Source organism: Manduca sexta, chromosome 19 (assembly GCF_014839805.1).
Source record: "Manduca sexta isolate Smith_Timp_Sample1 chromosome 19, JHU_Msex_v1.0, whole genome shotgun sequence".
NCBI classification, from domain to species: domain Eukaryota; kingdom Metazoa; phylum Arthropoda; class Insecta; order Lepidoptera; family Sphingidae; genus Manduca; species Manduca sexta.
Window position 1 is genome coordinate 7,040,945 of NC_051133.1, and position 72,089 is coordinate 7,113,033.

The following is a 72,089-nucleotide window of genomic DNA, read 5'->3' on the forward strand; positions in this document are numbered from 1 at the left end:
CAGTCAACCTTAGGGTGATGTAGAGATAATCATGGTAGGTGCATGAACGAAATGTTGAACATTTAAAATGTTAAAAAAATTAAATAATATATAATAACTGAAGTAAAGCTTACGAAAGTCTCATTCCATTCTCGATGCTCAACTAAAGTTTCAACGGTTTTATTAAGATCTCCATCGCTTGAAATGAATACCAACATACCGTAATTAAATTACTAGTGGCCAGTCTAACTTTATGGTCCACCACAACATTCGGCTGTTCATAGATTATTAGCAAGTTCACTTATCAACTTTATTACCGCTTATTTAGCAGCAATTACGAGTTAATATCAATCGCAGTAGACGAAGCGCAATAAAAGAAGTGTCCAATTTATATAGTCGCGGCCGATGTTAGAGGATGCAATATTTACAACGTTATATTCTGTTTACTCGCTTAAGTATTTATTATAAAGTGAACACTACACTGTTCCAGCTTCCACCTGTATCCGCAATATAATATCAATAACTAGCGCACCTACATTTCAAGCATTTCATTTCCTTCTCACGATAGACCCGGCTTTTTGCGTAGACGATATGTTCTCTGGAATTTGAGTTCCTTTAAAACTAAATCTTTAATACTTTAACATTTGGAACTAGGCATCGAATCCAGATCTTCACGCAGCGTGAGTAGGCACTCACGCTACCAAACCAGCAAGGTAATTTATGCTGAAGAGTAGAAGTGACGAGTATTAAGCGGATGCGCGAGCGTGGAGCATCGGCCGCGGAGTGACGTGTCGCCGCTCGCATGTCCAGAGGGAATATATCAATCGGGCAAGAGAGTAATGGTCGTCACCGGTTGCTGGACCGGCCAGCTAAATGAGCCGCAAACTGGCTGCCGCGTACTTTCTGTTTGAATGTTAAGTAGTTTTAATTATTTCGCTCGAGCCCCCGGGTAAACTGCGCGTTGCTCCCGGAGACATTTATCAACGTGAGCGGCGTACGCGCGTATTTACTAAGTGAAACATGGACGCAGCCAATATTACTATATTTATTGCTAAATACTCTCTTAATGTAAGCATTTAGCGTTCATAATTATGGAGAAATATGTGTTGGGTAGAAGTATGTTTTAATTAAGAATTACCAACAAAATTATTAATTGTGTTGTATACAGGTGACAATAAGATATTTGTTTTGCGATCTACATAGGTGCATGTATATTTTTTTCTGATTGGTACGAAAAATAATTGATTGAAAATGGACCGAATTTATCCTTCGTTTTTAAAATCCCATTGTTATATTAAGGTATCACCCGGACAACCCATGGGAAAATTTTTGCCGCCAAACACTACATTTCTATTGCTCTAACAGTTGCTTCAACTACTGCAACAGTTCGCAGTTAATGGTAAAGTAGGCAGCGTCTGCGGCACGTCTTAAACAAAAATATATTTAAACGCAACAGCAAAAATAAATCAAAATTGTAATGATTATGTAAATGATGCAGAAATGTTGTATATTATAATTAATAGCACAGCGATTGATCGTAACTGTCTCTACGTAATGTTTCCAAGGTGAAGTTCATGAAGTGGTCTCGTTACTTGAATTATGGTTTCTGCCCTAGGACCCTAAGCTATCTATAAGAATTATTATGCTTAGAGTTTCAAAGGTCTAATTAATGGCGGGATATTTACTGGAACGGTTATGACTGTTAAAGTAACAGCGGAAAGAGATGAATAGAAAGATATAAAATATAAAACGATTTCCACGTAGAAATAACAAAGGTGAAGGTGTAAAATGAGTATTGTACAAAATTTTGCAGCCAAGTTCCCGCAGGCTGAGGGCAGGGTACACACATTCGTCAATTTGACAGCACGTTGGAATAAATGTAGCTTGCAGTTTGTATAACGCGTTGCAGTAATCATAGGTGCGTTAGCGTGGAACAAGGTGAGCTATTGTTTACATACTCAAATCTTCATTGTTCATTAATGGATATATTTCGTAAATATCTTTTTATAGTCTAGCAAACGAGTAAGTGCACCTGAGGTTCATATCCAACGCCTTGAAACACCTACAACACCAAAAAGAATCATGGATGCTTTGCTCTGAAAGGACTAGGGAACCATACAAAATACAGCAGAATTAACCGATTAAAAAAAGGAGGTTCTCAATTCGACTGTTTTTTTTTCTATTAGTGATAGTAGTCTTGCTCCACTCGAGCATATTCATACTGAACACAGATATATCTAAAGTGAAATTACCACTTTTGAGAGTATCAGTGTGGAAAACTTTAGTCCTAAGTTTTTATTACGGTGAACATTACATCTTCATCATAAAAGTTGGACGGAGATTTTATCATTCTGTATGTTTATTTGCTACGACATCCACAGTTCAAGTTACGACCATAATTTGAGTTTAAAAATATGTAAAAAAATAAAAGTTTATATTTTTTAGTTTCCCAAAATCAGAATAAAAGATGGCGAAATAATTGCGTTATTGGCAAGTTACTAGAATATATATTATGTAGTCATAATAAAAAGACCACGTTTCAACTAGTAAGTGGCAACCAAAACCGAGGCTAAAGTAGGGCTCAACGCGGCTCGCTCGGGGGCCTGTCGGACTTGAAAAATTACTGCTCTCGTAAATATTTTGTTGAAATGTAATTTAATTCAATAATATCTACCTAAATACGAATTTAGAATAAGCTCATTGCCTTATTTCATAAACACCTCCTATCTGATGTAAAGCTGTTCTAGAAAATATAGCAATGGCGTAACAAATATTATCACAATATGCCAGGAAAACAAATTACGACAATAGACATATTTTTATCTGTGTGTTTTGGCAAACATGTGGAGTTTTATATAGATTTTCGTAACTTTTAACATTTAAAGAATTTTCATGGAATTCGGACTACAAATAATATTCATTGTGGACTAGGATCTAGGGGTTTTATACCAGTAAGATACATAGTAGATCTTTTCTTCTGGAAAATGGCTTTTGCACCAGAGGAGTGGCCATATTTTTTTTTATTCTAAAGAAACAACTTTTTTTTGTAGTAGATTGTTATATTTCATCATCATAATTGTAAGTGGTATTTGGGACATGCTCTTTTCACAAATAATAGTCACGAAAATTATTTTATTAATTATAGTTTCTCCTCTGCCAATTTCTTCGCTCCATTGCGTTATTGCCTTAGTATTCTCACAAATCTTTCCTTTAGATATTTATTCATATTTTGTTATAAACCCCAAATTTACACTTATGGTTAAACGTCTGATAAAACTTAACCGAAAATAGTCAAATAAGGCTACGATGATAATAATAAGTATTTGTTTGATGTGACTGTTTAGTCTCGTTAGATATGTGTGGTAGAGTAATGCAATGCTCTTTTGATATTCGTTTAACATTTATACGCATCGTAAGCTCACAGTATTATAAATAAAATGGCGTAACATGGAACTCGCTATGAAAACTCATTTTATGTAAGGGTTCAATTGAAACTGTCCCAGTTCGCAATATTAAGTGAGTGCATCATAAAAATTGACAGTGACTAGTCGAGATACCGGATTACTGTACGAGACATTAATTTTACGATCTCGCCGAGTAATTTACTTTCTCGGAATGGTGCAAGAAGTATACGGCAATAAAGTTGACACGTGATACCATGAAATCGTTACTATTGAAATTGGAAAAATGTCATATTAGATTTGACGTGTGTTCGAATTTTAAATATGTTATATTTTAGGAATATTTATGTTATATTTAATTTAATTATTGCCTTTCCGATAGTATAATATATGATTTCTATCTACAGTCAACATTGTATCTTACATATTTTAGGAATATTTGCAAGTGCGCTATATAAAAGTTATATTATATGACTATATTATAATGAGCATGTAAAGGGATAGGCAGTAGTGAAACTAATAGCTCACCGCTCAGTCAGCTTTTTTTCGTTCGATGACACGAAAAGGAAGAGCCTATCTTCATATCGTGCGATTGTGCAATTGATTAAAATGTAGATATAGATATAATATTATGTATAATAAGTAATATATATATGTAGTTAAACTTCTATGTAAAATTCTAACGATAGTACCGCTTTACACTTTTCATCTAGTGACTGGTCTATTTATTTATACAATATAAAACCAAATAAATGTATAAAACTATATTCAGGAATTAAATACTCCCAGTTATTTTAGTACAGTGTGAAGAAGCATAATCGCTTCGTAATTCGTGCGGCGTCATGCGATATACGAGCTTTGATTTACTTAACGTTTTATGCTTCCACTAATAAACTTTACATGGTCATCAATTTAAATTTTACCATACGCGACGTGAGGCCTCTAGCTGCCGTGCGGAGCGTTGCCGATAAATCAATTACCTTTACTTTTTGTGTTATAAAAGTGTTCTCTACAATGTGGTAACAAGATCTTTATTATGAAATTAATCAATGGACCGTCCTGGATCTTTATTTGGCGTTATATCAATATAACTCTGGATCACATTTATCATTCCGTCATATAGGAAAACTAGTCGTTGCAATGTTTTTCTTAGATGGAATTTGAACAATCGCAATTCTGTTTGGGGGAGAAATAAACTTATAAACATAATAAAAATCAATATGTTTCATACCATTATTATGCAATTTGTCTAAATTATATATTTTGGTTCTCCTTTATATGTGTACGAAGCCCATGAATTTTATTACTTAGGGTGCGACCTTCAATTTGCATTTTAAGCACCGGCCTGTGTTAACGCGTGCGCCTTATTTGAGATGCGCGCGAATTGTAGAGGCGCGGTTCGCGGTCCTTGGACCACCCAGGCCCAAGTCACCTCTATAAGTTTCCTCTTCACTTTAAATAAATATTAACAAGGGCATAATTCACCGTTCCTGTAAAAACGAAAACAGCATAGCTTTTCGAAACGCTCCGAGCTCTGTGAGCCTTCGCCTGATGTCGGCACAGATACATCACCTGCTTTTGTACGATTTACTTGCTCACTCTCTTTGCGTCACAACGTGATTTACGTTTAGTAACAACTTGTAAAAAATATCTCCTCATTTCTTATTGAAATAAATTCAAAGATATTTTACAACATCGAGCGGTTAGATAAAAATCATAAATGAATGTTAATTTCAATATTAAAGTTTGTATACGATCAACAAATCATCGCGATTGTATCTCGTACGGACAGAAAAGAACCGTACATTATCAATGGATCCTCACGACCTTTAACATTAGAGCGATATTTAGTGTGTAGGTATTGTTCGATATGTGGATAATTGTAGGTGATGGCTAGAGTTTGTTTAAAATTGATTTCGGGTGTGATCATCCAGCGAGATATAGTCTCCGGACGCTTATTATACGTTGTGTACGATGTGCCCCGATGTGCTCCGGGCTAGCGGCTCTCAAAAGCAAGATACGAGTTTTTTATTTTAAATTGTGTTATTATTTACATAACTAATATTACATAATTAATATTATCGTTTATGTTTTAGTTCAAAGAAGCGTGCTCTATATACAATACTATGGACATGTTTTTCACGTTTTGTAAAGTAACTGATTGCTTATGTAAGAAATACTTCAGATAATCAAGACGTTCTTAAATATTATTTTATATAAAAAACTGTTAGTTATACTACCTATTTCTATCGTGTATTTTTCTTGACACACCTATCATTGTTAATAGGTAGTATAATATATTTTTGTAAAAAACAATATTTAAGAATTTCTTGATTATTTGAAGTATTTCATGGTATAACTTAAATGCTCATTGTGATAAACTGTTTGCTAAAGCTGTATAATTTAAGATAGCAGTGGAAATAAAAAGTTCTAAAGGAAAATCTTTAGCGCGGAATTGTTGTCATAATAAACCTTTAAAGCTCATTGTTTCTGTGAGAAATACTCAGTGGCAGAAGGTAGGCGACGATCTAGAGAGGGATGTCAAGAGGCGCGGAGCGGCTCCCGCGATGGCGGATAAGAGCCGTCATAAGTCGGCGCGTCCTCGGCTGCTTGCCGCCGCCGCACCGCGCCGCCACACTGCACCGCAGCGCCGCATGCGCAAATAACGACAAATCGCGCGATCGCCTCGCGAGCACTCGCCACTCGCGCCCCGGTGATGTGCGCGCGCGTTCCCTGTCACAAAGCCTTAACTATGATAAAAGTGTTTAGTACGACAACTTTTAATAATAAACCATTTGAATCATATTAGTTGATTTGTTAGTTTGTTTTCATTCATTAAGTTATTATTAAGGTTCCGTTTCATTTTGCGAACACACATGTCTATCATATGTTTATTGCTAATGCGCAGAGAATGTGCGTTACTATATATTTCCACACTGCAGCAGTAAGATGTTCCGCCCGATCGGCGCTACTCGGTGCGCGTGCGTTGTTTTATGCTCACTTTTCTACAATCCTTTACCGTATTGTCCCTCGGACAATGACAAGGGAAATATATGGGAAGGCAATGCGATTTTTGTCTAGTGGCACTGCGTGGGGTATGCTTCCAATAAAATATAGTGGTGCTGTTTCTTAGGGAATTAAATCTATACACTTGATCGAATATTTTTGTGAATAAAGGGTGTTCTGTGTAATTGGTGTTTATATTTGATAATGCAAATATGGTAGTTTGTGATGTTGCACGTAGATATGCTTATTATAATAAATCCTGTAAGTTCAAGCGCAGGTTAAGCGGAAGAGGCCACATTTGCACACAGGGCCCATAACTCAAGGTAACAATATGGCGCACAATTACAAGTCGCCGGGCGCTACGTGACGATGATAAATAGCTTTCCTTGGGCAAGAGACACACAAGGTGCGCCGGGAATTCTCACATTTATATGCCTCCAGCGCTACTATCCTGACTTATAACGAAATAATATTTTTTAAATTTGGAATACAAACTTCAAGGTCTGCATTTGAAATACTACAGTTAATACTATACAGCAATATTTATATTTATAATTTATATTTTGCACCTATTTCACTAGTAAGCTCGTAAATGTCCACTGCGCGAAGGGGGCGATTCTACGTTGAATAGTGAATAAGTAAACGTTTGGGCACATTGTTCTACGACCGGTTGAGGAGGAAACGTCGCGGTGGGCACCAACATTACTTATACATGCGTCGACGCACTTTAGCAATCAGCATTAATCAACACGATATACTCTTATGTCTTAGCATTTCGATTTGTATTGATTTGTATCTTTCGACAGTTGCATGTTCTCGTACTCGCCGTGAAATATATGTTTTGATAACGCAAAGCAATATTAAATAAATGCGTTAGATAAAGAGGTACTTAATGTGATTAATGTTATGCAAAATTTGAGTGACTCGTACTCTTAGATTAATTTATATTATTAATTTATAAGATGCTTGTATCTTTGGTCGGTCGTCACTTTCTATGCGCTTGACTTCGCTTAACATCTAGTGCAGTGAAGCCACTTTGCCAAGCTAATATAGAAAAAAAAATATATAAATAATTAAATACTAACTGTTGCTCGCGGTTCCACTCGAGTGAAAAAGTATTTCCGGAATAAAACCCTCGTTTTATATTTTCCCGGATAGAATGGAGTCTATATTTTAAGTTAAATCTTTAAAAATACATCCGTGATAACTGCATTCAATTCCATGTATTAGTTTTTGCATTATGTATGTACAAACATACAGACAAATTTTTAAAAACTAGTTTTGGCTTGTATTGCTCTTTGTTTTTTTTTATCATATCGGCCTGTTATAATTTTATTATACATATATATACTGTGCCAGCGTCTCCTTCTGTATACAGTTTTATTTACATTGTTTAACTCCTCTTAAAATGTATTTTTGTTCAAATAGCCTATACTCTTATTAGGGTACTGTTTAAAATTATAGCAGAGCCTTAATTGAAATTTGTTTATCTATTTTACATGAAACGTAAACAATTTGCCTATTCTTAACGTAAGGCCTGATTTCCAGTTTGTTTCCGTATTTTTTATTGTAAAAGTCAATATAAGTGAAGATCGTTGTAGGTATACATAGGTCATATCTTTGTCGCTTCATGATATCTCAATGCGAATATGGATGGTAGAGAGTTGGATCTGCCGGACACCCTGCGGCCTTTAAGAGGAGTATAATCTTAGTTTTATTGGTCGGCTTTAACCGTGAAAACCGTTATTAGATATATACAAACTTTTAATTTTTTAGCTTATCCATACAGAGGCTTTTGTTACTTGCATATTAGAATTGGTGCAGCGGTTTAACCTCGCTAACGATACGGAGAGGCCGACTGATAAAGCAACTTTTGAATTCATGTGATGATATTGTCCGTATAAGTAGGTATAAAAGTTTATATATTTTAAGAATAATATGTTGGAATATTAAGTAGCTTTTGGCAACATTGCCTTTACTTAAATGTAGGTATGTGTCTGGCATAAAGCGGCTTTCAAAATTCGTATATAAATTTCCTTTTTTGTTACTTTAATAATATTTGTATGTTTTGCGGTGAGCATGAATAATTCTTAAAGCGGATGAGGCGAGTGCATGGTGCGTTTTGAATTGTGGCCAAAGTTGACAGTGTGAAGAGAAAGTGAGCGTGTGTTACCTCATTGTCCGCATGTCGACATGAACACAACGTGATGGCTTATCTCCAAAAACTCGAGCGCCATGTAAAGCACCTCCGTTTATCTGCCGGCTACAAGGCGCACGGAAACATCTTGTCTCTCGCGTAAACCCGCCATGTTTTATTCTCTCGAATTCAGCGCCGATACCTTAATAAAACCCAACAAGATTGAGCAATAAAAAGTAATTTATTTGATTGTAATTTCAAAACACAAAGTGGACCTCATTTTGTAATATATTTTTATCTTCGTGGTTTTGTGTTTCTCGATCGCGAGGCACGTCCTGCCCGAGCTGGCCGCGGTTCATTCGTTGCAACCATTCAATAAATTTTCATTGTAACTTCAATTCAATTTTGGTGATCTGACCACTTATGAAAAAGACATTAGCTTTGGCGCTGACGTACCACAAAACAATTTCTTTTCAATAATGTAGTTTTCGAAGTGCTTCATTTATGATGACCCGAAGGCACATATACGCATACGTAACGTATTATATATACAGTCGTAAACTTTTCTCATCTCCTCGTGATTGCTGCCTCAAATTAAAATGTGCATTTAAATTACACAGCCATATCTCTCGGAATCTTTAAATTACATTTCTTAAAAGGTGTGAGAAGTGGAGCCGCATACATAATCGATGGCAACGGAAGCTGATGTGTTAAAATCTGAGCATCCGCGTTGCGCGGGCCTTGTGGCCAACAAGCATCGAGCACAATGCGCGTTACGATATTATCGGCGGACCAATCAATTTGATCCCTAATAAAAACTTCTCGGGAGGCTGGTGGCCAGTACAATGCCACTATATCGGGCTGCCGATCCGTGGCTCGCTGGTAGCCGGACTTTTCATATATTTTATGTGAAAAGGATATGGGTATTGTTGTGAGGTGCCCCGCTGTGCGCATACTGAGTAAACACTTGAAATTACAAGTCAGTTCGGACAGTCGTCTCGTACGTACCCGGAAAAATGCGCTTCCAATATTACGCTCGATGAAAATAAAAATATTGCTTGCCCAACCTTTGGTGGTCTTCTCACTTCGGTTTTTTCTTATTATTTTTAATATAGCAGCATTGAATTAAATTCAAATTATTAATGTTAATTTGTTTTCCAGCTTTTAGGATTCCTAAATAACAGCATCGATACGAAATTGGAATTTAATACGGACCTTCGTTTTTTATTGTTTTAATATTTTTTACCCTAATACCTACATTTGTGTTTGTTTCATTTTTTTATTATGCCCAAAAAGATTCAATAAATATAAATTATGAAACAGATGTTGTGCATTGCGGTTTATTAATTTGTTGAAGTTATTCGTTTATATTTTCATACGCCCTCAACGTTTAAAAAAATGTGTCATAAATTCTTATGATATACACATAAGATCAAGCGTGAATTCCATTAGCTATAACTGAAACATTAGCTGTAAATTAGATGAAATCAGTGCGTTTTGTTTGCAGTAATCCTGTTAACACAGAACCGGTACTGTATAGTGAGCAACGTGTAAGCATCCAACAGCGCTTCAGAAGGGCGAGGCGAGGTGTTACAGAGACCAGCGGATATAAATAAAAGAAGATTGTCCCCGAGAACCGCGCTCCATAATGTACGGTGTGCTCCGCTTGTGTCTCAGATTTACTCGAATATTTTATTAATTACCAAAATATTAAACGTTAATCCATTTCTTCAGATCGATCATAAATGTAGAAATATTATAGCGTTGCGATAAAACTTAATTTTGATTGTTCAATTTCAGGGATCTATCTTCATTCTCAATAGGACTACGTATGAAGTATTTTGATTAGTTTCTTTTTGATACTATTTAGACCAAAAATTATGCAAACACACGCCTTTTCAAGGATTTGAAGGGATAGGCAGCGGCGCGATTGGTGCATTCACTTTTCGCCGTGTGTATTCAGTCCAATTATGAAATTAGGGGTGAGCCTATCACCATATCAGGCACAAATTCGAGACTCCGAGGTGATACTGAGCACAAAATCTCAGTATAATTTTGCCCGACCAAGGGATCGAACACGAGACCTCAGCATTTCGGTCGCATCATCAAACAACTACGCCACCGAGGCAGTAAAAATATTAAATATATAAACAAACCATTTCACATATTAATAATTCTTTTTCAATTAATATTATACCGATAATACCGAGGCAGTCCAAAAAATATTTTATAGAAAAATTGTTTCATTGCGCTCATTAACACCATTAGTCTTTGTAGTCAACTGAAAAACCGCAGAAATCAATACAAGCAAATTTATTGTCAGATTTCCTTCCATTGTGTTTACAACCTATTTCTAATTAAGATATGGATGCGACTGGGTATAAATTTATTCTTATATTATAAATAAAACAAATTGTTTGCAATAAAATGTTAATAGTCAGCTCACGAATGTATTAATTCAACAGATTAAATAAAGTGATCAATAATATAAATGTAAATTGTTGAAAATGTTGAAATTTCACACACTTCTACTCCTAGGAAACTAAATTACTTTTTTTTCGATTTTAACCTAATATTTAGATTATGTTATTATAATAATTTTAAGCCCGACCAGCCAGTTTTGCATAAAATTTGTTACTTAGCGGCAGTAATGTTATTTATGTAAATATGCCTTAAGTATTTTAAATTAGGGACGAAACAGGCGGTTCAAAGCGGATCACAGTAAAGCTCGCAAGATTAGACGTCCCCCGCGCCCCGCGAGCGGCCGCGGCCGCCACACGCGCGCCCTCCAAATAAAAGTGCTGTGTTGTCGCGCGCGCCAGAATTACGACGCGATCCTCTTTTATTATCTCACTTTTTTAATTCAATTTTACGATAAGGTCTTGTACACACTGTATTTTACATTTTGATCAAGTATAGTATTAACTCTTGAAATCTTATGATGTATTTATATGAATGCTACTTCCAACAATTAATAAATTAAGTTGGTTATATGAGTAATAAAAATATACTAATTAATTTTAGTCTAACAAACTAATTTTGTTAGATTATTAGACTTTAAATTAATGAGGTAAAGTAGTTGCGGTATCGATTTCACATGAATAATACTTAATTAGAAAAAAAGCAAGTGTAGTATGTACACAATTAAAGCAACAAAATTCAAATTTCGATAACGGAAATTAAAAAACATACGACTTCATATAACAGTCAAAATTGACCTCTCTCAATAAAAGTTAATGTTTTTGTTCTTATTGGGGTTGGAATTCCAGTGTGCGTAGCGTCTGTGGTCCCGCGGCGGCTCCGCGGCCGCGCGGCCTCACTCCCGCCTCATTTGCATACAACCTACGATTTGTGTATTGTTAATTAGAGCAACACAAACAGGTTCGAAATAACGTGCACCAAGACCGGTCCACTATGCTCTCTTGCTGTGCCATTATTGTTTCATCTGTTATTTAAATGGCAATAGATTATGCTCAGCAAACCGAACGTTAATAAACAATTGAACATAATTAACGCTTTATGTTAATTTTGTCAATATCGATATCTTATGCTTGATTCATTTCACCTATTTGTTTAGTTACATTAAATAGTTGTTTAAACTAAAATGTATATACAAAAGCTTATACGAGATACGTCGTCCCAACAAAAGACTTCAACGAGGTCGCTTTGTTGTCCTCCAACGGTCTCATAAGATTAATGTTACCGTAACCGCGTGTAATTATTTATGCATAAATAAATTGTGTTTAAGAAATTCTTGGTGACTATAAATTTTGAGTTAAATAAATTGCCTGAAGTTGAAAGGTTTAGTACTAAGTAACAAGCAGTTTAAGTGTCGCGTCGCCTCATTGCATTGAACGGTCGGAGAGATGGCCCGGCGCATTGAAGAGATAGACAAGAACGTCGATAGTGAACCGGTGTGATGCAAGAGGAGACAACGCTGAGAGCGATCATAAATTCGTCCTAATACTGAGCTCGCGGCGGGTCGCGCTCGCTCGCCGCGCTCCACGACGCTTTTTATTGTCAAAACCCATAGCGTTGCTGGCTTCTCTGATAACTTTATTGTTATTTACATCACTGAATTATCATTCCGATAGCCGTTGTTTTACATTCGTGTAACGTCGTGTCAGAACCGGGCCTCGTATCTAAATTGCTTAATTGGAAAGTCTCGGAGAGAGGATGCTCGGATAACGGATATGAGTATGTGTATAAGCCGAGAGTGACCTTTCAATTGAGTCCCCACAAATTACGGCCGCCGACGACCATTACACCACTTTATCTATAATAGACAACAATCGAATAAATGAATGATCTTTATAGTTCCGAAGAAATTTTCCTTTTCGTGATGTATCCACTTAAGTCGTTGTAATTGATACTTTCTGTTGTTAGTTCATCTCATTTTCGTCTAATGTTGCCTCGTGTCGATAACAAGACTTATGTAGAACAAACTGAACATATTAAGTTTCAAGAATACGTTGTTTAAAGCTGGTAAAAGATTAACTCGAGCTAAATTAAATAATGTGTACGAGGCGCTTATGAACAAGTATATTAAGCGGAAAACAGGAAAAATACAACATAAATGATCTTTATTTCTTAATTTGTCTGTGAGCTAATAATCATATTTAAATGTTGAAGCGTAGGCCGTGATTTGTACCGGTATGATTAAATTAAATGTTCTCGAAAGACAGCGCGAATGTCATTGTGTCATACGCACGTGCGGCACCGGGCAGTGTCGCGGAGTCGCGGTGCCTTGTTGTGGCGCAGCGACTGGCGATGCCAGTCGGGGACACCACTATGTGAATTATCGCACCTATCAAACCGCTATAAAAGAAGAATCGATTACCAACCCGGTCGGAATTGGAGCTCGTGCGGCACGGCGCGCGGCACACCTTCTAGGGCATGTGTGCCCTCATCTCACATTTTATTCAACAATGATCGGATTCTGTCGTGAAAGAAGATATGTCGCTCCGAGTTTGCATTTTTACAGACATACCCATTTACGTCTCATTTTTGAGCGCGACTCAGCAGTAATTTTATCATTTTAAAACTTCGGAGCTCGAATGAGTGGGCCCGATTCGTGCTGAATAAGACTTTACGAATTTTTAAAAGCAAATAAAGTCTTAATAAACACTTTTTATGGTAGCCTTGTAATTTTATTTGCATTCGAAATAGGGCTCGTGGCGCGTGTTAGGCTAATAAGGAACGGATGGCCGCTCTTTAACGATTTTACGTCGATAATATTTGCCGTCATGTCACGTTTTATTATGTCCAACTTCATAAGTTCTTACCAAAAACGTTTCGGAATGAGTGTGGTCACCTGCTCTGCTTGAGTCATTTTCTGGTTCGTGTGTACGTGACTCTAACCTACCGACAATTATAAAGAAAACGTAAAGTTTATTTCAAAACTATCTTAAACTGAATTTAAACGCAGATATTATGTAAAAAAATAATCCAAAGTATTACTTACATGAATAAATAAAAAGCAATGATGTTTTCGACGTTATACGACAACACCGATCGGCACATATAGTACCCATTAAATTGCGCACAACATGCGGCTTTGCAAATGCGATCTATTTAGACTTGGATATCGTCGCAGCGAGAATAATGTTATCCAGGCGCACCTCAGCCCGTGTCACTCGCAAGGGCGTGTCAAAGATAAGTTTACATATTCCGTATGCATTATGCAAATTGAAGTTTTATGTTAAGCTGGCGAGCGGCGGGCCAGCGAGGGGACTGATGCGACGCCTGGAGGGGCGGAGGGGGGATATGTAGTGCGCATTCTCTTGCGACATTTCACTCGACCACTGACGCGCGTCAATCTTCAATGTGACATTTGAACACACAACATCACTTTTACATCATATAATCATTGCATAAGGCGTTAATTACGTTATTTATGGAAACTACATTATGCTTATGTTCACATGTCAACTATACTTTAGTATTGTATGTTAATACTACATTACGTTTGAGAAGTACAATTTCAGTACCAAATTATATCGATATTTTAAATATATTTATCCAGAAACTGACTTTTATCTATTCTAGTTATATACCTATTATCGAGGAGAAAAGATATATTTTTATATACTCATGATGCTTATTAATTTCCTATGTCCTTGTTATGTCAAATATAATGTAGCAGAGTGCAAGTTATTACGTATAGCCTTCCTCACGTTAACTCTTGTTAACCTTTTTATTAATAGACACATAGTTACATTTAAAACTCTCCTATAATTGAATATAGTTTTGCTTATATATTACTATTTACCACAATTTTTTACACATGAGTCTATAATATATAAAAAATATATGTTTCTCGTAAGTTTAAATTAATATTAGCACTTTACTTACATATTAATTAATACACCTTTTTTTTCACCTAATTTTTACTTGTCGAGGTTAGTTCTTCTTAGCAATTTAGGTTACACTCTTTGCCAGAAAATATGATTTATGCAACCAGAACCGCTAGCAAAAGCTTTGAAATATAAGTGTAGTTAACATACATACCTAGCACCTATAATATAGTACTATGCTTACCTTTATAAATTCAAATGCTTTTGAATACCAATTCTGACGTTTACTACGTAATTCTCTCATTTCTGACTTCATCGAACTTGATACACGATAACTTTCAAAAGCACAATCGTTTTGATATTTTTGCGACGTACGAAATACTAAAGGGTCGATATTTTTACGTTTCCGGAGCAATAAAAGCTGGTCATGTTTTTGTTCGAGTATATTACATATTAGTATATATGTTTTACGAGTATATATGTTGTGGAAAATTTGCAGATAGATAATCCTGCTAATATTATAAATGCGACAGTTTGAGAGAATGGATGTATGGATGTATGTTTGTTTCTCTTTCACGAGAAAACTACTGAACGGATTTGTATGAAACTTTACAGGAATATTAGTTAAATATCAGAATAATACACGGCTACAATTTATAATGATGTTGTCTAATTCAGTCATAATATAACGATACATATCAAGTCAGTGGGCAAAAAAATTACCCCGGAAAACTCCGTCACGCAGGCGAAGCAGCGAGCAAAAGCTAGTATTTAATCTGTTTATATGTGTGAGTTTTCGATTGATGGTATATTATAGTAATGGATTGTGTTACGAGATGATCAGGAGCACGACAAACAATGTTTCTTTGGTATTCGCAGGTTAAACAATAAAATAAACGACGCTAAGAATTATTTTTCTTCAGTAGCTTGTGCCAGCATTTTATGTTTATGACGAAATAGTCTGATGGTGTAAAATAACGATAGTAATTGCGCCTCATTTCCATAAGCCGTATAATTAGAACGACTTAGAGTCAATAATATTTAAAAGATTTTGTCGTCAAACACTCAAATAGTCTTCAAATCTATTCTGAACTTAGGGAATGGAATTAGTGTCTTTTTGCATCACACTACGTAGACAACATGGCAGTCTGATCTTGTAACTTTTTTCGGGAGGTTCGATGATTATTTACAATTATTAGGTTTTATACTTTCTTTGCGGATATCTTTATATAATAAGCAATTTTATGTGCCATGATGAGCGTTCAGTGAGATTATACATTGAGGATGACTTTATGTCTGTTTAGATAATAACATTATTTAATAATAATATAAGGAAAGGAAAAGACTTAGTAATTCATAATTAATTTAATCATTTCGTTATCTAAACGGTTAAATTAACCCTAAGTTTATGTGAAAACAATTTCCACGCAGCGAAATAATATCTCAGCCTAATCAATTATTGCTCGCGGTATTTATTGCTGTGATTACGTTCATACGCTAGCCATAAAACTGTGTAAATGAGTGCGTTAACACATGCAATTCATATTAATTATGTTCCGACGTATCTATTGCCTCTATTACCTTTCTTAATTATGATATGTTCGTTCCGATACGCATGAGAGGGAATGTGTTTTTGAATTCAGTTTTTATTGTTTACTGGTGGTTGTTAAAGATGTCAGTTTTTAGTATGATGGTTACTATGATAGCAGTTGTTCCTAATAATAATTATTAGCTCGCATTAGGCCAGTGTGGAACAAAAGGCTTCCTCTTAATCTGTTAAGGCGTAGTTAATACAAGTTAGTATAGAGTTATCAATGTATATTTCAGCAAAATATTATTAACCTTTTTAAGAATAATTTGAGTTTTATATAGAGAAAGTTTATAAAAAAAAGTTTCTAAATATATAAATTATAAATATCATTTGTTTATCCTCTTATGCAAAATTAAAATCTTGAACTACCAATACGGCCGTCTCGACCTCAAAACATTTATAAATTATATCTTATTACTAAGTATCAGATTCACAGACTCAGTCTTAAAGCCGAATGATATCACGTCTGTGTTTTCAAATCTAAATTGATTTTTTAAATACAGAATAGAATAATTAATTATATGTAGCTAAATATGGATAGTGTAAAACTTGATATTAATATTAACCAATCTGCGTCACATAACGGGTTAAATTACATTTATAATGTCAAAGAAATTCAACGCAATATTTTAAACTTAGATTTTAAATTAGTGCTTCCATATATTGACTATGGTTCTTATTTGAATAAAATAAACAAATCTATATTCCTTTCTTTATTTTATTCACATAAAATGCTTAATATTTACATTATAACATATTTAATTTAGCTCCAAAACTTAATGTTTTAAATATAACTTAACGTCTCAGAAATTGTACAAGCGTCATAGTTATTAGTTACCTGTAGCAAAATTATAAAAACCTGCAAAAAAAAAAAATAGAAAAAAAAACTTATGATCCAGAAATAAAATATATGTCCCTGTGTAGGAAGATTAAATTCCTACGTATATGTATTTTTTATGCAAAATCTGGTCTATACAACCACGCCTGCCGTTCATTAATAACTGCATTTATTTCAATTTAAACATGAAACCTTTGAAATCAAAGGAGCGGCGATTCAATAGGGATTGAATGCAATGATATATGAATATTGAATACTTGTCTAAAAGGATCTTATAGATTAGTCTGTCTTCAGAACTCAGTTTAATTATAATATTGGGAAATATAACTAAAATGAAATATTATATAATATGATTCTTCTAGATATCATTCACTTGTTTTTGAAGTCGCATTTAATGTAAGGAATAAATGTACGAATTATGACGTAAACATTTTCGAATACAGTATTCATCGTTAATTATAATCACTTTACCTAAGTTTTATAGAGAGAAAATGAAATATTAAAAACTAACACGCACTTATGAAGAGGAAGAGGCATGTACAGGCTCAATCGGGGCACCCACTTTTCGCCAAGTGTGTTCCATTCTATTCCATGATGTAATAGAGGATATCGCCATACCGGACATAAGGTCCAGACTCCGGGCTAATACTGAGCAGAAAAATCCAGAAATCACTCTGACCGACCCGGTAGCAATACCGGGTGGGTGCAAACCCAGGACCTATGATCGCTGCCGTACCACGTATGCACTACAACTACGCCACCGAGGTAGTCAAGTGTTAAAAACTCAGTACGTACTATTTAACTCTATTTAAGAAGCTAAATGTTCAAGCCGAAGCAACATTGCAGGTGCCTGGTTTTAAAATTAACATGCAATATACCTGTTGCTAAAATTAAATTAAGGCATATAAACCTAGTTTACCTAGTTTAATATTATGCATAAGTTTAGGTGCAATTCACCTTTATCAAGGTAAATGTTGATCTAGAACAACGAGCGTGGGGCGGGGTGCGGGACGCGGAGAGCGGAGGCGGTGGAGTGCGGGGCGGCGGGGCGGCGGAGCAGCCGTTCATTCATCAAGTCTCCATAAGGTTCTAAACCTAATTCGACACGAGCAGCCTCGCAACATCCGCTCTTGCAAAACGTTATTTCATTCATAACTTTAAGTTAGGGCGTGTGGACACTGAGTGCAAATATTATTTTGGAAAACTAGTTAGAAATTTGTTGACTAAGGTTTCATTCATTTTTAAAAATTGTTTGTAAATAGATTTTTTCTAATCAGTTATGTTATTTTTGTCATTCAGCGTTAAAGAAGGAATTTATAGCATTCAGAATTCGAGCTCAAATATTTCGTTGAAAATCCTATGTCAGACGGGCCGTAAGGCTGTATCGCGTTAGGCTGTTTGTGCTGGTCAACTAGGATCCCAAGGCCATCTTTGAGACGCTGTAGATACCACGTGGATTTGATTAGTATACCCGTGTAGGATGAATATAACTTTACGAATTCGGTCCGGTTGTTGTCTGATATCTATAATAGCATTTTTCCGAGTGCCTAAACATTAGAGAATAAGATCAGTGTCCCTAACGGAGGTGCCTAGGGGCCCTTGAATTTGGGCGGTTTTGGAAATTGCATCTTCTCTGATCGTTTTTGATGTCATGTTACTGAGTACGATTTCTAATTACACGGAAAACTAAAATTAGTTTACTTTTATACCAAAAATTTTATACAGCGTGTACTTATTGTGGTAACTGCAGATATTGTTTGCCGCACCCACGCGACTCCGCGCGATGGAAAATAACATTTAAGCTGAGCCGATGACATCAGCGCCCGCGCCGCGCCCGCTACCGCGCAGCTGCACTAGCCGCGCCGCTCTGCGCGCCCGCGCCGCACGCGCGACCTCTATTGTCTACGCTAACGGTCTGCAATTATGAAAAAGATACATTACTTACCATTAATACTAATGAAGTGTCATAGAAAACCGACGTGATATTTTGTTGTTGCGTTTTCTATAGTGAATGAGATTTATAGATATACAAACCACTCTCTGGCTTTTCTAAACAGGCCATTTTTTCCTTTAGACCGGTAGAGCATCGTTGTTGAAGTTTTTTTTTTGTGTTTATGGACGGTAGAAATTATATCATCAGGTGGACCATTTGCACATTTGTTGACCTAAGTTATAAATAAAGACTAGTGCTATCCATATTCTTGACTGCTCACTAGGTTTTATTTATTAATTTATTTAGCACTTCATATACAAAATGTATACAGGTGGACTTAATGCCACAGGCATTTTCTACAAGTCAACCTAAGGGTGCTGCAGAGATAATTATAGTAGGTACATGAAAGGAAGGTTGAAAATTAAAAAAAATAAAAATCAAATAATATTTTTTTAAAGGTTTTGTGTTATACGAATAAACTTAATTACCTGAAAGCTTTTACGATATTACAGTTAAATGATTTGTCTTTTACACTTAAAAAGAGACACGGGAAACTGGCAAACGGGATAATCAAATGATCAAAACAAAGTAACTAACACAATTTTCCGTTATACTGCTCAATAAATATTTTAATACAGTCACTTCAATAAATTAAAAGTAATAGGTTGCTTCCCAAGGATTTACTCGTGTCACATACGATAGATTATAACGTTATAAAGGCTCTTACGGACGGCCACGTGAAGTAGACAAAGCGATTCTCTCGATGCGGAGTAAGACAATCCGTGCGATGAAAGCATCAACGCTCTCCCTAAATCAACGTCAAATTACCATCTCTTAATCTTTTGTAGACGATATGGTTACACGCACGTGTTCTCACCGAAGGCTAAACGCTCGTCTGAAACACTGGCACTGGCGAACGCGCCGTATAAATCCGACCTTTGAGAAATTTTACACGTCTTTGTTACAAATATATGTTTTGTCAACAGAGAGCTATATTATTTTACTATCGTCCCTTCAATAGGCTGTGATGTCGTAAATGAACCATTCTATTGTAAGTTTCGGGTTTAAATTTATTGCAGTGCTGCGGTTAAAATAGTCATTTTAGATAGTATCGACGTGATATTAGGTAATTTTACCTTTTTTACAGTAAAGTATTATGTAATAAGTATCAGGCGATGCGTCGTTGAGAGATCACCGACACTTAAGACTTTATAGACAATAAAATGGACAGGTGTAATGGGATCTTGCAGGGCAGACGGCGTATAAGAAGAGTCAGAGGGCAGCCCGTTAGGCCAGTGTGAATCAGACGGCCAGCGGCACAATCACCTGGGTATTCAACACTTTTTAAATTAAGAAATAAATATTCTAAATGTAATAAACGCTTTAAATAACACCTATGATGGTCGTTTGGCCAATTTGCGAATTATTATTTTATATCAATGAATTGTTTGAGGTAAAAATGTGCTCTAAAATACTGAACAAAAATTATTTACAGGTAAAAGCCTAAGTAAGCACAAAACAGTATCACTGGAACATTTAAATAAAGCCGTCTCAAAAATAATAATATAGCGTTCATTCAATAATTTTAATAATATTCTCAGACGTTGCTCACAAATTGCTTCAGCCGAAGTCATTTCAAATCCTTAACTACGTTTTAATATTTTGCGAAGGTAGTAAATGTTATTATTTTCTATCATGTAATACTCATAGATAAGTTTTATTAGTTATAACAATTGTAACTACAACTTTAGACTTTCATTTATCGAAACGTTTTGTAATAATAGCTTTCTGTTAATAAAGATAAAAAGAATCAGCTACATATATTATGATTACTTACATTAGAATGTAGAGACGCAGATTGCTTGTGAAGATAATTGTCTCGGGTTAATGTGGTTAAACAAAGCATATGCTGAACGAATGAGTGGCGTACATCGCGCGCCTCTGGGCAAATAGAAATAGGAACTCGTATGGGAAACATCTTCAATTGTGAACAGGTCCACTACACGCCTAGTTATATTGCAATTCAACCGATATTTTTTTATACGCTTTACTATCAAGAATACAGCAAGGCTTACAGTTTAATGACCGTTTGATATTGACAATTAAGGAATATAATATGTGTATGTTATGATGTTTATTTAAACAGAAATATATATTGTTATAATTCTGGTGATAAGAAAAGGTAATTGAAAATAACTTGATCTCAATCTTATATAAATATAAAAATGCTAGTGTTGGGTTTCTTTTCTAAGTTAATCAGTATATTGAGTGTGGTACAAACTAAACAATTAATAAAAACGTATTTTGCATTTAAAAAAAACAGTACCTATAAATTGCAACGATCCCATTACCTACCATAAATAAATAAATAACAAAAAAATAACAATGAACCAATTCGTATCGCTACTTTCACCTAAATTCCAATATATCCGTATACATAATATACTCTTTGTTCTTATTATTATTATTTCACCGTTTATTAATATGATAGTCATTTAATCGGCCTACATCAAACGTATGACGTTTACATATTAAAGTAGATTCTTGTTAAGCCTCACAATGAAAGCCGCACACACGTGTTCTGATCTATTAGACGGGCAAAGTGCAGCTAATTCCCACTCTTGGGCAGCATTTACCTTTGAGATCAGTCAGTGTTAGACGTGCAATTAGGTATCAAATGATTTATCACGCATAATTAACTACGACTTATTGTCAGGTGAAACGAATTACGACTTATAAACATTTATGTCTTGTCGTAAACGTATGAATAAAGACAGTGTATTAATCTCTATTGAGTTTGTATGTTTTGTCAGACGCACAATGGTCGAATGTTTACGCCGTAAAGTTATTTTGTATTAACAAAGCGTTAAGTCGTTCCGAACATGTGTCAGTAACGTACGACTGCAATCACTTAGTCTATGCATGAGGTGCTTATTCATTTGCGCGTCGCACTCGGCTCGTTAGCAATTGGACATGCCCGTTGCACGAAATATTTCAACGATTGAAGCGGCGGTAAATTGCTTGCAACAATAGCATACGTCCGCGCCGCGCGTCCGCCCAACGAGCCTCTATTTACCGCAACAGCTTTACGATTCACTTGCTATCTTTAAAATGTATTTACTAGTTTTCAAACGCGTCAAAGGGTCGCGGTATATGTTAAGCTTATAATAAAAACAAAAGTAGATGTTGTGATGTGGAACGTTTCATAAAACGTAGCTTTGTGAGACGTAGAGCGTCGAGCGACATCGATTCCCATAGGAGAGGTTGTCGGTATTAATTATGGCGCGTTAATCCGAGCGCGGCTGCGGGGTGACGGGCGGGGGGCAGGGGAGGCGGTCCGGTGCGTCGCGAGCGCATCCATCACGCGCGTCAGATACCGCGTTATGAACGACACACAGATTTGTACACGTAATTTGTACCACTGTCATCACATTTCAAAGACAAATATAAAGGATTGAGGGCCGGAATGACAAGTGTCAGCGAGCTCATTCGGTTGGTATTTTAAGAGAGGTTTTTATTTAACACGACCAACAAGAGGTGGATTGATCGAGACAGGTTTTGAGTGCCGTTCGATGGCCAGGTAAAGTCGACACGAGTCCTTTAGTGTTTCGCTCAACATTCCAAGAAATAACTTTAGTCTTGACCAATTCTACATTTTACTGTCCATTAGAGCATTTTACATATTTGTTATTTTCTCAACCATAATTATGAACCATCATTACTCCTAGAAATGAATTCATTACGTAAAGGTTATAAGTATGTTATATAGTACGTATATATGTGTATGTATGAAGAAAAGTTTCCGCCTGTAATATTTATTTAAACACAGCAATTTTATTCATAAACCGTTGGTTGTGAAGAGAATATTAATTCATTCGACACTTATCGGTCCCGTCGTCAGCTCAACAATTACACGCGTCGACTGTATCGGACGATCTCGAGCCAGCGGCAGCGCGCATGCGTCAAAATTTAATTACCCGCGAATTCGCCACTCATGCCAGAATGTATAAAGATACGCATCATTTTAGGAAGATCACATATTATACATTTGAAAATAGATTACAACATACTATATGTAATATTTGTAATAAACAATTGAGGATTATTATTAATGATTAATAAAACTTAATCATTCAATCAGTGTTCAAACAATTGGCCCAAATTAATGGTTCCTGCGGTCAGATACGTAATTCATTATTATTCCTTAGCGTCTCAATATTTTGCTTAGTCACTGAATATTAATTAAGAGCGCGAAGGCTTAGCAGATCGTCGGTTATCGCCTCTTGTTTACCATAAACATTGTTTAATGTTATGCGACATCCTCTCGCTTGATATTATCACAATATTATTTAGGAACGTAGACTCATGGTTGTTTGTGAACTTCGTGGCGTGATATTAAGATTGAAATCGTCGTTCGTCCTCAGGGTTGCGGTCACAGAGATTTAAAAATTTAAATCACATTGAGCTACAAAAATATATAATGTTAGCCTTGTAGATGGCAGTTAGTATATATCTTTTCATTTGTGCACACTAATTACCCATGCATCAACGAAAATCCAAGGACATTGCGGCTATTAATAAAGTATAGTCTAATAATAGCTTAGTCAAAACTTTGTGACTCATTGCTCTAAGGCTTGTTATACATCTGCGTCTCAGTTTTTAATTATTCGAACCAATGGTACATTATTAGAGGCCGAATGCGATGGTTTCGTCACGGTTGTCTTTCAAAATATATATTTTCTTGTTTCTTTGACAGCTGTGCGTTCTTCGTTGTTTACATCGGTGTAAGCTCTCAATCTCTGACAATTTAGTATGAAATTACACTTTATTATGTCCCTCGAAGAATGAAAAAGTATTGCAGTATCAGTTTTGTAACGTAATAAAAATACTACAGTGTCGAGACAGTGTTACGATGACAAATAAATATTAAATTAACCGATGACGTGGCGACACGTCGTCAATCTTCAAATGATATGAGAAAATATTCGTGACCCCGTTCTGACTACAGCTTGACTTATCAAGTTGAGGTATCATTTATTGTTGCGGTTGCCACTTAGTAGGGTTTGATTAATAAATGTTTTTATTTTACGGATCAATTTTCTGGTCAACTTCATTTTAAGTGTCTTTTTGCATATTTCCTCCCTTTTGCCGTAGAGTTTCACTATTAACTATAATTACTTTGGGGAGCTACAGTAAATATATAACTGTATACCTGTGTTATATTGAAAGAGAATTGAGTGACCTGACAATAAGTTATTACTGCAGCCTCTGAATACTTACATTGCTTAGGAGTTTATGGATTCATTGCTGCCATTTAAGGTAAGACGGAGATTTAGCGGGGATTTTCTGGGAACTTCAGTAATTCAAATTCTGTTTGCAGAATAGCAGTGAGTTCGGCTTACGTATTTTTGACATAACTGTACGACCCTGGCTGGTGAAGCCGTCATGGCCTAAAGGTAAATATCAGTTGTAGCCTGTTTCTTTCAGTGATAAAATATAGAGTGACTCTAACGTAAGAACAAGAGGACAAGACAGGACCCTACACGGGACAGAAAACAAAAGCGTCAAAAGCGTAAATCCTGGCTTACCTTTAGGTCGTGGTCGGTGTATGGTGCAGCGAGCGCCCTGCTGCGCGGCGACATGTCAGCCGTGCTGGTGCAAGCCCGCGCCCGACCTAAGACAAAAGACAAATTAATTTTGTACACAAGGCATTTAATTTGAATGTGAATAGCATGAAGTGCGACGAATGGTCGCGGAGAACAATGGCCGGCGCCGACGATCCTGCCTTTTTGTTTTAATGAAAGTAAAAAGTACAAAATCTAAACGCTCAACAGACAATTCCGTATTATGATATGGACACAGTAATAGAGGGCCGACGAGGCGCCTAATAGCTTATAATATTAAAATGTACGTGATGGACCAGAGAAGAGCGGCCACGGAGCGGCGCTCTGCGACGCACGGGTCAGCGCGGCCGGAAATAATCGTTAACTTTTATTATAATATTATAGTTGAATTATGTCTTGCAATGCAAAATACTAATAAATTTCATAATAATATTATGGTAATATTAACTAGGCTGGGTAAGGTAGTGATTAAAGATAATACACTTGTAACTTCTTCTGTTGGCAATCGGCATTATTATTTTGCAATATGAACAAGTTTAAGTAGCACCTGCTACTTGAATTATTTGAAAACTGGCTTTATCAACTAATTCATAGCGTGAAAGCCAAGTGTTGATATATTGGCTCTTATGATCTGTTACATAATGAATCTGGCGTAATGAAAATAAGTCACCCCGGGGCGACAGACAGTTACACACCTACTGACGTAACATCGTGTTTGCTTTATATCATTAGTCCATCAATCAAGATGAAATTTTGTTTTGAATCATAACTGTTAGTTAAACACTAACAACGTTTCGATCCGTGGCTGAGCCGTGCCGCCCATCAATCAGTGTGCGTTGACGTCGCCGCGTCCGGCTCTCTAGTAAGTAGTGACTAGTGCCTCTAGTCGGAAAGAGGCGCGCGCGCCGCTCCGCTTGCGCTCAGCTGTCCGAGGCGCGTCCGGACTGTGGGCTCCGCGCATCGCCCGCCCTCTAATGACAGCTCTCGCGCCGACCCGACACATCCAATTCACATGTTAAATGGAATTCCCTTTGCGCCTCGAAATTACGAACGTCCGTATTATTAAAGTGTTTGTTTCTTAGACGTTTTTTGTTCTGATGTTTTATCCAATTAGTGCTACCGTGTCGAAAGGATAATGTTGTGATGAACGTATAAAACGTTTAGCAAGTTAAAAGCGGAGCCTTGTCGGCGGCACATTACAAAGTACGGATGGGGACATCCAGTATTCGCTGATTAAATAAGGATTAGGTTTTTACATAGACGTGACCAAGAGGCAGTGTGCGCGCACGAACGTTAATGTTTGGTGTGATTTCATCAAATTTATTTTAATGACTGTATCTGAAACGTTCAATATCACGCCTGCTTGTGCAAACTATAGTTATGCGACGTGCCCTACATAATGAGAGAATTGGTCACGAAGAGGAAATGTTTAAGTGTCTAAATGATCAACGATTATTATAATCGAGTTCAAATAGTAGTGACATTAAACAAAATTATGAATTTAATTTGAATGCCGAAGTTATTCCAGTGGTTCCCGCCTGATTACATTTAAATATCATTGAATACTTTCTTAAAACTTCAGTAGACTCAAGCTGTAGTAAATACTTGATAATCCACAAACCAAATGCATAAATATGTTTGAATTTAATTGGAATCATTGACGATCCGGCTTAATTGACTGAGCCACATGTGGATGATAAATGTAAGTAGAGTTAAGCATATGCGCGATGCTCATGAATAAATCGCCTCACGAGACGAGCTGATTTGCGATAAGCGTGTATTTATTGCGTTATTTGTGCGTGCCACCTAAAGCAATGGAGTGGTGGCTGGATTCGCATAACAGCGACACTTCTGCAGATAGGCCATGTTATTAACAAAATTTAATTTTTTCATAAATTTACTTAGTAATCATATTTTGCGGCTTCATCAACGTGAAATGATTTTTCGGAACAAAACATAAATATAATTTTAATTAATAAATAATATGAGTAAGTTGCAATAATTATGTTTAAAACGAAATTATATATTCTTACGCAGTTCTTTACATATTCCAGCTAATATATAAATTCCATTACGCGCTTCAATACCACCGTGTTTAACAATAGTTACCATGGATCTTAACAGGTCTTAGCACACATTAGTACACATGCAAATCCATTACCTTTACATTGAAACTTTCTTACATATAAAGCAATAAAACATTATTATATTTTTATTATGACTACGAAGATAATGTGCTAAGAGAATAAGCTTTAATGTTCGGTATGATGCCAGATCTGACTATAAATTGTGTTAGTTGGAGTACGGGGCCGACCGCCGCGGGAGGCGTACTATTGCCTTTCTCTGGCAACCCTCCGGGTACAAGCTCAGACGCGCCCTTAACTACATAAATCACAGACATACCAGCATTAACGGTTGATGGATTTTGCGTATTGAAAACTCGGCGATGATTTCTGTACAAATTGTTTGCTCATTTGTCTGTTCGTATGAGATTGAATAATAGATAGCGCGTAAGGTTAGTGGGGTTGATAGCTGCTATTAATTTGGGAAGTATTGAATACAATGCGCTCATTGTAAACACGGAACAATAAGTTTGATTGTCAATAGTTTAAGGTTATAGTAGCAAGTGTTATTTTATATGAAATTATTTGAAGTAAAATAACGACCTTATATGATATAAATAAATTATTATAAAGTCCCTGCTTAAGCATCCCTAAATGGCCAATATTGTAGGTATTTAACGAATACCATACAATATAAAGGTAGAGGTAATGACCACGTGTCGTTAAGTATGTGGCACAAAGTTCCCAGTAACGCGGCGATCTCGCCTCCACGTTTACTCATTTAACCATAAAGGGAGAATATAACACCGGAAATCTTGTTAGTGGACCACTTATACAAACATAGTTAGCCGCCCCAGAAACTGCTGAATCGGCCCATTGTTGGGTAAATAAATAAAACTGGACACACAATAACATTCCTTTCGACACTTATCATGTGTGAGAGTGTTGCTTCACATCTTACATGTGCGTTTTTAAAGGTTCGAACATTCTTATCGCGGCGTGTGAAGTTTCTTTAAGCGTACATAATTACTTTTTAAGGGATAATATTACATTGCTCAATTGATGTTTTTTTTCTAAAGTTCTATAATAGAGTTTATTTCGAAGACAATTGTAATTTAGATTCGCATATAACATCATTTCCATTTGATATTTGGCATTAGATCAACTACATACATAGAGGTCGGACCTACCTTCTGCATGACATCCTTAGATATGAGCAGATGATTTCTCATGATGATAAAATGTTATTTGAAAATGGAACAATCTTATAATAACGCATAATAATATTTATAATCGTGATCCATTTGTATTTATTTGCTTATAAGACATATACCACTCAATTACCATTAGTAATATCAATTTAGCAAAAGTAGAAACGAACAGTAATTAGTAATTTATGAATAAAACACTCTGTACAGTGTATCAAAATTAATTATTTTGGGAGTAGGCCAACAGTCCTTCACTATGTGACATTTAAATCTGGCATCCTAATTACTCTAACTAAACGATATTTGATGGCGCAACGCGACTGTCCGCGATTCAATTTGAGCGTAGGCTGAACCAAAATAATTAGTACTTTAATAAAATATGGAGTTTAATAATGAAATAGAGCTTGGAATGGACTGCGATTGATAATTTAAACGGTAATTAGTTAGCAGAAGATGTTAGCATAGTATTTTTATTGATACAAATTAATTTACATATTATTCTGATCACATAAATCAAATTGTAATAATTGATTGGCTGCGCATATTGATTTTATTGATATTTGATAGCCAAACGGTAGCTAACAGCTTCCTCTATGTTGTTTTGTAAACATAATTGAGCTTTATAATAGAAATGGAAAGGCGTCTCCGACACAACTGTGAAATTAAAACCCAACATTTTTTATTCAAACACTACTATAGTGATTTAGTAATCATAAATATAAATTAATATTCGTGTCATCAATATATACTTAAATATAAACCGAATTCCCCTTTTAATGTATAAAATATTCAACTATTTTGTTTAGATTTTCACATATTAATATAACATTTTAAGAATTGAAACTGTTATCTAGATAGCGTACAAAAGCAATACAAGGAAAGTAAATTGCATCCAGTGAGTTGGAGTTAAAATCTACACGTACCTCCAGGCGCCGATACACGTCGCAAACTAAAAATGTGTATAAATTATGAAGATTACATGAAAAAGAGAAATGTGCTACATTTAATTTTATTACATACGATAACTTATGGGATAGGCATAGCACTTGCTTGAAAAACACGTTACCGTTTCAATCCAAACGTAAAACGCATTATGAGGAAAAAATAAGATAATTCGATATAGTACTTATTCAAGCTGGGTAAGGTTTAATTTTAAGTGAAATTATTTTACGAAGAAGCCTTTCCGTTGCCTAACTGGGTCATAGTTACATACAGATCATTTGTGACATTAAAATATCAATTATTTATGGTGTTGAGATAAGAATAAAGTTTCAAGAACTCTTTATCTTTGCGAACTTGTTAATATTATAAATTGGGTAGTGGTAGCAACAATTCCTTGTTGACATTTTAGTAAACATAAATATGTATTATGTAAGTATTTACGATCTATGTCATAAAGTTGGTAATAAAATCTCGATCGAATATCTATGTATTTGCCCCCATAATTGTGGTGAATTATGGTATTGACGTACTACTTTAAAAAAATAATATAATATGACGTGTAAAAATGGATGTCACGCAGCATAGTAATTACGAAGTTGAACATTCCGAGACAATTTTTCATTGATAAAAAACAAAGCACGGCGAGCTTTTTCTCCTAGTGCATTATATTATTAACTTGACAGACTTTTATCTTGATAGCCTTGTTGAACACAAAATGTGATAATAACTTTGTGGAAACATAATTTCATGTTTATTTATTGGCTGTTTACGTTCAAGTTTCTTTATTGCACTGGTGACTATTATCAACTTTATAACCTATAGATATTGTTATCGGTGGAACATAAAATTGCTACAAACTTAAGACCCCACAATCAGGCATTAAGCCGATATGGTGACACTTGAGGCCGTTTTTCGCGTTATCCTCACTATTATCGATTTGGAAGTAAAAGGTCACTTTGGTATTTTAAATATAGACTGTTGATTAGGTCATTAGATATAAATTTATAGAATTATTATAATTGGTATTTTGCATAATGAGGTTGGTTGAATCTTTTCTTATTGTATTTTTTTAGAATTCTATTTATACCAGATCATACCTATAACTTCATACGTCATTATTTTTTTATTATAATAGCTAGAAAATCCATCATTTATAGATTTAACTAACAACATAGTACCTTAAAATTCGCCTGATAAAGCCAAAAAAAAAGTCACAGCATTTTCAGAGTTTTGTTCGGTTAAAATTGTCAACCTAATGATCACGGGAGAACAAAAAATATTTGTCTGTACGTAAAGTCCGCGCTAATGTGTAACCAAGCGAGTCCGTGAGTGACACGGAAATTCTCTTCACACACGTCTAACCTTCAACAAAGGAGTTCTGTTTGTTTTGTGTCGCTACTAAAATATTGAAACGCGGGCCAAGTGCGTGCTTGTCTCTTCTACAAGCGTCGCGGATGGGTATTGTGCTCCACTGGAAGATATGAGATGTTAGGATTTACTTTATTAGGTATTGAGGATGTTAGAAACTATAGTAAGAGATTATAGATGATAATTTTCATTAACAATTAATGCTTTTATGCTCAATGAGAATGCTCCATAGCGTGCACATATGTAGAACTAAATTGATTCATTTCGATTTTTAGGAAACTGTCTTGCGCATTGCCTTTTCGTAGAAGCACCTTCAAGTTTAAAATAATTATTATACCTAATTTTTATAATTAATATAAGTAATTAACATTCAAGTTACGGCTGCTACCTTTATTCAATTATCCTGATTATACATAGTTGCCAACAATTAGGGCTGAGGCCACAGCTCAATTTAAGTCTAGCATATTACGAGTTGAACCCCTCAATTCGAGATTGCTCTACATAACAATATATTTGCTCTTGCAGATGCGCACAATCCTTACGGTTGACGAGTGTCTCACGCGCATATTTGCTCTCGTACTGGCGCGGTGCAGCGCTGCCACCACGGTTCAGTGACGCGGCCGCACCCGCGTTCGCATCCACCGCACACTGCACAGTAAAGTTCACTGTGGACACTGCGAAACGACCACTGGAACGAGTTTCTGTTTAGACAGAGAGAAGCTAATAACATAACGGCCGTCACCTTCGGAAGTGAATGATTTAACGAGCAAACATCCTTGCCCTGGACACATGAATAACCGACATTGCTATATTGGCTTGTTTGTCTTCTTGCCATGTAAAAATGTCGCGGCAAATATGAATTAGGTGTTGACAAGATATGCTATTGATTGATTTATGATGTGCAAGGGCTTGTTTGACAAGCATGGGTAATTAGTAATAATTATCATAAGTAGTTTTCTTTTCGAATGTATACCTGAAAATAGACCATAATTATTGGTAACATATATCGCAGTAGAGTTTTATAAAGGCGTCATTTTATTATGTGTTCGGCAAAATCGTGTGCTGAAATAGTAAAGAGCGCGGTCTAATAATATTTCGCGCCGTGAGCAGATAAAGGTAACGAAGGAATACACGGTCGTGCGCTCAATATTGGTCGATTTTGTCTCAATAATTCCAGTATAGAGACAGTGTCACGCGAACGCTCGCCAAGACCAATTAACCGGCGCCCGCGCCTCGCACCGTACAGAGCACAATAAATCAATAATTAAAACGTCCATCTACCGGCAAATGCTGATTTATACCCGCCTTCTGGCCCTGCTCGACTTTGAATGTCGCGCACAACCGACTTATTATTGCTTTATGTTGATTGCACCTAGAAACGGACATTCGCCCGTAGGAATGGAGATCGGCGCGAGGGTGAATTCAAATTATATTTGAAGATGTTAGAATTATTGCTTCTGAACGGTTTTATTGTATTGTAAGTACGGAAGCGGATAATCTAACGTACATAAATCTGCATTTAAGCCATCATGAGGCTTTTCTGAGATGGAGATCACGATTTGTTTTTTTATTAAATGTCTTTCCCATAATAATGGTAGGGATTATTTAAATGTACCGTAAAAATATGTTTCATTCTTTTTCTGACTTTTTTAATGAATACTAGATAATAGTATGATAAATTTACCAACATAAATGGAGTATTAGCATTTTGCATGCATATATCAATTTCTTAAGATAATTCCAGATTATATATGGTGTTGCTGACATTTGCAAATGTGTATTTTGCTATCTATGCGAGGTGTTATCTGTGTTTTCTATGGCAATAACATATTCCTTTATGGATCTTCTGATTTAAGCAATGTGGGTCCCATCTTTGTTACAAAAAATTCATGTTACATCTTTAAGAGGAATAATATATTGATTTTGAGTTAATGTGTCACTAACACAAATCGAATGCTCTAATTCACAGACAAGTTAGCCGATGGGTTAGTTCCCGCAATCGGTAAAGGAAACCGCTAATTTTCCTTCTATGGTTACTGTTTACGTAGCATTTTTTCGTTAATTTCTTTCTAAGCGGTACAAAGTGAAAGATTAAGCATGGTTTACACAGCACATTAACAGTTGTATCCAATCTGAACTAGGCTGAGTTTCACATGCTGGCTCGTGTTTGTTCAGGGCATTAGTGACGGACCAAACTGTCACTACTAACGATCTTGCGACACTGGAAACATTTCAACGCTTTGTGCTGCATTTCCAATAATATTGCATGTGTTAACTCTTAGTTAATTCATTTGTGCAAGATTAACGTATGTCACTGGTAAGTTGGTTGAGGGCTCTCGAGAATACATCGGTATGTAAAATTAACGTAAATTAAAGGCCTGGTATGAGTATGTTGGTCGGTGTAGTGGCGTCCGTACTCCGCGACAGGGCGAGCGCGGGCCGCTCGTCGCCGGCCGCGGGCCGCGTCAGCTCTTCGTCACCACGAGGGCTCTCGCGGGGCCACCGAGTGTTTTTATACACACAACGCGCGGACGTGTTAATTCGTAGACACTCGGTTTTTTCACTGGTGATCGACGACTGTGGGAACGTTTCGGGTGCCTTCGTTAGAAGTACATACTCCAAGTAACGAGCAAACAACCCGAATAACTCCGAGTATCGCTCCCGCGTTAAGTGCTCGTTCGCTGACGGAATTTATGACATTTCACGTATTGTTAATAGGCGTTTGCGAGCGCACGATTGTTACGTGGATACTGTGAGTTATAAAAATGATTTTGGATTCCAATTTGAGTGTTATTGTGTGCGAGACGTGAAAGTTGTCGGTGGCGCCGACACCAATAAAACGCTCGCCAATGGTGGGCACGCGTGACGTTCGCTGGCGGGCCGCGGGACGCCGCGCGCTGGTAATAACTCACAGAGCTTCTTCGGCATATGGCGGTTATCATTTAAATGCTGATACTCTGTGAAGCCGCGTCCGAGATGTTATCGGTTTGCACTGACCATATATTACACTGACAGGATAACAATAAAGCGGGATACCTGTTAGCACCGATCGGGAATGTCCGACAAATGGAAGCCACGACGAACCTTGACCCGAACTCTATTACGAGTGGAACTTGAACCGCGTTATACATTAATCAAATTACCTTTCGATAAATAACGTATTGACGAATTGCGCGATTTGATTTGTACATTGTTTTGAAAATCAATTATAGAGCCTACTTATCCTCGTATTAATCTTGTTCTTCCTATCTTGTTATGTTCTCATAGCCCACATAGCGCAGTGGGTGATGAGATAGATGTATAGTGAGATGGATGGGGTTCGATAAATGTTTTTGGGATTGCAATATGTTTACGATACCCGCAAAATAGAGCAGTAGCTCTTAACTCGTATTTTCCCATAACATACTTGTTATGGGACCCCAACACTTACGTAGTTCCTCATATCAACAATATAATGGTTTTTCTATGTGACTATATTTATATAACCGCAATTTACTTCATGTAGTCCTTAAATTTGTCCAACGTCGTCGTAATTCATTATATGGATGCCTATTATCATCTCGTTCCTTCAACTAATATGAATCTAGTGTAAATAATGTTCTGGTTTTTTAAAAGTTGTTTAATTCTGGAACACATTCAACTAGGCGAGGACACGTCCCGTCCAGTTGACAGGTTGTAGACGAGCATCACATTGTACCACTAATATCCGTTCATGAATACATTACAATAGACAAATTGAATTCTCAAAGAGATTTACATAAATAGTGTGCAATAGCAGTGCTATTATAATGCTATAACGCGTTGTAAGACAATAGCGGGACCCTCCCACCTCCCACGTGGCCGTTGTGGAAGCGGTGCCTGAGCCCGGCGCATGCTAATCGTCTCTAATCACAGCTCGATCGAGAGCTGATTCATCTCGGCCTTACGATCCTTTATACTGTTTATTTACCAATCAGTGTAGTTAATACCGACCGCGACCATAAAAGGCGATATATTTGTCTAGTGTCGCTCTCAATTAGTAGGTGGCGGCGAATCGGCACCATATGTGGTCGACGAGTTAGCGTCGACTTTTGAACGAATATTTTTTGTTAATGTGAAATGTAAATGAAAGAAAATCATTAATGTTTGCTCCTACAATTTCCTTCGACCGCCTTTACTGGCGGGTCGGGTCACTCGGGCGCCGGGTTTATTGCCGCATTTTCGAGGAATTAAGTCTAATAATGTCGTTGTTGGTGTTAATAATTTAACGGAAGCGTTTTTTATTTCAATTAATGTATTCTCTGAATTTATTAATATTTTATATACTTTTTAGTAATGGTTTTTCTTCCAATTCTTTTAACATTGCGATCGAAATGGCGACTGAAATATATTTTAGTGGTCATTTAAAATAAAAAGAAATATAACATAAATAGTAGCACGTGAAGAAGGGATTAAAAAATGTCTCTTCTTGCACAACATGTTACCGGTGATCACTTATACGGCCTTTGTGTTGTTCATTTCGTCTTGATTGCGAAAATCTGCCCATGCGCAGATGGCGCCTGGCCGGGCGAGGGAGGGGTGTGTATGCCGGGGAGGGGAGGGGCTGTGAGGTGGCGTCCGGTGGCAGGTCCGCCCAACTCTTTGTTTACGTAACGCCCCACTCATTATACGATTATACCAACATTCGTATCGCAACTATACACCAGGCCAATTTTCGTACAGCTCCATCATTAACATCAGAATAATGGCATAAAAACATTCGCAAACTCTGTAATGGAAGCGCACGATTTGACATTTTTTCCGCGAGGTCTATTGCGTGTACATAAATATGTATTTAAGCGTATCAAATATTTGATGAGCCTTGCTGTATATAGCAGTAAGTACAAATGCGAGCTCATCATTCGCAAGGTGGTGAAAAATCACACGCTGTGGTAAATCAGTATACATTGTGATCTTAGGGACATTAACACTTTGCTACATTTATATTTATTTTGTAATTGCGTATTTTGAAATAAAATGTACATATCAGAGTTAAAAATGAATATATAAAAAGTCATTGACAAATACAATCATTTATATTTTTTACTGTATAATTTGGTTAAATTACAAATTCATACATCGACTCAGTGGAGGGACCAAAAGTAACAAATCAATAATTACATATACATCATTATTCTGGAATATATACATTCGAACCCCATACACAATGGCGTTACAAAAGTGCACAGTCAATGAATCTCTGGTGACCTATATTCATAATCACCCATTATGGTTAGTATGCAGACGTTGTACTAATACGCTTCGGATCGATGTGGGCGCCGGCCATATATCAAAGGCTTGGCGGGTAAAGGCGCAGTCCTACCGAGAACTACGTATTTTCAGTGACGTAGCGACATCGCTGACCATCGACCGTTGTGCACATACACAATGGTTTCCTGATGGAAATAAGACTTAATATTTGAATCTGATTTATAATTATCACACACGTGTAAGGGATTTTGCATAAAGTGTGTATACATAGATTTTTTAGGCTTGTCAATGTATTTCTTTCATTGAAATTACCAAATATATTATTCAATTGTTCTATTATAATATTTTCTTACTTATAAAAACAGGTAATACTTCCTTTCATATAATAATCTAAAACATAAAAGATCATTATTTCCCAAAATATCAAACAAATATTTAATAACATTTATGGGGTTACAACAGAAAGCATCGTGTGCGAATGATGACATTGTATCTACACTTATCTACATAGAGCGCAGTATGTTGAATTATAGTGTATACAAAACTTTACCAATGCGATATGTTTAAATAAATATTTTTTGTAATATTATTGGGATTTGAGGCCTACACTTGTTAGCTACTCTTTCCACTTTATAGTTAACAATAGGACTGATCCATAAATCCTCTTGCATACGTATTGATTTCATCTTATTGCGTCATAATATTATAATTTGAAATACAGTAGCGGCTTGTCATTGTCGGAAACACATATCAAAAGATTATTTCAGATTATAAAATTTTAAAGGCTTTTACGTACGTCTTACCTTTTTATGATATAAAAAGCATTCAAGAATAGACAAAGACTGTAAAAAAGTAAAATATAAGACATCAGGCAAGATTTTGAAATATATGCATACAATGGAAAATGCATGGAAACGGCCCTAAAAAGAAGAAAAAATATCGATTTTATCTTTGTCTATTTAGATTTCAACCATATACATTGCATTTAGATTAAAATTCATAAATCACCGATATAGTTTTTCCGAGTAAGTACTCTATAATATATTAATATGAAGCTATACAAAGTGCTGGGAATATATCATAGCAAAATATACATGGAATTACAGAGTGATGTATTAGCGTACAACATTGTCGTGTTGTAGCAGTAAATACGGATATTTTATGTAATACTGTTTTATCTTGAAGATTTCAAATTAATAAATACATCAATAATCAATAGTAACCATGGCCTTGCAAAGTAAACGAAAAGTGATTTTCGGACTTCATAGACATATTTAGTGATAGTTACAAATTCGTGTTTAGCTGTAGTTATAGCGATAATAGTTCCGATAATCATAGAATTCTAACAAAGGGCCGAGTCAAGGGCATATGAACAATATTTCGTATTCTTCTAAACATAACATACATACATAACATCACGCATTTTATCCCCGAAGGGGTATGCAGAGGCGCAACTAGGGCACCCACTTTTCGCCAAGTATGTTCCGTCCCATGATGTGATAGGGGGCGAGCCTATCGCCATATCGGGCACAAATTCCCGACTCCGGGCTGATACTGAGCAGAAAAACCCAAATATCACTTTGCCCGACCCGGGATTCGAACCTAGGACCTCAGAGCGCTATTGTACCGGACGTGCAATACAACTACGCCACCGAGGCAGTCTACCAATCTATATCTAAAAGGGAGCGTTAACCCGTATTGCCGGTTGCCGCTAAATTGCAGACGCTTTTAACGAAAAATATAGGTAGCATCTAGCAATCCAATCATTGTAACTAACACTGTGGTTTTATCTGAAAATCTTTCACTTATCTGCAGATCTTGATTCCAATCGGTGTTGAGACAGCGCGGTGCACTATCCCATATGTTAAGTAAGGCTGTTTGAACTACAGTCTCAAAGAAGTATTATTGCTTATGCTACATAAACTGTACTTAAATTGTATACAAACATTTAGAGCCTTATTAACGTTGAGCACTTGAAAAACTTCTTCAAATCATCATAATAAAACTAAAACATGATGTATAGAACATGCCAGGAACAAAAACAGTACAATTAATGGCACAATTATCTTCAGGTGCCGTAATATCAATGGATGCCGGATGTCAAGGGACAATGGTGTGCGCCGGCCGCGGTATCGCACCGGTCGGATGACGCGGTAACGAACGACCGGCGCCGCGGGTCCCGTTAACCGCCTACGAGATGAGCTTCGCCACTCTTCCTAGTTTCCGATACAAATTGGATTTTCGTATTGAAAATATAAATCGAATATTTACATATTTGATGTTCTTTTTAATGTTCGATGCGTTTGGCTACGGTGCAATTTTGTCAGTAAGGTTTATGTTTAGTTATGTTAAGTCATAGAATTTTTAGTTTTACAGACATGTTAATAAACGTAGAATTTAAGATTATGTTTTTATAATTTGTGTAGCGATAGGTAGAGGGGACAAATTAGAATCGGTGGTAATATGGGTTGGAATAAAAATTATAGCAAACTGTCATGGGAGAGCGAAAAGGGTAAGCATCTACAAGACATCATTCGACAAAAGGCTGTTAATACGTACTCATACTATAAAGCAGTGTATAGACTATATTCAGTGGCGAAAGGTTAAATTCTTTAAAAGGTAACCTGAGGCAAAAAAATGTCTTAGTTAACGTATCGCGACCAATTTAACAGAAAACAAAAATTAAGACAAACGTAAATAAACTTAGAGGAAAGCCGGTAGGAATTGGGTTGTATGGACGTCACCACTGCTATGTTGACATGGAAACTGTTCAGGGCATGAAGAGGAGGTAGTTGTGTTTGAATTAATGAGGTTGATTGTAATTAACCAAACCAACCACCAACGAAAAGGGATGTAAGTGTACATACTACATCCCTTTTCGTTAACTTTAAACAGAGAGTAGATATTGTCCTCAATAGGAGGAGAGAACTGTTTTCTCTCCATTGTTATGTTACTTTTTTTAAAAGATTTAGGATTAAGAAAATTGGAATAAGTTTAATATGAAAGTAAAATTTTAATTTGCTGGTGGTTACCAGATACCGCGATCCATGTTGCAGAACATGCGCCCGCGTTTATTCTGTGCTAGCTTTCACGAAAATTAACAATACTCAAGATATCTTTTTTGACTTTGAATATTTGTCTACAGCAAAACATCTAGATTTAATTTAAATACCTAGTTTTTATAACACTTATATTATGATAAATCGCCTGTAAACTCGTAACGTTTGCACCTAGTATTATAACTTCATACCGTTAAGTAATAAGTATAAAAGATTTCGTAGGCAATCACACTTTACAGATTAATCAATAAATTGAGATTATGATTCCAATAAAATAACCTTAAGTCAAATGGGCTATTATCTAAATATAATAAAAATTACAACGTTTTATATTATCATCTTTGAAATAATTAACTAAAATTCGATACAGGTAATTAAATTGGAAATGGACATTTTTATTCGTCGGGCACACAGTCGATAACGAAATCAATTACGATTGGACAGTGCGATTAGGTTCAGTTCACTGGCTGCCCGTAGTTTGCATAAATACGTAATAAAAACCTGTTGAATAAATTTTACATCGCATTCGGACCTCTAATGATATGGAAACGGAAAAATTGGGATGGTTCGGAATGGCTTTCGAGGTTGGCGCCGGCGCGATACGGCGCGACCGCGTTTATCTATCTACATAATATTATATCGACATGTGGAGTGTGTACTGACCACTGGCGCATCGTTTTATGCATAATGATACAACGGTGACAACCAGCACACAATAGGCGCAACAGACTCGCTCGCATAATTAGATGAGACAGTCAAGTCGCTGTCATTTGGTACCATAGTCAATGTAAAGTATATGTTGAAATAGTGGTTAATTTTTTTTCAACGAGCTTTTTCTTAATTTTTTTATACAAGTCCAAAATACTGACGCCTTCCGGGCGGAGTAATAGTGTTCTGTTACCACGAATGTAATTACATGCCAATTATGTTAAATTGACATGAAGTAATTTATTAAAATAAATAGTTTATTTAGTGCATAATTTGTGTCTAGACAATAACTCGTATCTATGGAATTATATTTATGGAAATAAAAACAGTTTTGTTTACTAGGAGCTAACATGGTTGTTTTATTAGCAATATCGAGTTAAGGAGGACCTTAACTTTAATAAATATTAAAGCCGTTACATAGTACCCACAAACTAAAAAAAACGTCGGAAACTCTATGTAGAATATTATTGCCATTAACATAGTACAAACTTAGATAACTTTTCGTCGGAAACTTTATACTTCATTTAATTAACACCAGTCCATCGCCCAGACGTCTTCAAAAGGTAGACTGCTTTATCTGTTCATATTACATAAAGAGGCCAACAAATGTTGACTCGGTCTGTGTTTGCGCAAACTTCACAAACTTCACAATAAAGTAGGTGTCTAGCGCTTCCTAATTATCACCCATATTTGTGTAATCCGAGATGAGCACAAAAATTGCGCAAGCATTACATCAATAAAAACCGCCAACACGCCGCCGCAGCCACATCTGTTTGTGTGCACTATCATACAAAGCCAGGAAAGTAATTAAGGACATTGCAGATTTCTTTTTTCTTTCCAATCGTAATCTTATAATTACGTGTTCGATGTGACATAATTGATTGGAGTAATTCATAAAATATTCTAAAAATGCATGAACAGAAACCAGCAGGTATAAATGAAGGAAAGTTAGATTGAGCTTATAACACAAGTAATTCGTTTAACTTTACTCGAAATTTTGTATATGTTTGTGTTTCAGTACATACAATCATTTTATATGTGTTACAATTACAACTTATGACATATCATCATTTTTTTGGAAAGTACTACATATCTATATAACGGCAGGCTTGGTGAATTGTCGTTATCGTCTTCCATATCTTGTTACTACTAAGTATCGTGGGCGTATGTGGGGATATGTCAGATAACAATAGCTGATGTCAGATTTTAGTAGTTGTAGTTTTTGTCCCAAAACAATTATAATTCCAACAACACAAACTACTACGGAACGCGAGACAGTCTCCACGCACCCACAGCACTAGTCTCCAATAATATTATTCGATCACTTGATCTAAAACCAACTGAATTACTAATTTTTCATAGGCTTGTCATTCTCTTTGACTGCTAGCTTTCCGGCCTTCTTGATGTCGTCTGACATCCTCATTGCGCTGTGTAGCGAAGATTCTGTCGAATGCCATAAGATGGCATTGGCGTTCCATTTAAAAATCAACTCGATGACGACACGGCCATCCTGCTTGCACACGTCCACGTGTGTTAACCTGTCGACAAAAACCAACACCAAGTACCCTTGTTGCATAACACTCGGTCATACCTGACCATGATATCTCTACTAAATATCACAAAAATAGTAATAAAAACAAACTATGCAACCTTATAAACTCTAACGTACATTTCTTCTATCGAACCCATTAACTAGATACCTCAATCCTCTTTCACTCATCACAACATTGTAACGCGAAGAGCCATGTACCATCGTTATCTCTTATAACAATTCACTCTGATCATTAATAAACTTGCCAGTATTTTTAATTCTTAAAATACCCGAGTAAAATCTTCTATCGCCACGGCCTCTCTCAGCCGAAGAGTCATCACCAACTCTCTCTCTGACGCGTCTTTACGATCCACGTAAAACGCACGTGTGCATCCCTCTCAGACTACACACGGGACGGTCTCTGCAGACCACGACCTCCACTAGAGATGTACGCCCACCGCACACCCACGGACTACTTGGGTTACCCCAAGAGACACCGACTTCCAACGGGCTACGACTACGTATCATCCACTAGCAGGTCGACTATCTACGGCCGATAGAGTTCCCACTCGTGTTCACACTTGTAATTAACATAACGTTACTCATCACTATTGAGAATCTCATGAATTTCTAATTCGTCTGGTACATGTCCCTCTGGCATCTTACGTAATCGATCATAAGCATATTTCTATTTACGTTTAAAATTCAAAGCTTGCAACGTGTAACGAAATAATCACCACGCAAAACTTCAATCACCTTAAACGGACTTCTAAAATTTGGGTCTAATTTAGTCTGATTTCGCTCCTCGTTTTCTAATAAAACGAAATCACCTTCAGAAAACTTCGTATAAGCAGGTACTGTCTAAACTATTTTATAGAGTTGACAACAGCGAGCGTCTAAAAGTTCTTTCACGCGCTTACGAAGAACCCTACGTTAATCAAACGACATTCTATATTGTCGCTGTTGTACCCTACGGTTGGGATGTATTACCTTAATTTTAAACTTACCTATAGTCACGCGGATTGTCGGCATAACGGTTATAAAACACTGCATAACCTCTTAAAATTTTATCAAAGTTTCGATTTTTCAGTACCTATGAGACTCGTATCAACTACACTAGAATTAATTGTCTATTTGGCAATGTTACACATTGAATTTAAAACTTTAACTTTATGTAAAGTAAAATCGGTCGCAGTCATGTTTATAGAAAAGGCTAAATTTAAAATCTCCCGACCAATCATCATGCCACTTTGTAAGTAATCATCTTGTAAAACGTGAAATAAGATTTCAATAAGATGATCGTTAATCATTATGTAACACAATATTTGTTCTGTGCATAATAATCGTGAATGTCCGATACCAGTCATACCAATATCACATTACTAAATCGTTTACCTGAAAATTTTGCATTAAAACTCTTTAATCAACGAGCACTCATCACCAGAATTATAATAAAAACAGTGCAACTGACCATTATACTCTAAGGTGCCATAGGAGGTTGAACTGCACACAGGTTCACCCGTCGCTGTGTACGCACCTCGCTCTTGCCACCACCGTCTGCTTGACTACCACCGCTCGTACAGCGCATGGCGATGTGTCCCGGTTTGCCACACTTGTAGCAAACTAGGGGCTTCGCTACCAGCTGCTGTGCTACTTGACTAGTCACCGTCGCTACTGGAGGATTTCCTGTACCATCATTCGGTTTGCTTCTACATTCGGATCGCTTGTAACCCGGTTTGTCGCAATTGAAGCACTTTATTTGTGGCATCTTTGCTCGTTTGACGTCAGATGTATTCAAGGTCTCACTAGGGGAGCTCATTTTTCGCTTTAGATACGCAAAGGATTGAAGTTCTTTTAGCATTTTGTCTCTTGTTGTAATGTTACTAGTGAATGCCAACCGCTGCAATCTTGAATCAAATTGGGAGACGTGAGCAAGTACAGTAGCCACTGCAATTTGTTCCTTATCGATTTGTTTCCATCGATTAATGAGCGACGACAACAAACGGTTCGCATAAGCAACCAACGTCTCTTTGTCATTTGGCTTATCACTATGCAGGTTTATGAGAGTACCCGCTAAGGTTTCCGTCGGAACAAATCTGTTCGTAAAAAGTTCCTTGAACTCACTCCAAGTTATGCCGTGGTATGCAATTTGAGATAGCCATGTTGACGCTATCCCTTTCAAGGCCTTGCTAATCACAACGATAAGTTGGTTTCCTTGCATCGGATTATTGGCCAAACATAAGTCCGCTGTTGCGCACCAAGATCTCGCGTCCGTGTCTGCCTTATCCGGGTTAAACTCCGGTAAATTAACTGCATTGGTTGTCTTTTGCGTTTGTAATGCCTCAATCAATGCTCGCATGTTTGCATTTTGTTGTTAAAACATAGCACGCCAACGGTCACTTTCCAAATTTTTATTTTGACCCGACATCGATCCCACTTCTGATAACGGCAGGCTTGGTGAATTGTCGTTATCGTCTTCCATATCTTGTTACTACTAAGTATCGTGGGCGTATGTGGGGATATGTCAGATAACAATAGCTGATGTCAGATTTTAGTAGTTGTAGTTTTTGTCCCAAAACAATTATAATTCCAACAACACAAACTACTACGGAACGCGAGACAGTCTCCACGCACCCACAGCACTAGTCTCCAATAATATTATTCGATCACTTGATCTAAAACCAACTGAATTACTAATTTTTCATAGGCTTGTCATTCTCTTTGACTGCTAGCTTTCCGGCCTTCTTGATGTCGTCTGACATCCTCATTGCGCTGTGTAGCGAAGATTCTGTCGAATGCCATAAGATGGCATTGGCGTTCCATTTAAAAATCAACTCGATGACGACATATAGATATACCCAGGGTATACCCTGCTACCGTATCAAAAAGTTTATAGCATGTTTAAAAATATCATAATTAGCGACTCTTACACCTGAATACGCGCCCGTTGATGAGTCAGTGTTTATGAAAGTGACGATTATTTATTAGCAGCGATTCTTCTATTGCATCACCGTGCAAGAGGCTTAGCGCCGGAAATGACTCGTGCCGCGCTCATCTGAGCCCTTGAGCACGCGATCGCTTTTATTGGCCTCTGCGTAGGCACGTATTGTTTGATCCAACTATGGCTTTTATGTTTATTTATTACCTTTGACAAACATTTGAATCGTTAAACACGCGATACAATAAGAGTTTTACCAACATACATATATATTGTGTCATCGAATTAATAAAATGTCTTGTGCATGTCATATTGGACACTTATTGAGTTAGTTGTATCATCTAGGGTCCAAATGTCCTATCCTACTCAATGCTTATACTTAAGTCTACGACTAAAATTACTGTTACATGTAAATAGTAATGTGTAAATAATTAGATAATTGTCCAATATGGATTCTGATAAACAAAATTTCGCTAAGTTTCTCAACCATATGCAATAAATATAATATATAATACAATAAAAATACAAATCGAGAAGGACCACGACTCATTGTTTACCTATTGTGGAATGGGTTCTAGATAAAAATAACTCAGCATTACGTAAGCAGATAAAGCGTTGTATTTATTGTGTATTGACTATTAAAATCTGCGTGAAGTCGCATTAATAAATCATACTAACAAGATGCGTTTGTGGCCGAGCAAACCTTTATCTTTTTGTGAGCTCGCGAACACAATGTGCGCTCGACTATATACCCTTAATGAGTTATGGACTTTAATGAACTGCAGGAGGACTTTCGCTCTCAGACATTTTTATTTTTAGTAGACGATATCCAATCTTCTCTTATAGAAAACATAAATTGGATCAAAAGTTACATTAATATCAAATGTTTTCGTTGCCATATTTGTGTAGTTATGATGAAAGTCAATATCTCTTTGATTAAACAGAATGCTGATATTAAATGATCTACCGGTATAATCAATCAATGTATTGAACGTACCGCACGATTTACGCAGTAAATATCAAGAATTTAATGCAGTCATTGTTAGATCTCATTTCCTGAGAGCATTATAAGCTATTGACTTTCAAATAACATTTAAATTTAAAATTAACTTCTCGAATATTGAAGAATAACTGTGCTCGAAACGAACGCAGCACGTGGCTCGCTTAGGCAAGTATGCAAATCTGTGCGCATGTGTTACGTGCATCCTACAAGGCTAACACCACTCACACAGATGCATTACGAGCTCCATTCATAAAAGCAAGCCACTATCTAGCTATGAATTAATCGCAACATTTGAATATGTTTATTCTTACAAAGGAAGCGACCATTCAGAAAAACTCGCCAGAAACTGGTTTGGCACGTGTCAATGAACGACGGGAATATTTTGGACGCCATAGTTGAGCTAAAGTTGTCGGTTTGGATGATTTAAATCGTTTAATAGATGCTCGTTTCAATGTTAGTTTATAATAAATTTATATTTCATAACCGTTAACAATTTGGAGCAAGAAATCTGTTTAATTTTTTAATTTTATTCCGAAGAACTGTTAATTAATAGGTACCTACGAGTGACTATAAAGGTACCTACAATTAATTTTGAATGTTTGCAAGTATCTGTTAAAATATGCATCACATCTTAACGCATTTTCAATTTCTACTGTCCTACGTGCCTACATATCTCAGAAGAGTCGCGTTCGTAATAAATATGTTTGATCAGGAAATGAAATATAATAAAGCTCACTCAACCGCTACGACAAATTAGATGTACTCGAGTTATGTTTTATAAATTTTAAATATCAAATGGCAAGTTCCAATCTTACTGAATGGAGCGGTGACACAACTCGAAAAAGTCGACTTTATTATTATTTTTAAATTGCAAATGAACTAGACGCTTCATCGTACCTATGAATGAAAGTTGGCGACCTCCAATCGTCTGTACGTAGGCGAATGTTGTTGCAAGCGATGTTGAGCGCAACCTCAGCATATTACATTGAGACAAGAGTGTTGCTAGTTAGATATAGCGCTCTCTATAATGTGGAATATTTAAAAGACAATTAATCTTTAAAGGAGAATCTATATAAATTTTAAATATATATATAAAATATAAAAATCGAATCAAATACAATATAACATGGGCATTAACAGAAATTATAAGAGAACCATCTAAATATAATTTCTTGTCTTAGATATTCCGAGAAATTTAAAAGAGCTTGCCAGGTGGCAACACCAGATAGGTAATTCTTAGCATCACAGACCAAAGACCGTGATCCATTCACAAATGTAGCTGGTGGGCGTAAGCAAAAGCTGCTTTATAACGATTCATGCAACTAAAGTAAGTGGATTAGCACACGACGCGACGCCGCGCCACGCCGAGTCGCACAGCGCGGCAGTACGCGTAGGGATCATGAACATATTGTATGACGCTGGATGGTATCCACCGACACAACACAATACACATTACATTGCACCGCAATTCGCATCACCGCGCGAAGGCGCGTTACACAGTCATAAAGGTAAACATTTCGTTCAGAAGTCTCAAATCATAGTATTGCTTAAGAGCCTCAAGTTTTCGCAAACTCTCTCTTATTCGATTGAATGTTATATGTGGTATTACGAATTTAGTATTTTTAATGGACTGTTGCGACACCTTTGTAATAAACTTTGAATATTTTTTCCTGTTAATATATGAATAATAAAATCGAAAAGGTACCTACTTATAATGTTAATTAATTGAATCAAGTTCTTGTAGATTACATTGAAACAAAGTACATGGTAATAAAAAGTAAAGTTTTAGAATATATGATATATTTTATTCACATTTTACTGTTAAAGCGATATTGACTTACAAATAACTGCAAAGTCCATATATTAAAATTAATAGAAATCTTGGGCGTGTTACGGAAATAGAGATTCCATTCGATGGCACAGTTTAACGCGACATGCTGTGAACTTGCAACAGCTAGTTAGCCGATAACTATCTCTCATGACAGCTATAGACTTCTTTATGGAGCTGCTCGCTTTATACCACAGATGTACGATACGGGTAAAACCAATTTAACCCAAGTTGGCAATTTTAAATAAGCACCGCAGATGGAACAGAATGGAGTCGAGACACTGAAGCATAACAACGTTTATAGCGGTGCTTGCCTTGTCCACTGTGAATGAAAATAAATATCACTCCGGCCAAGGATGTTAAATACAAAAGTATTTAGGCCGTTATGATTCCAAATTTTGTGTTAATGTTTATTTCATCAGATAATGTTACAAGCAACCTTCAAACTTGCAGTTTCTGGACATTCACAAAGCGAATGTGAACAGTATCTTAATAACATAATGTACCGAGATATTTAAAAGATAAAGCCGTTAATTGATGAGTTTATAATTATGGCTTTTGTGTTGTTTGTCTTCCGACTTCATCTCGATATGTTAATTGTTTGTGAAAGTCTATAAAGGTATTGAATGACTTGTATTTTATTATGTTTTTTGTGTTTCATTCCACTTTGAAATATAATATTATAGAGTGTTTAGTGGTCAAAATTCAAACCAAATATTATATTGATTCAAAAATAACTTAAGAATTTATAACAAAATTTTCATAAATTGGTCTGTCTGTCAAACGCGACTGTAGTTTTAGAAGGCTGCTCGATAATTACGTACTGCCGAATGTGTACCAGCAATAATTAAACATAAATAAACATTAGTACAGTAGTTTACATTTGCCATAATATTTACTTTCTTAGTGCCTTATTAAGTATCTTACTTACACATCCTTATTTAACGCAACTACAGTAACCAAAATCGGTCAGACTACAGAATACATAAACGTTAATGTTTTAATTATTAAGGGAAACTTATGACATTAAATAAAAAAAGCGGCGATAGCCTAGTTGGGTGTGGAACGGACTGCCAAGACGAATGTCCGCAGGTTCAAATCGCAAGGGCACACACCTCTGACTTTTCTAAAAAATCACGTGTGTATTCTTTGTGAATTTATCGTTCGCTTTAACGGTGAAGGAAAACATCGTGAGGAAACCTGCACATCCGAGAAGTTCTCTATAGGAATTTCGAAGGTGTGTGAAGTCTACCAATCCGCACTAGGCCAGCGTGGTGGACTAAGGCCTAATCCCTCTCAGTAGTAGAGGAGGCCCGTGCTCAGCAGTGGGCAAGTATATAATACAGGACTGATATTATTATTATGACATTAAATAAGTACAGAAAAAACACTCCTAATATGACTACTGCCTCGTAGCGTATAAATGTAGAGAAGCGGTACTAAAATCTCCAAAGTCGTGTATGTATTATATAATGTTACTTACGAATCTAAACACTTTGCATGTAAAATGCTATACAGTGACAATTTCCTTCAAAATGATGAATAAAGTAGAGCCTGCCTCTACCCAGACGCAACTAAGTGTAACTTTCTGCAACACGCTCATTTTAGGAGCGGTGTGCGGATATTTCCCGTAATGATATATGAATATTGGATTGGTCTGCCAACAGGTGTTAATAAATAAAGCTAGATTATCCACGGACAGATCTAATCAGATCTTGTTTACATTGCGAAAGATCCAGGCGGGCAAGCGGCCTAGCGACTGTCCGTGGACCCTTATCTGTTAAATACTTAAACTGTAAACATATTGGAGCGGCTTGATAAAGTATTTATTGTTAACCTATCGCTTATCTAACTTGCTTTTAATATACGACAATCCTTGTTAGGCCGTCGGCAGAATATTTTCGAAGTGTGATTGTTTTTACATGCAAATGTTTAGTTGTAAATAAATCGGCGGTTGTAGCTTTACTTATCTGATACCATTACCATTTGTCGCAACGTTATTTTGTAACGTATATGGAGTCAATTGCGATAGATTTATCCACGTGTTCGTTGTAAACACACCATATGAGTATCAATGGCGAAATAAACATAATGGCAACACGTATTCGTTTATAAATTCCCTTTGTAAATTACTGTATTTAAATAAACAGCGCGAATGAGTCCAGTTATTAAAGGAAATAAACCTATAATTTACGAAGCTTTGTGTCGAGCGTTTAAAAGTTTTCAATAGCATCTCGCACCGAGATGATCCGCGGCCATAATTTTCGTTAGGTAATTTTAATGTGGACTTCGAGCCATTATACAAAATTAATAGCCCGCTCACCAAACAATTACCCGTCCGGTTAAATGCTATCAGCAAATCTATGGGTTGAAATCTCATAACCTTTGCCTGCAAGTCAAACCAACTGTACGGCTATAAAAGCTATGGATTGACCGCATTGAAGAGGCTGTTCACATGTTACGATACTAAATAATTAGCACTTGTATGTATACTGTATTAGAACTACTACTGCATTTATAAACATAAAGTTTACTTAAATCGAAATTGCCTGCACAAACATAAGTTTTAAAATTGCAAAAATTCTAATGGAATGAATCCTAATAATTCTAATACTTCACCTAATCGTAATGAAGGTTATACAACAGGTCTAAGGAACTTAAATATGAATGACATCATGTTTGTGTCCAGAACTAAAAGTAATCTCCGAAGGCAAGCAAGACTATTGACCAGGCATAAAAACTGCAACTACCTCTAAGTTATGGAATAAAATTAAAACCTAGTTTAAGAAATGTACGTTGTTTATTCAGAATAGGGTCGTAGTAACAGCATGTTAATAGGTGTTTGGCAGCGTAGATGAGCGAGTTCATTACCATAAGATGTTATTTTTCACATCAATAGAAGGCTTGCAAGCAGACGCAAGTGGCATTGAATCGAGGCGTTATGATGCGCACGCGGCGCTCGTTCCGTATGAATGGATCGCAGTGAATCACTCGGCTCCATTCATGCCAAACGCCCCCGCCTGCCGCACGCGCCTAACAAAACAAAACACATTATTTGCCAACACAGCCATATTGTCTTTCATTTGCACCATCAACTGCCTCTCACTTCCTGCCTTGATAATGCTTAATACGGTCAGTATTGGTTATGCTTCGATACCTAAAACCAGATTTTGTTCATTCAATATAATTTGCATACATAATCGGCAATTTCGGTTGTAAATATTAGATAAATGTTTCCTGTTCGACTCGCGAAGTAAAATGGGAGGTTAAAAGTGCATTAATGATCACCTTTGGCTATAATTTGACCCGCCTTTGCGACGTTGATGTTTAACCCTGAGCAAAAACCTCGACGACAATCACTTTATTGAAACATAATCAACAAAATAAACGCCTTGACCCGAGTGAGCTTCACTAGAAACTTGCGAGTTCGTCTTGACACTTGGATGCGACATCGTGTTCTCATAAATCATTTGTCAGAGGGGTAATTGAGGCTAGATGAGTCGTTGACTCGATAGCTAATGAACAAAATAAAGTTACCTTCGTGCGAAGGTACTTTACACTGATTGAGTATCATAACATTATTATATGTTAGGTATATTATGATACATATTTTTAAAGATTTCCTTCTTGATCAACCAAAAATAAGGCTACCTTTTTATATCATTTAGACTTGAAGCACATTAATGTTCCACGCTAACGCTGTCAACTTGTACTACACACAAGATCAAAAATATGGAAAAACAATATCAACTCACTATTTAACTGATAGTTATTATTTGTACCAATTGTTTTATTCATCTACAGTCGATTGGTCGAAAGTGGCTTCATTATATTGCTATTAATAATTTCCATAGGAATTGTAATACAGAGGTAATTTTGAAAAGTTGTTGTTTGATGTTGTGTGTTTGACCTGCAACATGTTAACATCGTTTGCGCGATGATTAAAAGGCAAAGTAAATTCACGTTATATAGAATCTAATGTACACCGCTGTTCTAACTGTTCAAAGTCAAAGTATTTAAGAATACTTTTACTAGCGGTTCTGCCTGCATTCATGTCTTTCCCCGTAATAAAATGTAGCTAGCTAGTATAACATTCAGAATTGAAACGGTTCCAGTGGTTAGTGCGTTCAAACAAAACAACCATTTTAACTTTACATAATAATTTAGATATATTTCTATAAAATTCTTTTATTTAAGCATTTAAACATATCAATACTGTTTATCACTCTTAACTCCCTAATAACATTTATTTTACGTTCATTATTCAATACACGAGAAGAAATTATGCTGTAATCCTCTTGTAATATGTTAATTTCACTTAATCTATTGCATTTTCTGGATTACGTTCCTCAACGCATTTCACAGTAACAAGGCACGCACCAAAATGATATATAGGCGTGGAGTGCTCAGCACTGGTGTATCCACTTAACCGTGTCGCTTTTATTGAAAGTGTATCAGTGGCCGAGGAAAGTTTTAATGCTCTTTAATTAATTTAAATTTATTCTTAATTACGGACTGGTTCAGGTGCGTTAACCTGCATTTAGGTAAGTACACTGAACGATTACTTGATGTAAGTATGCGATGCTTTCGGTGAGTGTAGACGATGCTGTTCACTTCTTTAATACTTGAAATACATGTATCGTTGCACGTGTACGGTTAATCTAATAAGGGAATTTTTGTCATCTGTTTTGTAGAATTTGTGCTTGATTTAAGTTGTCATAACAATAGATCTTTGGATTGGATTTGGATCTTTTTGCCTGTTCGGTGTGATGGAGGTATAAGAGACTTGCCCGTAATACCATCTGTCAATGTAGTGTTTCTTTCAGGTAAAAAGGACAGGTGTCCTTATTCTTTTCCAATGTGGGGTCAGCTCAATAAACTTTGATAAGTATATTGCGGCTATACTTGACTTAATTGTTACCACAGGCCACATATCTGCCTTCAACTGCCTCTGAAGAATATACCGCCGAAAAATTATATAAGAAAAGCCAAACTAAAGTATCCGAGCGGGGATTCGAACCTAAGACCTCAAAGTCCACAAACCATATCTTCTCTCACTAGGTACACCAAGCCTGATCGTATTAACGGGAGGCATCAAATTGGATAATAAAACAAGAATATTTTGTTTTCAATTAACAAGAAATTCAATATATCTATACATATATATAGCTGTGCCTACAAAAAAACATTGAATTAGACATATGTGATATAGAGACATAATTTATTATTTATTAGCCCTTTCAATTTTCCAGCGATAAAGTTTTGATTTCGTACTAAGTTTTTCTTGTAGCTAACGACCTGTAACGACAAATTAGTTGTGTAACAATTTAACTGTTGGGCCACAAAGTAAACCACAAAAAATGATGGAATGTCATGATAATTCAACAATAAGGAAACGAACACAAATTCTTTTGAATTAGTTATCTTGCTAGCTAACGAACCGCAGTCCGATTTAATAATTATTGTTATATTTTATTTACTTACGTGTAATATAGCGCCCGACAGAGTTCCCCTAATACGTACCGCAATAAGATAGGATTATGTATTTATAGAGCCTGTAAATTTGTATAAATTTAACATCAATTAATACTACACTCGCATAACTCTTTGGGACTTTAATGTGATAGCGAACCGACTCCTACTTGCGTGGAGTGATATTATATTACCTGTGCTGTGTAAACCGATAATCTCAATTGAGATTCCTTGCGCCCTTTTATGGCGATACTTAATGTTCGCTGTGTAAAAGCATCGTTAACATCGGATTATGTTTTACTGGCCCCATTTCTAATATCTTACAAACGCACTGATCGCTTGATTGAAGAATATATTTTTTCCTTTCTCTTCATACCTCGTTTGTAAAAATATAAGTTCAGGGACCATTGACCGCTATTTAAGTTTTCACAAACTACTAGTTAGAATTCATAAATTCAATACCTACTTGTCCCATGCTACGCACAGTATGTAGCTACATAATTACTTTATAACCTGTGAGGAGAAAATATGATGACAACTTGTTAACTACCTATATAACGACACATAAGTATTAATATAATTCTAGACTCAATTTTATAGAGAAATATAGTGACAAAGTACTTTTAGCGTGGCTGCAAACAATTGCAGCATCTTGAAGCAACTTTGCCAAACACGTGAACTTGGATTTCTAGACAAACAGTGACAACCATTGCGGAAGGCAGTTACCGATTTGAATGAAGGTCTTGGCGGAGAGGCGGCAAGGGCACGGGTAGCGGAGGGTCCACGCATGCGCGTTGCGCAACCACTGGCGCCGGTGAATGGAGCCTCCGCGCCGTGAGTGGGCGGCAGTTTTTATCAATGAACGGCGAATTTGTGGCGTACGCACGACGCTCCGTGTCATGGCCGATCGGCCACCGTGCAGCCTGACAACTCCAGCGACGCTAATGGAGAATGTCAATAGACACTCGATCGCTGACACACAAACGCATTGCGTTACTAACAAAATTTTAATTCGGATGGGAACTTATGTGTTTGTCTTTCGTGTGCATGGAGTCGTTGCGAAACAAAGAGTCTATCACAGGCGTTAACATCTCACAAAACATAGTTTCTAGTTTGCCCGTAGGTAATTAACAGAAGGTCTTTCGAGTTGATCTAACCGCAAATGTTACTCATGCAAAATGTCATTCAATATCTCGGAAGCATATACATACATGTAGAGTACTAGGATTGTGCTCCGGCCACTATCTCAATAGCACGTGGTCCTAACTCCTACTTGTTGTCCTTGGCTTATAACAGACATCAAACAATTAGCGTCGTGTTCACAATACTCTGTAGGTACTGGGCGCGCTGTTCCTGCAACGCCTCCACAAGCTTCGGATCATAGTTGTTGTAGATCGAGGAACAATTATGAGTTTTATCCCTGACTTAGAAGTTGCTGTTTTAGCGTATGTTTTCTATATATAGCACTATTATTGAACATGATGTGTATGTGACAGGTTTCATGTGCATGTTTTTTGACTTTCTAAACTAAACTTGTTGAAAGATCTCTTACTGATTTTCGCGCTAAGTATGGGAGTAACTTGTGTAACATATTTTGGAGAAAGAGAGAGAATAAATATTGAGTGCAAGAATTTGATTTCAAATTACGTCTCCTAAACTATATTTATTGAGGATTTCTGGCTGAACCCTTTTTTAGAATACCTTTTTGAGAAGATCCGTATTGATGATGTTTCTCATTGGTGCAAGATGCTTTTCTACCTGTAGATATTGTTACATTGTCTTCTCTCATTCCTGCAAATCTCTCTACAATACCACCATTCTTTCTCAATTGAATTTTGGGTCTCTTCTAAAAGACGCGGTATATCCATATATATAATCGACACCAGCACAGTTATTATATTCATCCATCCAAATATTGAAAACATTAGTCTAACTTTACATGATTTATTCAAGCGAATTCGAAAGGAAATAATTAATTAATTTAATTGCTTCGGCACTGTTAACGCCTCCAGTTAGCCTTCGTTCAGATTTAACCATGACGTAGTCGTAGTTATAGTAGACCTGTCGTACTGTATTTGGCGATGATTGCATTAGAAACTCTCTTAATGCGACTTTACGTAACCTATTTGGGGCTATTTATTTAATGGCATAGTTTGAGCAAGATAAAGAGGTTTTTCTTAAAATCTAAAACTTAGGTAGATATTATGTTAAGTATAATTAAGTTTGGACTTCATTTGATTTGATAGTAAAGTTATTCATTACTTAACCAGTAATGCTTTAATTTAATTACCGGTAGGTACTTAAATTAGGTGAAAAGTTAAATAAAATAAAAGTAATTAAGATACCTTGGATTTTGTAGTTTCAGCAAAGTTTTTATTTCGTGCAAAACCATACAATAATTGAGGACCGTTAATGACGTACGAACTTTGAAATTAATTTTAACCACTTCCACAGTAGACGTTTATAGTAATCAACTTATCTCATAATGACAGTTAGGGTAAGTATCACTTTTCTTGTTAATATATAGAAGACCCTCGAAAAGTTTCGTCATTTGATTTTTATAAATGCTTTACAATGAGTTAATGATAAAGTTAGGATTTGGACTACGGAAGTTTCTATCCATTAAACTAGGTCACAAGAATCTTTTCATGAAGGAGGAAAGTGGACAGAAGTGAAGAAATTAAAAAAATATTATTGGTCAATGAAATTCTCTCTAAGAGTCTATACAGACAGCATAATTTGTAGAGGTACTCGCCGACTTCAAATATAACTAAAATGCGCAGTAAAGTAAAACTATGTGGTCGAGAATTGTCTACTGGGCCCTTATTCTGTATGATAGTGTAAACGCGTAACGCGGCCGTGTCATGTTGTCTTCGAGAAATGTGCGTGGAATGGTATTCTGTAAGCCAAATTTCTATAGTCCTAAACATGATGCGTTGTGTTACGTGCATGTTATGCACTGTTAAAATAACGTGCGGGATAGAGAATAAGGCCCCCGTTTTATAAAACCTATATCTAAATCTACGCGATGAAAGCGCTTAGAGCGTGCATATGAAAAATGTGCTGGTAAAATAGATTGTCTGCTTAAGCACTTATTTTTAATGTTACTTTCAGTAAAATAAGCACGAATTTTACTTGTTTAGACTTAAGGCTATTTCTGATATAGATTAAGCTACATAAAACATCAATTAAATGTTTATTTCTGTTTTAAAAAGTTTAATATATTTTATCCTAAGCCTCTTACAGATTAATGGTATTATTAGATTTAAGTCCTCCCTGTTTTTGTGTTTCATGTTCCTAGAAATCATATTATACTCGTTCAAATATGAACTATATAATAAAATAGAATCTAATATTCAACAAGCCCTCATAATTCAGTGCCGATAATACGAAGTTATTAATAATAGCATTTACTATTCAAATGAATATCAGGATCATAAACAATAATTTTGTAAAGATCGTTTATTTTATCGTGTTTACGATAGATGACAATTTATAATTGTGTTTACCATTAGCGATGTATTATGAGCCGAGATAAGAAAAATGAAAGTGGTTTGTGGCGAAATTGCAATCTCAATATCAGCGGTTGTTTCCATATTGCTCGTGTTGTAAAGTTTGATAATATTGCAAACAATATGAATTATATTTATAATGATATTTATTATTAAAATGTCTAATAATATACCAATTCCATGTAGGTAGCTTTTAGCGAAGTAATCATGCTCAAGTACTTTTTTACGTATTAATTTAATTGATTATTATTTCACGGGAATCAAGTCACGTATGATGCTCGATCAGTTGCAAGTCAGAGCTTTTTATAAAGGAAACTGTTTACTGGAATTGTTTTTTTTCTTGTAGTGGTTTAATGAAGATACCAAATCATACAGATAGAGATTATAGTTTTCATAAAATAGTGACCAATCAAGTATCTACTGACTTTTTCTTTATATAAAATTAGTACTTATTGGATCAAATTTTGATGTAAAGACGTGGCGCATATAAGTCCTTGTGAAAGTAATTCATACTACATGCTATTTATTAATCGTTAATGTGAATAATTACGATGAGAAAATAATTCCTAACCTTTAACCTAGATTAATATGATGGATTTTATAGCATTACCTACGCCTCCGTGAGTCTGGCATTTACTCTGTCGTAAATATTGAATCAGTACCCTCGAAAATGAATGTAAAACAAAGGTTATACATCGTAGAAACTGCTTTGGGGGAATTGATTGATATTATGTTATGGCGTGGGCGATGGCCACGCGTGGGCAGAGCGTGGGGGCCGGAAGGAAGCTTGCTTTCGGCTTTTCACATACTAACTCAGGTCGCGAAATTTGAAAGACATGTTCAAATATTATTAAAAGATTACCTACTTACACTTTGATTTTCACTATGTTATTATATATTATAGACACAATACAGCCTTAATAAAAACGGCTTAAAATAATTTGCGGCACGGAACTTTTTATAAATTGACATTTTCGTTGTAATTAGTCAGTTAAGTCTACCTTCCAACAGTTCTTAAATTAATTCTTATCACTAAAATTAAATGCCAATCCCCAATTACATTCATCTTATTCATTTAATAACTCGCCATAAAATTGTCTCATTAACTGTTCAATAAGCAAGCATTAAACAGTTTACTTCGCTATTTAATTTTATCTATATTCGATTAATTAGCGGCCTATTCTGATGAGCGAGAAAATTTAACGTTACGTGATTGGTTAAATTTGAATAAGAAATTCGTCGCATGTTTGTACGTGATGGCGTGTTGCAAGTATTTCCGCCCGGGTCGCTGGCACCGAGCGCGCCGCACTGCGCACACGCCAAACCGGTTTGGTAATTTGGTGTTTCTGGATAGCCATGTCGATTAATTTACGATAGACGAGCTTCCTGTCGAAAAAACATACGACAGGGTTCGGAATAAGGATGGGGGACGTGCCCCCCTTTGGTTTGTTGCATGTTATTTGGGATTTAATATATGTGAAAATATATTATATTTTTATATTATATATACTTAAATATAATATTTCTCGTTATAGGTTTACTCTCATTAACTATAGATTTTTTTTGGAAATATATAAAACATGATAATATATTTAGAATAAATATTTGTCCATAAAAATGCATTGATTTAGTGAACGCTACCTAAAACGTTTTGTTAAACTAATTAATATTTTTACAGTAATGACCTAATAAACTTGAGTATAAAGAAATATGTTTTTTTTTAAGTTGGGATGCTGCAAATTGTAGAGTGGTTATACCATGGCATAACTTCATGACGTTATAATTATTCTAACAGGGTTTTTTAATATTTCTATTCATAAATGATTCGGTACCTATATGCCCCCCAAAAAATGACCAATTGCGTCCCTGTTCCTGACATTCGAGTACTTGATTTGACATCTCAAGCATTTTATATTAAAAAAATGTTTCATTTTACCTTTCAACAGTTTTGTTAATTAGATTGATAAGGAGAAGAAACCTCGAATTATACGATTGACGGCCCCCGAGAATGACACGCCGTCAACGGTATCCAGAAATAATAATTTGACTATTTCAAAAGAAAAGATTACATTAAATCCAAAAGTCATGAGTGGGTAATTATGTAATCGTAGACTTCTCTGGTTTTTATATACCATTAAAGATTTTGTTATTTGATATAATATATAATTTTGTTACGGTTATATTTTTAACGTTGACGAGTTTTGAAAACGGTTGTGCAAACGAAACTTAATAGCACAGAGATAAAGCGTTGCGGTTAACCGAAATTAATCATCAAGCGAGCTAACAACAACAATAAGTGATTCTCATATAGTTCTTAGAATGGCGTTTAATTTTGTTTTTATGATTAAATGCGTTGTTGTTTTATTTTTATACCCTTTTGTTATTTTGGCCGAAATAATTTATTGACACAATATTGTCATAGGCTAAAAATTGACAATACGTATCATCATCAAAGATGTTAGATGTTGATACAGTAGATATGTGTTTATAGGTATGTGTTGTGTTGTTTGATAAATACACTCAGTGTATTGCCAATAACGTCGAAGGTGACGATAGAACCCCAACTAGATTTTTTCTCAAAGCGATGTTTCCAATGTTTGTGATTATACCATTAAGAGGAATTTTATATTTAACATTTCTGACACCTTAGTAATTTCGTAATGTCCCGCACTAGCGAGGTAATTATACCTACAAAATTGCTTACAAGAATTAATTATAATATGGCGAGAGTAGCATAATGCATTTCAAACGATTCCTGGGTAATTATATATTTATTGTTTCAGAACTAGACAATGAAAAATACTTATGGAGTCACAATTATATAAAACATATTTTTCATGTCTTGACGCTTGAAATATATAGTTTAAGATTCGTCTTCCACAAGATTTATTGTAGAATTAATCGTATGCTTAAAATCTGATTTAGGTATACGTACCTACATATTTAAAGTTGTAGAACATTGTAAGTGTCCGAAAACAACAGCCGCTATAATACTTTGACAGATTAAGTACCACTATAAAACTCAGGGACCACCCGAGTCATTTGGTGCTTATTCCGAGAAATGTCTCATCATGTGACACGGACATTATTTTGGTGACCTAAGGCGGCATTGTCGTCGAATGCCAGAAAGTGGCAACGCGGAAAGTTTCATTTTAAAGATAACACCATAGTACTTTTACTCTTAGTGAGATTACAGTATGAGTTTGGGACATGAATTTTTTGATATTCTAGGCATTTTTGTTTTATATTCGTACTAGCTTTTGCTCGCGGCTTCGCAGCTGTGAAACAGCTTTCCGGGATATAAGTCCAGCTATATATTTTCCTGGGATAGAAAGCCTATGTTCTTCCCACGGTCTCAAACTATCTTCATACCAAATTTCATAGAAATCCTTTGGATGGTTTTTGAGTTTGTCGCTTTCAGACGGGTAGACAGATGTGTCTGGGTAATTTCTTTTATAATATACTTTTTAGAACTTTTAAGTAGAATAATTCCGTGATACATTTTTTTGCGTAACTTTAACCGTTTAGGCAGCGCATGCAACAGAAAATCTCAAAAGTAATAAATTTTCCCAGTTCTTGCAACATTTTTCCTTGATACTCCGCTCCTATTGGTCATAGAGTGATGTAATACAGGCTATAGCCTTGGTTGATATATGGGCTATCAATATTTAAATATTTTTTTCAATTCGAACTAGTAGTTACTGAGATTAGCGTTTTCAAACAAGCAAACTCATGAGCTTTCTATAAAATTATAGATTATTGTTATATTTAGGAATGTATATGATCGGCAAGGAATTGATATCGATAAAGATTTTGCATAAAAACAAATAATAAACGAACCATCTTCACAGTGGGAAGTAGTTTTATCCTATGTAATATTTTATTTTATATAAGTAAGCTTTTTAATACGGTTGTAATACATAGACAAACTTATTATTAATCTTTTTATCAGTAAGACTAAAAATACTTAACATTAAATCTTCATAATTTAAGTTGTACCGTTTTGCAAGTAATAGTATGTTTGCCAAAAGTACCACCAAGGGAAGTATAAAACCTTAAGCGGTTTTATATCATTCGTCGGTCATACATAAATCACTAGTAAAATCCAGTAGTTAGAGATGAGAAAATCATTTGTTTATATAAATTAGGCGTCGGTAGCGTGGGTTGGGAGGTGAGAGGGAAGTGTCGCGTGCGCGTGCGCAACCTACGCACAGCTCGTGCCACCATTATTTTTCAACTTAAGCCTCAGCACGAAACAAAGAAATGTGTTTTGGCAAGCGAGACGAATGGTCTTTGTTTTAATTAAATAATGGTGTATTTTACAGTTACAACATTCAAACTGGTTTTCAATTTGTTACTTTTGATTTTTCACTTATAACACAAAATAACGCCCCTAGATTATATCACCTGTTATATATCGATATAAGAAGTGCCGGTACCTATTAAACTTTACATTATGTAGGTAGATATATCACCAGATTCCTCTTGCGGTTTCGTTAGTAAAAAAACAGAACCGTAGCAATAGTTCCAAAAATTAAAATAAATAGAAACTGTAGCTTTATATAATTAGAATAGATTACAATAAAATAAAACGATCACGAATCCGCATGAATATAAAATTAAACAATTAAGTTTAATAATATAAATCTTTAAGTTTTATGTGCTTTTTAGTATTCATTCTCTTCAGTCGTGACATAACTTGTCGCGGCCGATCCCTGACGAAGTCATATTATAGATGTGCACTGCATCGGTTGTCGTCAGCTCATATCTAGAATTATGTATGTTCCTAACTTATTGGAAGCACTGCGCAGGGTATTAAAAATCTTAATATACCACCCGAGTAAATTACTTATAAATAGATCAGATAAAATCCTACGTTACGATTTCTTTTTCTTGTATCATTACTGATTTGTTTTTTAACCTGTAATCTATACTAATATTATAAAGCTAAAGAGTTTATTTGTTTGAACGTGCTAATATCAGGATCTACTAAACCAATTTTGTTTTTTTTCATAAATAAGAAGCTACATTTCCTTGAGTGCTATGGGCTACTTTTTATCCCGAAAAAAAAAAAATTTCATACGGGCGAAGCCGCAGGCAAAGGTAGTTTTGAATAGAATTGAAACGTTTGAACTATTTTTTCTATGTGATCTTTGTTGTTTTACTGATTACAACAATAAATTCATGCATTTTTCTGTGTCAGATATAGATATTAAGTATAATGGTGGGCATTTCTTTTCTATATTTAAGGTTTATTAAGTGTAATGGTTATTACTTGATCGTAGGTCCGAACTCTCCCCCAAGGCACGCAGACCTAAGTTTTTCAAGTCATATTGTGTCTTTGAATAATTGACATTAATCGCTTACAATAATTTGGAAGGAAAGTATCGTGAGGAAACCTATCATAGTTCTAGGTAAAATTTCGACGATTTTAATTTATATCGTCATTTTTACATATTTCTTTAGACTTCTTTATATAAATTTTATTTATCCTAAATTCCACACTCCTATGTGCGCAATGTGCTTAAAAGTTTGTTTAAAGTTTTTTCTTCACGTATTAATCAGGTCAAAATTGTTGCTGAGAAAAAATAAAAATGAGAATATGACTAATTAAAAAAGGCATTTTTTGCTCCATAATTTTCTATGACCACTATGAAATACCTGCTTTTATTACAACTGAAACCAGTAACGCCATCTAGAATTCAGATTTGAATTGAATGCCGGCGACCGGTCCGCAAAGGTTCTTTCCAACAAGCCACTTGGCAAGTGTAAAACGATTGCGTGAGGCAGGCACAGTGGGAAGGAAATTGTTGCCGTCAGCCTGTTCGTAAAGCAAGCTGATGTAACGATGCACGCCTGTACCGCGAGGTGGCGCTGGTGGTTTGTAACCTGAAATATAATATTTCAATCCTTATAATCAAATCATTGCATCCATATTTTATCGCGATAAAGTTACTAGAAATATAATGTATTTCTTGTTCAATCATCTTGATGCTAATTATAGTACATAGGTTATTATTTTGATTTAGTAGATACTCTCAAGTCTAAACTATAATCAATTTTAATTATTATTATTCTTATAGTTCTTCTAGATATAGTATTAATTTTTCAGTGTGTTCAGAAATCAGTCTGTTTAGTTAGGTATCTAATGAGGTACTGACAAATGCGAAATAACAGTAAGTGACTGTATCTAAGTACTAATAAAAAATAACTCTCATCCTTGATAAAATAAAAATAGGGAAATTTACCTCGGTAATCTATTCCAACTGTTTTGCTGCTTTCTTTTGCCTTCAAAGCAAGACCCTGTAAGTATTAAAATTACCTCTGGATTATTTTTTTTATTCATTTTGTACCTAATGATATTTACATTGGACTTCATTTGGATGATTTTTTGCTGTTATTGAAGAGCTTTGGAAATTCGAACTTTCTGTAGGTAACTCACTTACCGACCATTATAATAAATTGGCTACTTACAGGAATGTTGGATTTTAACATGTGTAAAAAGAATTCGCCCTCTAATTGAGGTGGGGCATCTGGATCAACCATTATTAGTGTGTAGAATTTTTTCTAAAAACAAAAAAATATATTTTATATGTAACATAAGTAGATACCTAAGTATCACATTAAATTTAATTTTCCGAGTGATACCGAGTCCGCTGAAATATATTGGAAGAGGGGTTCTTCCAAAAAAACTTGCTTCGGCAGCAATACATCGCAGTTGTGGTCATTAACAATAGTTCCTCCAACGCTAGTAACATTTAAACCGGATAATCTATCACAACCGTCTAGAAGACTCTTTATTTCACTAACAGAGCATTGCGAGGTTACCGCGTATCTTATACTAAAGAACGACAAAAATACTGTGCAAACCAACATTTTATGTTTTACAAGCTACTACTTATACGAATCAGGAATTCTTAATGCAACAACAACCTACTGAGGAAACAATGTTATCTGTTATGCTACTTTTGTTATGGAAACTTGTGCGTTACCTAACAATTAAACAATGCAAACAGCTATGACTTTTAAAAAGGTGTAGATATTGTATTTTATTACGTCGTCTTTTCATCTTACATTATAAAAATTTTGATATTTGTAGAATGACCTATCTACTCAGAAGCCATTGAAAGGATTATGTTGACATATAGGTAGATAGACTATTTCATGGATTTACTACCAAATCTCTGGTATGCAATGGTCAATGCGAAATTATCTCAACCTTTATTCGATTTCAGAAGGCATTTTTTTGAGTAAGTTAAGCGAGTTCCGTGATTCGTCACTAGGAAGCACGCCTCTGTTTCAGATAGTTATCGATATATTATAATATGTACTCTGCATCCAATACCTAGAAACAAAACAATTGGGATAAATTATTATACAAATTGTCTATGGTACACTGCACTAACAATATCAAATGGAACATACTTGGCGAAAAGTGGGTGCCCTAGTTGCGCCTCTGCATACCCCTTCGGGGATAAATGCGTGATGTTATGTATGTATATATGTACAAATTGTCTATGGTACACTGCACTAACAATATGTTACCTATATTCTGTATCAGATGTCAGCTCAGTGTTTATTCTCTGCTGTCAAACTGACAATTCGACATGTCAACCATTGTCAACATAATTTGTTGTTATTTTTACAGCTGTTTCATAATGTAATTTTATTTTCTGTTCTATTTTATTGCGTATAACTCTTTGTAAACACGAATAGTAGTTAAACGCAAATAATACGAAACGAATTTACCATGGATTCACATCCATTAAATTTGGTAAGTATTTATTAAGCCATTTATGCTCTAAAATATTAGAAATTTCGTCATTATTTCTATTGTCACAATTCTAGGCCCATCACCAACATCGGCGGGCTGAAGCGCATCTAAATAACAATAGATATGATGAAGCCATGCAATGTCATCACAATGCAGCAGAACTTCTATTAGACGCTATGAAATCTACTACATCATCGTTTGCGCTCGAATCGATCACATTGCAACACAGCTATCATCTAAAGCAGAAAGACCTAATTAGAAGCAAAAAGGAACAATACGCTCGAGTAAAGAAAGCCATGGACACTATAAAATGGCTGGGGAAAGAGCCTTTGTCTAATCTTCAAGGTCATGAATATGCCAAGTTACAGGTGGCAATATATAGAGCAATCAATGAGACAGACTCATTACTGCTAGCATTACAGAACAAAACGAATAATGGAGTCCAGGGAATAGGAAAAGATAATGCTTCCAAAGATGTTACAGATGGCAAAAGAACAGAAAAAACACAGGAAACTGTTGTAGAGGAATTACAAATTTTGAGCCAGAATCTTCATTCACTAGTGGAACAATTGGTTTTACAAGTTGAAGTTTTAAAAGATGAGAACATGACTCTTAAGGAAAGGGTTAATTATTTAGAAAAAGAAAGAATTAAATATTTGAATCTACCAACATCAAATGATCTGTTGCATAATTTTTCTACATTGAACTTGGAAAGTGATGGTACATACAATGATCCAATATTAAGGGCAACAACCAAAACTGCATCTCAAAGTAGACCAACAAATTCTGATATAACTACTGATAGGAACATACAACAATCACATTTTGATTTAAGTGCCCTCAAGGATAATTGATGTTATTATTTATTTAATTGAATCTTTTAAAAATATATTTTAGTAATATTGTTGATTTTAAGTGTATTAGGAGTTATGTCTACATTATCTGTTTATTATTAATAATAAATTACATGACAGTGAAATAAAAGATGTTTTGTTATTTAGATATGTATTGCATATTGGTCTTACATAAAAATAAAACTTTATTCTCATTTAAATGTAAAAATAAACTTCCCAGTTGAGAGGCTGGGAATAACTATTCTTACTACTAGAAGTAATCTATACATTAACAAACAATAAACCTAATAACATCCTTATATTTTTGGTAACATGAAGTATTATTCAGATGCTACCATTACTATTTTATTACACTTTATATATTGAAGACTACAACATTAGGTACATTTCCATTTATTCAATATTATGGTTATCAGATCACATTTTATAATCCTAAAAGCTCATTTTAGTCGATCTTCAATTATGGTATAGGTAATATTTGCAGCAATTTTATAAAATGGCAATTATAAGATTGTCATTGGTGCAAATATTAACTCACAAATTACTTTTGTATATACAATATTAGCATCTATAATATAAGAAAAAACCAATTCCCTTCTCTCATAATCACTTAGCAAACAAAAAGTAATTGGGGGTAAATTTAATGAAATCATTTAGTTGCTAAAAGGTAAAGTAAATCACTATAGTTAAAAAAAATGAAATAGTTTCTTAAAATCATCTTTCGATGATTGACGCATTTTTAAAACAACATTCCTATATTGTTATATGATTTCGATAAAATCGATTTCATTGTGAGTAAAATGTGCATAAGTTTATAGAAAGAATTATGTTCATTCTATACATATAAAGCAAATAACTTGGGAAATATTCTTAAATCTAATTAGGCTTTATAAAATAATTTCTAATATAAACCTTAAAGCATTTTGAGAAGTTTAAGTAGGCACTAAAATGGCAAATCACATGTAGAAGTGAACAGTAGGGTAATTGTCTTAACAATTCACAACCACAATATATACATATATACCAAATCATAATTTAATTTTGTTATTACGCGTTAATTTTTGTCACATCGTTAAACAAGATTAAACAACTATTGTTATTGTACTACAGATTTTTCCCACAAGTCCACACACATAGTGAAATCTAGTTTTTTGAGTGTTGATATTGCGAACCCAATATAACTTACAATATTAGCTTTCATATAATGCTATTATATAAATTTCAAGATTCACTAATTAGTGTCAAGGCCTATTAGTAACACTTAAATAATAAAAATAAAAACAAAGTATAAACTATAAGCTATACAATAAACATTAGGTAGAATGCATACATATACTATATATAGACCTACATTGATAATAATAATTGGCCATTGCTACTTTTACAGAAAAATTTTGTTCTTGCAAGAGAGAAATAGATTTTTTTTAATAAATTAAAAAATATATATGTCAATTCTACTGTCAATTAGGTAATAACAAATGGAATTTTTCTGTTTTGAATAAAGCTATGATAGACCACAAATTTATGAAATAAAAAGTACTTAGTAATGTTTATAATATGACACACAAAAAACTGTGATTGTATTTATTTCAGGGACAACGATAATTGTATGAGAATAATATTGATAGGAATTACACATATGCGAAATTATCGAGACAAACAATAAAAACATATTATTAAGTAGTATATATAGACAGACGGCACATTCCTTGTCTGTGATGTTCATTTAGGACAACCTTAATCCTAATATAGTTTTAAATAAAAAGAATATTTTAAATAATAGTATTCAAGGCGTGTAAGGCGGTGGTGGTTGTAGTACAGAGAGGTCGTCGAAGGGAAAGTATTGTTGGGCGCCGAGCACCGGGGGTGCATAGGGAGGGTGGAGTGTAGACACATAGTCAGCACTTGGTGTATAAGGCGGCAATGTAGGCACAGCTGGCGTGGGGCCGACACTGTGAGCTTCGTATCCGTCCCAGTCCTCCATAAGGTTTCGTCTTTGTATATCTTCGTCGCTAGTCAATGGAGCGCCCCAAAGATTAGCGGCAGACGCTAGTAAGGCTAGAGCGCCTGAAATTTGATACAAGTTTCAATTATTAATTTAATAATTAGGTTGAACTATGTAGCATACTGTTACCAATGAAACCCAATGACTTTCTGTTATAAGCATAATGTATGTTATGTTTATTCCTCACTACATCCTTATTAAAGTAATTTTCATTCCCTCCATCCTAGTTAGATACATAAAATATGTGCCACATTAAAAAAAATGTAACTATATAGAAATGTAACTATATTTAATTTATGGTCTCTCTTGCACAGCCAGTTACAAGCCAGCTGTGGAATGAGACGCGGTATATCTGATCCCACCCTGAGACAAGGCTTGTATGATTTAAATGAACATTGTAATTTGGAGCAATTATTTATTTATATACAACACCAATTAAAAAAAGTTATTTACACCTACAATTAAATATCAATATTTTGTTCACCTGCTAGGTGTGCTGCATCTGATCATAAACAGTAGCAACACTTTCAATAAATTTAAATTAGAAAGTTTTGCACATGGGTAGTCTTTTAAATCAGGACACTTTAGCTACAAACTGTGGTATTGCAACAGCAACAGAGAAAGTTGTAATAAGTTACTTGGACGGAATCTTAAACCTACCATCATATGAATAAATAGTACTTTATTTTAATAAAGTAATACTACTATTGCTATTATACTAGTAATATCACTCATGCGTAACTAATGTATTGTATGCTTGAGCGACACAAAAAGTCAGGGTGGTGGCACTGCTGGTTTGAAGGCCATTATAATTACCAGGCATATAATGAGCCAACATAAAGCATCTCTGGGTATCGCAAGCAGTGTAGTTTCATGTGAAACTTTGTAATTTGGATTCTCTGCGATATTGCTACACAAGTAGTTGTAAGCGGTGCTCACCATCAAGTGAGCTTTATGTTCGTTTGGTTAAATTTTTCTTTCTTTATGTATAATTAATTAAGATGAAAATTAATTCAACTCCTACCTGTAAATAAAATAAATAACAGTACTAACCTGCTCCTGTAATTGTGTAGAATCCATATTCGTAGTCAACTTGAATAGTATCAGGGTCACTATTGTTAGCATTGCCCAAGACGACAGTTGTGTAGTAACACACTCCTACTATAGCTATCACCCAGAAAACGCACATTATACTAGGTATTGCATTCCTTCGTAGCATTTTAATCACTCTACTGTTGAGGCTCGTAAGGTTTATAAGTGTACCAACACAAGAACATAGTAGCACCATAAAACACAGCAGTATAAGTACTCTCATCAGCGTTATTGTCTCTACGGTTGTACATGCTGGCCATCCTGGAAAGTTAAAATCAATAATATTTAATTGTTAATATTAAAAAAAATATTGCTTTTGGTGAAATTAAAAAGTTTTCTTCTCAGATATATATTTTTTACAAGAACGATCATCTTTAAAGCTTAGTGAATGCTTTAACAGTAATTGTAAAGATTATTTCATTTTGCTTCACCTGCGTAAATGATCTTTCGAGATAAAAAAAAGAACCATTGTCAATTATTGCAGTATAAAAAAATAATAAGCAACCTATAATATTATGCTAGCCCAACTAAATAATTGTAGTGGTTCATAGGGTCACCTTTAAGCCGCAAGGGCCATCTATTTACTATGTCAGATTAAAAAATAATGCATATGCTAAGCCAAGACATGGTCAATCTATGTATCAAATTTGACACAATCCTCTCCAGTATTTTCTAAGTTTACTTCCAACAAAGAAGCTACTTTTTATTCTGGGAATATGAATCCATATGAAATATTTGACTTTTTAAAACTGTCTTTGTACAGTTTTCATATAGATCGCGATATGCATCAGTACAATAGTTTAGGGACTCCTGTAGCTGGCGAAGCCGCATGCAAAACCTAGCTTATAATATTATTAAGATTTATAATAATGCACCAATAACCAAACTTCCAAATCATCTCTATGCTTACTATTAAATTCTTCATTGACCTGTATTCTTTGATCAGGAGAATGTTTTTTGAGCTTTTTCCATGTTTATGTATATGGTTTGTTTATAGCTTAAAAACTATTTGTTTGCTTCCACCAAAATGTTTCTAAATAGAAATTATATATATAAACAGAAATAATATTGTGAAGCTGTTTTCAAGTAAAAACTCATTTTAAAGAATAGAATAAATAAAGTTTAGTTGACAACAAACACTCCTTAAAATTACATACCTGGTAAATCTGGTTTATTAATGTTAACCTGATCATCATCATCATCATCAAAAGAAAAGAATTGAGCCAGCGATAAACTTTGTGGGCAATGAAGTCCTTTTATTCTAAACCAACTTGGCTGCACTAAAGCTGCACATGTCAGGAGAAAGGTGGAAACATTGAAGAATGCTGCTATCTTATTTAATTCCTTGTCTTTAAATGGAAAAGATATCTTGAAACCTAAAAAAAAAGAATGACAATAGTTAAATTATTTGTTCTATTATAATGGAAGAGAATGTATTCTCTTCCTAAGCTTAATAATAATATTATACAAGTATATGATAATATTATTAAAGATGAGTGTCTATTAAATGTAATAGGCAATGGCCTACAACTGTCATATTTGTAAAAGATAAAAAAATTGTTTTTCACTACTAAAGTTGACAAATGTAATTTGTATGTTTTTAATATAAACACATGATGTCAAGAATAGTGGGTCCTGCCACAAATATCAGTTCTTAACACTTGTCTAAAAATGAAATGAGTTTTATGGCTAATCGAAATGGTCCCACACTAAACATTGGTGGCAAAATTTTTCAGACAACTGTGGTTATAACACAATCTTCTTGCTTGTACTATGATAATTGCTAAGATGTGTGTTGCTGCTCATACATCAGGAAATATTACGTTTCAGTTACTAAACACCTAAATATATCATTATCAGCCGCAGTATGTCTACTGACTCTCTCAATCCTGGCATAGGCTTTTTTTTTTTTTTTTGTTTTCGCGGAGAAAGTGCCTTATTACTACCGCCCAGCCTTCGTGGGGGGCGACTGAGCGGTTATGCTGGGGTAACCGTGCCTTACGGCCCGGCGTTGAGCCGCCCGGATTTGATGATGACCTTCGGGCGACCGCCGGGCCGAGTCCCTAACCCTATATACAACTTAACCTATGCACGGCCTACCAGCTAAAACTCCGCGGTGGCTCTCTTCGGCGCATTAGGGACGGCTGCGGGCTTCCTCTGACGTTGAAATGTCTAGTCTGCGACCGCAGCCGCCCCTAGGGGGGGGGGGGCAGAAGCCCCCGCGCACCGAAGGACGCCCTCAACGTCTACGGCAGTGTGAGGCCAACAGCACACTGCCGTCCATCCCGGGGGTCAACCGAAAGATGTGCAAAAATGCACAAAAATGCACTAGGGCGGACAGCCCCCTGCTGCCCGCCGACGACCCCTTCGTGGCCCCTATTAGTCGCCTCTTACGACAGGCAGGGGATACCGTGTTGGAATTCTCCAAACGCCCCCATTCCATGGGGCGGGATCCTGGCATAGGCTGGCATAAGTTAACTCATAACATGAATAGCACCAAATTACATTACTATATTGTGATTGTTTAATTTGCTGCGCTTGAAATAATTCTTAAATTAAATTATGTACATGTTGAATTTTCCTAACTTGGGCTTACATTATAGCTATAAGTTATATAATATTTTAATAATTGTATTTGAAGTGAAAGTCTACAGAACTGAATAAATAAATTCTTACTTAACCAACTTATTGGTAGTCCTAGGAACCGGCTGGCTGCAGGTTGATTCTAACAAGTTGGTCACAACTAAATGCATCCCATTAAAATAATTGCTATAAGTGCCTCATCATTAAATTTAGTTAATAAAAGTTTACATTGTATCTGTTTACTTATATTTATCTAATAATTTATTATTTTCAAGAAATGTAATTCTAACATTTCAAAATCAATCACAGAAATAAAACTGAAGGGATTTATATTCCAAATTATATGTTAGTATGAAAATATTTTTTGAATATATTTGTATTGTTTTAATATCCTGTATTTATAATGATGATATAATAAAATTCTGTTTTTTGGTATGACATCAAGGAAAACCTAAACAGTTATTATAGTAGCAGTATTGTCACCTGTTTCATTTATTAATGTGTATAAACTTGTTACTACATAAACTGAACTATAATATTGATAAAAATAAGGAAAATGATAAATTTACCTTCAATGAAATAAAGTAAATTACCAAGTTAGTTAGTCTTTCCTTAATGGTACAATTTACGTTTATGCACTATACTTGCTAATGAAGACTCATTACTAATTAGAGCTTAATAATTGAGTGAAAAAAAAGTTATAAATAGATGCTCCAGTGGAGGTCATCTCATGAGGTTATTAATGAAATTCAATGCATAAGAATATTTTTCTATTTGTATTACGTCAAAAAGGATATTAAAACAAGGTTTTCACAGTTTAAACATAAGGAAAAAGCCAGGCTAGCTTGTATTTACTTTAACTCTTCTGTTTACATGTTATGGTAGTTAAAAAATTGTGATTAGCTTACGTAGGGCAAGAAATTAAGATTGTATGTCATAACTAGACATGTTCAGATTGAAAATAGCGGATAAGTGTTTAGAATAAGCAAGGCTGAACGACATACCTCGGATGCACGATAGACAGCCCATTATGTTGCACAGTTCATTTGAACAAGGAAATCATGTAACAATATCTACAATAATATGTAGGAATGTTATGATTTTATTATAACTACTTAAATTTAATTAAAAACTTTATTACACGTAACAATATCACTTCGATGCACCTTCAATACAATTCCGATCCGATTTTTATTTTGATTAGACGTCTATTTATTTATGACAGATTACAGAACGCAAAATGCCAAAAATGTCTTTATAATCACATGGGTTCATAGTCTATGGTTCTTGTTGGCCGCGGGAGTTTTTGATCTAACCAGTTTCTGTAAACAATTAAAAATGTTTTGGTTCATAGAAAACTTCATAAAAAAAAAAATCAAATCTATATCTAGTTAATGGTTTAAAATTCAGTTTCGGTTTAGATTGTTTTAGTTACGATCAATAACATAGGTATAATCGCTAGGCTTGAATTGATTTACGTAGATATAATTCATTTTGCACTCAGTAAATTCTTCCTACCTTTTAATATATTGTCGGAATATATAGCACTGGGCAAAATATTACGCGGCACCGCTCCGACGGAACACAATGGAAGGGGACTTACGCCAATCACGTTACAACGGTCGCAGAACTCTGTCCAACAGTTCTCACAAAAAAACGCGTACTATAGTAGCGCCACGATAGCAAGAGGGTAAATTTTTAAAAGTATTGCCAAAAGTTATTAGAGTGGGACATTGAACTAAACAAAAAAAGGCTTCCGCTATAGTTGAGGTTTCATTAATCTCCATACATCAACTATATTAAGCACCATCATGTTATTTGTATTACTTAAAGTTTTTCAACTCTGCACACTTCACCCCGTTTACAATTCCTAAATTCATGTCACACCCTTTTTTGCTACGCTAGCGGTACTGTGGTGGGTTTTTTAGTTGTAAATTGCTGATTAGTAAGCAGTACTTACAGCTAACCACTTTTGAACTTGTTATTTTTGTTTGTTGAAGATAGAAGTAAGGAAGATCATCTCTGTCTATGAAAATGTGTCAGTTGAAAAGCTACATATTAAGGTGGCGCCACAGTAGCAAGTGATAAAAGCAAGGCAATTATAAAGATAGCGCC

The 72,089-nt window shown here is 35.4% G+C and overlaps 4 protein-coding genes across 4 annotated transcripts; 1 reads left to right on the plus strand and 3 right to left on the minus strand.

The window, feature by feature from the left end:
- Positions 1–5,921: 5,921 nt before the first annotated feature.
- LOC119189838 (cellular nucleic acid-binding protein homolog) lies at positions 5,922–42,681 on the minus strand. Its single transcript, XM_037440502.1, has 2 exons — positions 42,451–42,681; positions 5,922–6,113 (listed from the first exon to the last, which is right to left on the minus strand). The coding sequence occupies exons 1-2, from the start codon at positions 42,679–42,681 to the stop codon at positions 5,922–5,924; spliced, it is 423 nt and encodes a 140-aa protein (XP_037296399.1).
- An 18,588-nt stretch (positions 42,682–61,269) lies between these two features.
- LOC115444013 (protein D2) lies at positions 61,270–62,625 on the minus strand. Its single transcript, XM_030169623.2, has 4 exons — positions 62,315–62,625; positions 62,141–62,233; positions 61,915–61,969; positions 61,270–61,555 (listed from the first exon to the last, which is right to left on the minus strand). Exons 1-4 carry the CDS (start codon positions 62,540–62,542, stop codon positions 61,362–61,364), a joined length of 570 nt encoding a protein of 189 aa, XP_030025483.2. The 5' UTR covers positions 62,543–62,625; the 3' UTR covers positions 61,270–61,361.
- Positions 62,626–63,242: 617 nt separating this feature from the next.
- On the plus strand, positions 63,243–64,424 carry LOC115444011 (nuclear receptor-binding factor 2). Its single transcript, XM_030169622.2, has 2 exons — positions 63,243–63,440; positions 63,515–64,424. Exons 1-2 carry the CDS (start codon positions 63,417–63,419, stop codon positions 64,292–64,294), a joined length of 804 nt encoding a protein of 267 aa, XP_030025482.2. The 5' UTR covers positions 63,243–63,416; the 3' UTR covers positions 64,295–64,424.
- Positions 64,425–64,428: 4 nt separating this feature from the next.
- LOC115444014 (transmembrane protein 127) lies at positions 64,429–71,223 on the minus strand. The gene is made up of 4 exons (XM_030169624.2): positions 70,979–71,223; positions 68,549–68,767; positions 67,353–67,652; positions 64,429–66,361 (listed from the first exon to the last, which is right to left on the minus strand). Exons 1-4 carry the CDS (start codon positions 71,001–71,003, stop codon positions 66,081–66,083), a joined length of 825 nt encoding a protein of 274 aa, XP_030025484.1. The 5' UTR covers positions 71,004–71,223; the 3' UTR covers positions 64,429–66,080.
- Positions 71,224–72,089: the final 866 nt, after the last annotated feature.

Coding starts and splice junctions, on each gene's coding strand:
- LOC119189838 (XM_037440502.1), bottom strand. CDS start 42,681: ATGCCACAAATAAAGTGCTTCAATTGCGACAAACCGGGTTACAAGCGA. Junction 6,114..42,450: donor ACGGTGGTGGCAAGAGCGAG/GTGCGTACACAG, acceptor GCTTTGTGACAG/GGAACGCGCGCGCACATCAC.
- LOC115444013 (XM_030169623.2), bottom strand. CDS start 62,542: ATGTTGGTTTGCACAGTATTTTTGTCGTTCTTTAGTATAAGATACGCG. Junction 62,234..62,314: donor AATATATTTCAGCGGACTCG/GTATCACTCGGA, acceptor TTTTGTTTTTAG/AAAAAATTCTACACACTAAT. Junction 61,970..62,140: donor TGTTAAAATCCAACATTCCT/GTAAGTAGCCAA, acceptor TAATACTTACAG/GGTCTTGCTTTGAAGGCAAA.
- LOC115444011 (XM_030169622.2), top strand. CDS start 63,417: ATGGATTCACATCCATTAAATTTG. Junction 63,441..63,514: donor ATTCACATCCATTAAATTTG/GTAAGTATTTAT, acceptor TCACAATTCTAG/GCCCATCACCAACATCGGCG.
- LOC115444014 (XM_030169624.2), bottom strand. CDS start 71,003: ATGGGCTGTCTATCGTGCATCCGAG. Junction 68,768..70,978: donor CTGTCTATCGTGCATCCGAG/GTATGTCGTTCA, acceptor CTTTTTTTTTAG/GTTTCAAGATATCTTTTCCA. Junction 66,362..67,352: donor CTACACAATTACAGGAGCAG/GTTAGTACTGTT, acceptor ATCAAATTTCAG/GCGCTCTAGCCTTACTAGCG.